A 72,089-nucleotide genomic window follows, 5' to 3' on the forward strand; every position below is an offset into this window, starting at 1 on the left:
AAGTGTCTAACAAGGGGCAGAGCTTCGTTTTTTTACGTTTAAGATGCTTAAGATCTATCAATTTGGATTTGGCGGAGGGGGGGGGGGGGGCGTGGGAGGGACACATGGTCCTCATAAACCATCTGGATCCGCCACTGGCTACTGTTTATATCACTTGTTAGTTGTAGCGTAAGTAGGTAGGGGTCATCCGAATTGTCCTCAAAAAGCTGATCGATTAGTGTTCGTTATCTCCTGGATAATCTGGGGAAGAAATTTTGACCAAACTCAAAAGCCACATGTTTATACAGTCCCAGGGTCTTTGTATTTTCATTATTTCATTTTTTTTTTAAAAGCCTTATTAGTTTTTAGTTTGATCGAATAGTTTGATGATTCCAACAAATAATGATCCACAAAACCTCTTGCAATGTAAATTCTATCCAAGCAATGTACGTGGATCGTCACGAGTAGATACATGGATGATGTAGTTATGTAGGGAATCAACCATTGACCTTCGCATAGAGTGTGTAAACCATCCGTCTACGACGCCAATTATCCTTTGGCAACATACTCATGCCGCAAATCTATCAGCAAAAAATATCATCATATCGGGATATTAAGGGACCTCGCTGCCTGAAACTTTCCCGTTTTTTAATATTGCGAGCGAACGAAGCGTGCGAGAAAAAAAAAAACTTGACTACATCTAAAATGTTGTTTCCTCATCAAAATACAAAAAAGTGATATATATTTTGGCATATAAGGATACACTAAGATATAATTATACAATTGGCTGTATGCCCATATCGGTATTTAGCTTTTTGCTTTTTATGGGGTATGTGCCTTTGTGGTATACAATTTGTACAAGAAAGACCTATCCCAAAATACATCCTAAATAATATAACATTGAATTATCAGAAAATAGTAAGGAGTCTACAGATAATGAATCAGCCAAAAACAATGCGTATAAATAATATGTTTTCAACGTTCTCTACTTTCGCTGTGATCCTTCCTCGGTATGACGTAATATTTAAAGATAAATTCTAATGGGGCAGACTAATGCCAGGACAAAAAAACGCAAGAAGAACACCGTTTATTTAAAGAAAGTATATGAAGATACAGTCAAACCTGTATTAGCGTCCGCCTCTCTATAAACACCACCTGTCTTTAGTGGCCATGCATTTTGTCCCCCTCGAGAGAAAAATATGTGTATTGTAGAACCTGTCTAGAAAGGCCACCTGTCTACAGTGGCCACTTTTTCTGTTTCCCATGTGTGGTCTTTATAGACAGGTTTGAATGTATTTCTTTTTACCCGATCTCATTGATGCGCGTGAGAAAGGGTGCCACTCCTTACACAGAAGAAAAAGGGACTTTCTAGTTTGTCACGAAAATCATATTCTTCTGATAAATCCTGTAAATAGACTATTAAAACATTAATTTACTATTCGATTAAATGAACTTAATGCCATCTTAGTTTATAAAATCAACATCATCGTCATCATAATTTATTAAAGTAAGCATTTTTCTCTCTTACGACGGGTAACTGACTTTAACGCCATGATGACACTCCCTCCCTCCACTTCTTCTTCTCTCGAGCATCACCCTCATTTAAATCAACCTTACTGCTTTCTATCTTTACCATATCTTTCCATGAATTCGTTGGACTTTCTTTCCCTATTATGCCATCCACTTTCAACCCCCTCTTTTCTCTCTCTCTCTCTCTTCTCTCTCTCTCTCTCTCTCTCTCTCTCTCTCTCTATCTCTCTTTACAGGTTCATCATCTTCCCTTCTCAACACATGACCCATCCATCTCAATCCACTTCTCTTTACCACTTCCTTCCACGGTTTCTTCCAGACCCAACCTTTCCCTGAGCTCACTTTTAAAAAAATGTGAAAGAGATGTCTAATAAACAAAAATTTGGACAGTTTTGTTCAACTGCTTATTATACTTCATTTATTGTGTCTTTTTTTTTTTCCATTTTTTTTTTTTTAAATATTTTTTTTCCATAAAAGAAAAATAATTGGGATTGTCAAGAATTTAAAGGCCCACTGCACTACTTGTAGCTACTTGCGCCCTCTATATAACAAACAATGCCTAATCGGTGACCATTGGTCCCCCATGATCCTCTTTTTCTTATGTAAACTGAGAGCTGAGTTGATGAGATAACCACCTGTCCAGTGACATTGCAGGGCAGTCTAATCCCTCCTGTAAACTATGGCAGATAAGCTTAAACAAACAAAGTCTATAAAATACTTTAATATGGTAAAAGACTAGTTTAATGTACAATGAATATCAAGACCAACACAGAAAGTATTTTGGGCTTTGAAATACAGCACCTTTTAAATCTACATTGTACTATTTATAGCTACTTGCGCCCTCTATGTAGCAAACAATGCCTAATCGGTCACCATTGGTCCCCCATGCAGATCCTCTTTATATTATATTAACTTAAGAGCTGATTTGATGAGATAACCACCTGTCCAGTGACCTTGTAGGGTGGTCTAATCCCTCCTGTAAACCAGTACAGATGGGCTTTAAAATGAGTTTAAGAATGCTCAGAACCTGATTTGAATGAACGGCATTTTGACATTTTTACCTAATTGCGTACTGAAAAGACAAAAATGGCAATGGGACGTATTTTGATACTTGCAAATGCATAAAATGGTATGTTTGGCATTTAAAATTGCTCCCCCCCCCCCCCCAACAAAAAAAAAATAATAAATAAAAAAAAATAAAAAATAAAAATAAAATAAAACAAATTAAAAAAATTGAATTAAAAAAAAAAATTGAATTAAAAAAAAAAAAATTGAATTAAAAAAAAAAAAAAATGCGAGCGGCCCGAAATGACGAGCGGGCGGTCGAGGACAACCAAATGATTTTTTTTGTTGGCCTTATTGCATCAGTAGCCTTCTCATGATCAGGTCGTGATTTAAGTGGAGAGGTCGAGAGGGAGGAGAAAGATGAGCAAACTCTGACTCTGTATTTCATTACGAGAATGCTATTATGTAGACCCTAGTTTGGGGTGTATGAGTATGGTAAGGGGAGAAGAGCAAGGGCGACTTTTCAAGGAACGTTTCTGGAGAGAGAAAAAATCCGTCGCCTGCAGCCTAACATTCCTCATGGATTGGTTGAAATCTTGTACAATATACAGTACATCTTCTTGCTATTCTCCCCTGTAAAACATTTACTAATTAAAAGTAACACTTCTTAGTAATGTTATCAGTGCCATGCCATTAGAATCATAATCAAGATGAAAATCATCTTTTTTAAATTGGATATTACATAATGGCTGATTGAAAAACAAGTATTTTTAAAATTGAAACTTACTCTTTACACACAGTCTGAAAGATGATTTTTATTGTTTGATTTAAAAGCCACCGTCGAAACAAGGTAAAGCAAAACAAAACAAAGCAATCGTAAGGAACAACCAAACATCTCATAAACAGATTAAAACAACGTTTGTTGTATTTCTTGGGCAATTATTGAACATAAAGAACCACTGAAAGAAAACACTCTTGAGAATAAATGAGTCTATGATTATTATTCGCCGCTTTTTATTTTTTACTTTATCCGTCACAACACAAAAGTAGGGGTGAACGAATTTAGTACCTATACAGGTACATACAGAAAAGAAGCAAACCGGCAAAGTAAACATTATCATATAGCCATAGTTTTGTAACAAGGCGCAGCGCTGGAGCCCCCCCCCCCCCCGCCCCCACTCTAAATCAAAATAGAAAATACTAAACATTTGGGTAATGGACAAAACAAAAAGAAAATTGGTAGGAAATAGAACATGGGAAGAAAATAAAACGATAAATTAATCTCTATCTCAGAAATTGATTCAGTAATTTTAATCCCTCTTGACAACAGACCGGCGCCTCCACCCCCCCCCCCTCTTTCTACGCCACTAGTCTTTTTAAATATCTTCAGCAAGACTCTTTTACAAAAAATATCATAAAATCTTAAAGCAACCCATATTTCAATACTCAATAAATTATTTTCAGATATTGTATTGACTATTGTCACCTTTGCAGTTTTCTCAATAAAATTTAACGCAAACGATAGTACTGGAAATACCGTGTATTGTCTTCAAACTTTACCAAAAAGTCTATGAAAACAAAATAGCATGGCCTGGTTAAAAATTACTGCTAGTGGTTCATAAAATATGTATCCACCTTCTTTCCAATTTCGTTAATTGTAATAAAACAATGAAGAAACTTGGACTTATTTTTTTAAAGTGATGTTGGATACATGTAGGTCCCAATACCTGTTTTAATACTGCATCTCTCTCTCCCGCGCGCTCCCTCTCTCTCTCTCTCTCTCTCTCTCTCTCTCTCTACATATCTCCCTCTCTCTGGGCGTTGAAATCAGAACATAAACAAACAAAGTAAACAAAAGAAAATAAATCGATATAACGAGGGCAATGACATTCTTGATAATATTGAATAGAATTTTACATTCTTACAAAAACCTCGAAAATACAAAAATATATATCTTTTAATTGGAAAAAATAGAATTTTTGTAATCTCCTAATCAAGTAAAGCATGTGACTACATTTTAAACCACTTTTTTGTTTTTCTCTGTTCAGAAAGTTTACACGATTCTATTTGTATTTATAATGGATTTGACCGCATGATATTCATAACGATACTGTAGACTATGGTGGATTGCACATGTTGAAAGATAATATAATTTGTAAGATAATTTATCGCTTAAAATGAAGCTGCAACTGGTCCATCAAATACGATGACGTAATAATACATTCACCAAATTAACCATGACTTACATGCAAAGGGTTTGTGTGAATGCTTGGTTTTGGATATTTCTCGGCTACACAATGTTTAGCACCGATGAACGAAACCGTATGAAACATCAAGTGTATCTATACAGTAATTAATTCCAGAACAGTAATAAATTCAAGAACAGTAATTAATTCAGGAATAATAATTACATGAAGGGTCAAGCTGTATTAGATTACTTGGAATATTACTTGGAGAAAAACCACAAAGATAAATGCTACACAGTTTCCCGAGTGAAACGATAATTCCAAATGGCCCCGTGTACACCAGGCCGTCTATGAAATGATAAGTCGCTTTTTGTTATCATAATTGGTATAAAATTGTACACCGGGGGGGGGGGGGGGATATAAGTTCCCGGGGGGGGGGGCGTACTAAGATTTGGTTTGGACGGGGGTGTGCCGCTCAAGCCTCAAAACCCCTGCCCATTTTTAAGAGTTATTTGGGGGGGATTTTTCTTGCAGTAAAGCCCATGGTGTACAGTGTATCTCTTTAAAGGGCCACTCTAACCAAAACGGGCTTTTAAAAAATGAAAAAAAGACATGTAGAACAATTTTTGACGAAGATTCCGAACTAGACAATGATTTTTCTTAGAAATCATCAATAATTGTAGAATCTAGCTTTAAAAATGACGACTCAGAACGCTCAGTATTGCGCAAGAGCATATGACGTCACTGCAGGATGATTTAAGCATTAAAATGTCTTTAAAAAGGCAAACAATGATGTTAATTGAAAAAAAAAACATTTATCCGAAAAATAATAGCAATTGATAATCCCAGTACGTTTCTGGCAATTTCGTCATTCCTAATGACTAATGTAAGACTCCTTAGTTGTAGGACAAATCGGACATGCCCGCAATGGCATCTAATGCGTCATCAAGGCCACGTGACCGTATTACCCTTTTTTCGAGGGGCGTAGCCCAGCAGGCGTAAAAACCGTGAAAATGGATATTTGTTATAATTTTTTTGTCAATTTAGAGATTTTCTGAAAAATCAGAGTCTGAAATATTAATAAGTAGAGGTGTATTCATGTTTTGAAAGGCTACGTTAGTTTGGTTAGAGTGGCCCTTTAACATGTTTAGTGAACTGATTATGAGATCGATAAGGGATCACAACGGTATTAAGGTTGGATATCTGAATATCAACAACCTTCGCTAAGCAGATGCGGTTTTAGCAGCAGAATCCTAAGATAATCTACAGTTAATCGTAAATTTGATATAAAAAAGAAGAAGTGTGTTATGATAATAAAAAAGACTCCCAAACCGTCCATGCAATCTCTTAAATAAAGGGTAACAATAAGCAAGTCCACACTTACAAATATCTTGGGTGCACTTTAAGATCAGATGGTAAACGTATTCATGAGATAAAGAAAAGAATTGCAATTGCAAAAGAAATATTTGATACGCTTAAATCCGCAATAAAAAAACAATGCAAAACCAATTGTCTTAAAGGCATATGTCTGGTAAGTTCTAGTCCACGGTGTGAGTGTCATGAACATACATCGTCAGTCGTGGCCCTCCATTTCTGTCCATTTATCAGCTATTCTTAAAAAGCTGGTAAAAGTGGTATTGCTGATTTCATTTTGGGTCGTCTAATTTTGTTCAGGCATTACAAATAATGTAATGCGTTGTGTTCTACGCCGGGCTCCTCTTTCTTGCAATCTTCCCTGTTGATATTGTTTTTCTCCTCTTTTCTCTATAATTATGTGACCAACAACTTGCACTTTGGCTCTTTTTTTGCTGTGTTGATATGAGTGACAATAAACAAATGGCTTTAAAGAGGATTAGAGGCTACAGAGACCTGGGTCTTGAGAAAGATTATGAATATATCATGGAAAGGAAGTTCACCTGGTCAGTTCTTTTCTGCTGGTGGGACTGTCGGACAATAAAGAATTGGCTTGAAAGTTCATTTGGGGCCACAGAGACCAGGTTCTCAGGAAAGATTATGAATATATCATGGACAGAAAAGATAACAAATGAGGAAGTGTTCAGAAAAGCAAGAGTAAAACCATCACTCATCAACAAAGTAAGAAAGAGGCAAATGCAATTTGTTGGTCATATAATAATTATAGAGAAAGGATAATCTAGCAAAAACAATATTAACAGGGAAGATTGCTGGAAAGAGGAGCCTTACATTTTTTTACATAGCCTGAACAGAATTGGACAATCCAAAATGAAATCAGCAATATAATACAAGCTTTTTTAAGAATAGCTGATAATATAATAGACAGAATGGAGGGCAATGACTGACAATGTCTGTATTAAACAGACTTGGCACGTGTTCATGACGATGAATTCATCAATTTGTATTCTAACTAATGAAATACAGCAAGTGATAACAGGCAATTGACAAAAGTCCACACTACTTAATTTTATGGCGGTAGCATATTTTTTTATGAGAACGATTAAGTGCATTTCTGTGTTGGTATGCAAATATACTGTATTCTGGTTATTGAAAAACAATAACATTTTAAGAGGTGAATGGTTCATATATTGCTCGTACGTAGGTCACCCCCCCCCCCCCCCCCCGTATCCCCCTCTCTCTCTCTCTCTCTCCGTTTTTTTTTCGCCATTTGATTGGGGGCACGCGCCCACTCTAGGTACGACATTTTCCTTGTTCTAGACACCGTGTCAGGCGTTGATGAATTTACTACTTGTTTAATTCCTAGTGATTGCCAAATTTGTGTGACTCTATGCGGGTAACGTGCGTGTAAAAGTGCCTTGCTACGTCATATGCGATGAACCCACTTTAATAGGTATGCCCTACTTTCAGTGGGTCAAAGACACAAGGCAATGTTTAAGTACCCGAGGGAAAACCCATCTTCGGAGATGTCACGCCCGCTAAACCTCCGAGTGTTTCAAGAGCGATGCATGGACTGGAATTCCATAGAGATTTTCAGCATCTCGCATTAATCTGAGCAAATCAAAATCTTGCCTGGCTGTCAGCTTCTCTCTGCTCAGAGCCAGAAGGGCATTAACTCTGTGTTAAATTGTATGAGTTACAGCCAATCTGGCTCAAATCAAAGGTAAAGACCAGTTCTGGTCATGCGATTGCATTGTGAAAGAAACGTTGTGGAATCGAACAGAAAAAGGTTGATCATCTAGCATCTAGCATCTGCAAGGTTCTGGAATCATCAAAATGATAAGAAATTTGGCCCATTTTTCGTAAAGTTACAAGCACTATACACAGAAAGATGTATATGGGACTACCCTATATCTCTCACAGACCATGAGAGAAACAAATTTACCAAATATATGAATTAGTAGGCGGTTTCCCGGCAAATTTTTTATCATCATGTATTAGTCAAAACATATTCTTTCACACGATTGGTAATGAGAGCTTCCATTTCATTTTTTGAAATTGGGGCGTTTCCAATACTGGTCTTTACTTTTAAACAGACGTGGTTTTATAACTTATATAAACGTGTACCCAACAGAAATGTTATCCCTTGTTGACCATAGTTACGTTAAGAAAGAAAGAAAATGCATCGTGGGATCGTTTAGGAACACAGGAACGGGGGGTTTTTTCTAGGGGAAGGGGTGTACCCATGGTTGATGACAACGCCACTGGTAACGTTCCACACTATCTGTACTATCTAGCCTTTTTATTTCAACATAAAAGTGTTTCGATGTTGTTTAATTGGGGAATCAAAGAAAAAATGATTAGGTGAAATAATCGTGATTTAATATAAAAATGGAGGATCGTGCTCACTAAATGAGAGAGCATGCATACAGGTCAAACGACCTTTGTGAGGAAAGATTAGTTGGATGAGAGCAATTCTCTTAATACCTAATTATTTATATATAATTAGTGAAGATGCCCCCAATTATTGATCACCTACATTTAGAAGCGTAATCCGGAAAACCCTTGTGGACAAAAATTTGCCTTCTTCCCTTCACTCATCGTCTGCTCGACAAAAGCCCGAGATGAAGCAAGATGAAAGTTAGAAGGATACGAATTAAGGCTAATACTCGTACATCTATATCTGGAATCATTCCCGACGCGAATAATCATCAATATCCCACACGTAACTATGGTAACAGATTTCCCTGAGGTAGTGGTGGCAGAAATTGACATCGATTGAGGTGAAAAAAGGATTTTCATTAAGTAACAGGATTTTCATTAAGTAGAAGGATACTTTGAATCTCAATTTCTTAATCTAAAGCTACAAACTCTTATGATAAAACATCAACAAAATTGTTGTATCATAGTCGGACTTGACTGGTGATTAAATAGCCCATAGCCAGCTGGGAGTGGGGGAGGGGGAGGGGCAAGATAGAATGCGCACAGGGATCTTTTCATGAAGCCAAAAAATTCCACAAATACAATTATTCGCAATCAATTGTTTTTACCCAAAGTGCCAAATAAAGAATTGGCTATTAAAACACTATGTTCATACATCATTACAGCAGATAATCGCTCTCTCGTGAGTAGATGTTAAAACAATAGTTTGTTTTTAAACTCTTATGGTTAAAAGAAATAAAAACATCATTCTTCGAGACGGAATGGAGATGGGGAATCATGAAGTTTTACATAATGACTAGAAAGTCTACAAATACAAATTATTCTCATTCAGTCGTTTTCACCCAAACTTTCAACTGTCACACAATCATCACGCATAAACATAACACTTTTGAACAGTGAGACAGAAACAAAACGCATAACATCAAACTTAATGATTTCTGTGGTTTATTCGGGTCACACACACGTATATTTTAAATATAACATCTTATATCTTTTCTAATTGCGACTTTCGCAAGAAACGGAAGAACTAGTGAGGATAAATACAATAAACATGAGACATCGGTTGTGATATTTTCTCTCGGAAGGGCACTATAATCTATTTTTAAACACGACGCACTGATGAATTACATGCATGAAAGTATTTGAAAATGTTATTCATATTATATAACAAGTTACTGCACCCATACCTGATGAAACTGGCAGTAACATTTTAGCTTCTTGTCTATTTGCTCTGAAAAGATGAAATCAGCGAGAACTTGCAAACAACGCTAATAATAGCTTGAATTCCATAAAACAGTGTTTTGTAATGAAGAAAGAAACTAAAGATGTAAAGGATTAAACAACTGCCAAACAAATCTTCAAGGAATAGTGAATCATCAGAAGTGAGAACTCAAGTCTCAGTTTAAAAAAAAATTAATACTGAACATGAGCACACTCCACAAAGCAAACTAAATGCAGTTCATTAAATTCATCAAAACAAAATATTTCTTTGGTGCATAAGAACAGATGTCAAGTTGTTAAACGAAAGGTCTTGCAGTGAAATCAATCAAAATCTAATGGAGTGTAAACATCCATTGATTGGCAGCAACTAGTAACGACAGACAAGACTGCAATAGCGACCAATAGCGAACAACAGTTTTGAAGTGACACTGAAAGAAAATAGATTAATTTTTGCAAAGACCTTTCTAGACCCCAGTCACCCCAATGGGACCGACACCAAACCAACATCAAGCTAAACAATATAAAGATACAGTCAAACCCGTCTACAGTGGCCATGCATTTTGTCCCTCGAGAGAGAGAAATGTATGCTGTAGAACCTGTCCAGAAAGGCCACAGTTTCTGTTTTCCCTACGCTGGCCTTAGTAGACAGGTTTGACTGTATAACTCAAGGGCCCCCTCTTATAATTGATCCAAATCAATCGCACGTTTGCAGTCCCCTATTTCTTATGTACATAGTTGCGATTGATAACAATCCCAAATAAGTTGCGATTGATATCAACTCTTTATAAGACTGGGCCAAGATGTCCAAGGATTGGTCGATTTGGATAGAGCCATATTTTTGGCTGTGTGTGACTGGGGTTTTATTGTTCAATCATGACCATAATGATGTAAATGCAACAATGCTTGGATAAAACTCAACCATTTCAACTAAATGAAAATTTAGCACATCATTTATCTCACTAGTATCGTCGCTGTTTTCACGAAGTTCGGTAGTGAAAAAAATTGCATTCACTTTGCGTGACGAATTTCCTTACTACCGTCACTTCGTGAAAACAGGGACGGTATTATCTCACTGTTAAGAAGTCGTCCAATATCACATATGAATACCCATAGTTGAGAGAAGGATAATCCAATCTCTATCCCCTAAAATCTTCATATCTTTTCATTTTGGCTTTCAGCAAGATGACTCCACTTCGAAGGAATGATCTGTACTAAACTCCAGGCGCGAAGAAGCCTCATAAAAAGAGGAATTTGTTGTGATTACAAATTTTCCCGACAAATTATATACCGAAGACATCAATGTTGGAGTGCAAAATTTGAAAATTGTCTTAAACAATTTTTCTTACTCTACAATATATTTTAAAGACTTATATCATAGCATGTCTTTGATGATTTAAATGAAAGCTTCAGGAGTTGAAAGCAATTTAACATTTAAAAAGAAAACTTTGACAAATAAGGGAATTTGGGGGTACACATAAATCTGTCTATTTAAAAACTAAAAGAATAATACATTACAGTTAGTTTTTAAAGAAGGAGCTGGGACTATCTCAGATACTTTTGACTCATGGATACATTTTCCTCTCTACTTTCATGAGGATATTTATAATTTGAATGAACATCAACAATGATACTTATTCCTTTATGTGTATGATGAATGCCTGTCACTAAAATGCAGAGAACAATTTATACATATATATATGAATCGACATCAAAAATAAAACTCTCTCATGAAACATAAAAACTGCAAAACAATCATACATGAATTTCCATAAAATCGTGGCCGTAACGTAATATTCATTTCTTTAATAAATACTAAAGCAGATTTTTGGTATTCTCTTTAACCATATTTAGCATCTCACATCACACAACCTCAAAAATATGTACTCTCTCAACATAATAACAAGAATGTTTTCACACAACACGGTGGCATATTAATGATGTCAATCATAATCAAAACACCATTTACTGAATAAATAAGGGAATAAAAGGGCACTTAAAACGGGGGGGGGGGGAGGGTCTGATGAGTACTTCTATGAAATGAATAGGTCATAATTGATAGTTGCAGCTGAGGAACTAAACAGATATTGCTGATAGACGATAGTAAAAAAAAAAGATGTTAGTAAATTTATCCCCCAAAATATCAAACTTGAATTAAATGTGGTCAATAAAATTTGCCTATTTTTTGTTATCTCATGTTCAACACTGGTCCAATCAACCACAAAGATAACTACCATCCATCGTAAGAGGGCAGTATAGCAATGACTAGCTCAACAATACATTGTGAAATTGGTCCCTCAGGTTGATTGCAATTACACATCATTCAGAATAAATTAAATCACAATTCACCATTATACACCAAGTTATTGTAAAAATGCGCTGTTTATGTCTGAACAAGAGATTTATTAGTGGTTTAATTAACGCTGATATTGATTTCCAGTTGATTATTTGAAATGACCTCCACATGTATAACACAATGACATGGAAAAATGTAGCCTGCTTTTAGGTGTGTACACATCAACTTCAAAACAATTGAAACAGCAACACTCGTGCTTTCATCTTTGGTTAGATTCCAGAAGACCCCACTTTTCAGACGACGCAATTCAATACTGACCATATATTAATATTATATTATTCTTAAATAATGACTTTATGTACAATGTTATGGAAATCATGATGTCGACCTATGCCTTAGCCAGCCAGAGATTATTTTCACTATGCACAACTTTTTGAATGAGATCCCAATTTAACTCAGGCTAAGTTCTTGACGAGGTTAATGTAAGGGGTGGATTTGTAGCCACAATGCAGTCATTTAATATCATTATAAAGAGTAAAACAGCGAGAAGAACCTCCCCGTGAGCACGCTCTTCATCAAAGAAAGCTTGCAACTTCCTCCATTCTTGAGATTGTGGATGGGTTTAATTTCAATAAGCCTGCAGAAGGTGCCTCCTCGTGAAGTGACCATTGACCTTGCTGCTACGACCTTGCTGCTAAGACCTTCCACACTCATCCATGTACTCTTCTTCTTCCCTTCTTCCCTTTGAGTACAGACCTCTTTACTCATGCAGCTTCAGAGGGGGAGCTTGTAGTTTGTATCAATTCGGCTTCTTTCGTTGTGCCCCCATCACCAGGCTTCTCGGTGATGAAATCCACAAGTGTGTTCACCCTGTTTTACGTTATATGAATTAATGCTTTTCTAGCTCTCAGTAGAAGGTAGCGATCCTTAAAGGTCATGACCCTGTGCTGAATAAAGGGCTAACCACAATCTGGCTTCAGCAGACGCTATAATACTCTCAAGTCCCTCTGCATTGTCTGCATGGCAAAAACCGAAGAGATATTGCCCCGTTTTATGACTTTCATATTTTGTTACTGGATAGTGTTAATGTGACCTTCCATCGATTTTGGAATTATTGCCTCTATGTTAAAATCAATGTCTTGGCAAGTCTCGGAAACCTTCAAATTGATCACATAGTTCTTCTTTCACATCTTGGCATTCAACGACGATTCACCGTCCCCATACTTCTCCATGAAGTTTGCATGAAATTTCTTAAATCTATCCATGACGTCGTGGATGAGCTCTACTGACGGGAGGATGGTCATCCTAAGGGGTCAAAGTGGAGGAAGAAGAAGAAGAGGGGAAATAGATAAATGACATAAATAACAGCCAAATAAAGAAATAAAATGAAACTGGATCTGGCAAACCTATTACCAGCAACTACAACCATATCACATTTTACTTCACATAGGTTTCTAAAACAAATACACAACCAAGTCGCACCACTGAGATCAACACCACATTAGCAACAGGCCCAAACAAACTTAAACAAAAATTTCATCATCATGAATGGTCAAAATTTTGCAATTTTCTGCCGGTTCGAGTAAGTTGAGTGGTACGACCTGAGTATGGGCTAGCTAAGCTTTATAGTAAAATGGAGGTGACACAGAAAGACAATGCTGGAATGCAAAATGTAATTTATAATGGTTGAAAATCATAATTTTGTCACATAGAGAACAATATCATTAGGGTATGGAACTGAGAAATAGGCCTACTGGGAAATACATGTATTACTTTGATTAGGCTAGATAATATTTTAATAATAGCAATATTAATAATAATAGTTGTATAGAGCGATTATCACAAATATGTCCTTATGCGCTAGGGAGAGGAGAAAAATAAAAGAATAGAGAAGAGTGAGATATGCTCATCATACTTTCTTACGTAACTGACACCACTAATTATCATGCTTTTCACGTTCAGGACGCAAATTTTGGCACCACTAGACAGATTGATCAAGGTACATCGGATGTGTTACCTGAAGTGATAGGTTCCATCTCTCTGGCCGAACCCACTGCCAGGGACGACACAAACACCGGCCTCTTCCAAGAAGTGTTCTGCGTAGAACAAATCTGGCTGCTTACCCATCTCCTACAACAAACAAATATGGAGAACAAAAATGTGAAGGGACTTCACTGTGAGACCGTCTGTGACATGAGTAAATATAGAAATATTACAATTGATGATTTTGGAATGTTCATAATTATATTTTAAAAGTTGTTTGATTGATCTGTTTCAGTACAAAGACATTCTATTATTCCTCTCCCTCTGTTTACAAGTTACTTAATTGTTGTCTAACTAAGTCCAAGATATTCACATTAGGTTTGTAATACTTTCAATGAAAAATAGCTACCACTATACAAAAGGTTCAAACTTACACACCAAAAATATTCAAAACTAAATAGCAAAATACACAAACTATTCAAGAAGCATTAAACTAAATTTATCATCTTCCATTACATGGGAATGATCTTATTACTGCAGATAACAGATTACAGAGAGAAAGCAAATATCTCTTGAAACTTTAGCAAATTAATTTTGCAGTCTCTACAGACAAAACAATAACAAAATACGACTGATGTTTTGACCTTAATGTGATAACAACTTCAAATAGCCTAGATTTTCATGATGTATTTTAACGGACATTCTTGAACAAAGAAAGGGTAATGTGTTTCTGTTTTAAGTTCAATTGGGTTCATTGAATTAAAGGTTAGATTATATCAAAGAATTTTAGATGCCTTCTCCTACAAAATAGCATAAGCGACAAATGTAAGGAAAAAAACATGTAAACTCGGTGGCAACGGAACACTTACCTTCGCCTTGTCTATTGCTTTCTGTGGCAATGTAATATTTGGAAACGAGTACATAGCCCCCATTACTGTGTTACACGTCACACCCTCCAAGGAGTTAAATCCATCTGCAACTACCTTGGCTTTCAATGCTAGGGTATCGAGGACGTTCTTCTTTTCCTGCAAGAAGGGCATAAGTGAGAATCCACAAAAATAGTTAATTAATTGTTAAACTGCAGGTATGTACACTGTATTTGCTGATCGTTTTTTTAAAGCTAATTAATTAGCAATGAATAATATATTGATGTAATATTCTTTGCATAGTAGTCAGGTTAGAATACTATCAATACCGAAGTGCATGGCATGGGTGAGGTTTAAAAAAACGTTTCACTGTTAATTTTTATGGTGGTATTACCCAACTACTATGAAAGCACACAACCAGGGGACTGACTGATAGTGAGTAATGCCTAATACCAAAGGGCCTAGTGCACTGACTTGATTTTCTCTGGGAGTGGTTGTCTGGGGGAAGTTGATTGTCGAAGGGGTAGCTGGTCTCAGGAGAATTTGAGTTGTCAAAGAGAAATTGTAGTTCAGGGGTGGGGGGGGGGGGGGGGTGGGGACCGAACAACTGTTGTTCTTGGGGGGGGGGGGGGGGGGGGTTGTGTAAGGTCGGAACTCCAGAGGGGATAAAAGACCTGGGGGTAGATGTCCCGGATCTTTCTTACCTTCTGAAATAGTTCATATGATTCCTCTCCTTCTTGTGGGGGATTCACTACAACATCCATTACAGCCTGTCAAGAACAAAGAAAAGAAAAAAAAAAAAATCAAAATCAAAATCAATATTCATGTTACATTCATATTTGTAGCACCTCGGAGGGGGTGACCCTCCCCATACCCCTCCTCCCCCCTCCCCCTCCTGCCACCCCACATTTAGGGATTACTGTGCAACACATGCTTCTTGTGACCTGTCAAATCACAACTGAGTCTTGCATACAAAATAACTGGAAACTGGATTTTCTTATTTATTCATTTATTTTTTCTTTCTTTCTTTTTTTGGCAAATCAATATCCAATTTCTAATTATTGCAACTTTGATCCAAATCAAATCTACAAAGTGTATAACTAATAAAACAGGATATCAACAAAAACATAAAAATAATAGAAAAATGACACATGATGACATATATCTTGTTTTTCTTTCCAAAAATGAGATATTACCTGTCCACTGACTGTTGGGCAAAGCTTGGCTGAGACAGCTTTAAAGAGTTGTGCCTGAGCATCAGGGTCAATGTCTACTAGCTCACAGTATCCACCTCTTAATCCACACCTACAAGTAACAAAGAATGAAAATGATTAAAACAAATTTAGAAAAAAGATTTACAAGTTCTTTTCATGTTATGACACTAACACTCTGTCAAATGTTATGGAAAGCAACATGTGTTTAATACCCAAATGGGAGAAGAACAAGAATATTTAACTACAATAAACAAAATACAAAAATACATTTTCTGAATGTTTGTTTGTTTTTCAATGATTTCACGATACAAACATATCAAATTTTCCATTCTGTATTAAAAATATCAATAGTATCTTTATCAAATATGGATGCACAAAGCTATAGACGAATAAGCAGGTCAGAAAACATTATCTATTATTACAACTACAGTGAATGTAGCATAAATATATCTTCTCTTCAATTCAAATGAACATTGCAATAGTTAGTATTGAAAAAAAATAAGATGATTCATAGTATGCACATTTGTGTCCTATTTTTTTGTTTTGTTAACATCTTATTCATTTTTTGTGCAAAGGGAATTTCACCAACAACAAAATCAAATGTTCAATATATCATATTGACAACATAAAAAATGTTTTACATCAACTTCCAATCCACTAATTGAACTTACTCTCCCATGTAGCCCTTTGACGTTGACATGAAAGACGCTAGTTCTTGTCCTGCGTAGTCAGGGCCGAGTTCATGAAGTACTTTCTTGAAGGAATAGAACTTGCTACCAGGAGCATAGACATTGTCTTGATATACCTGCCATACACACAAAAATAATTACAATTTGTATTAATGTTAAGTCATTGACTCCTGGAACCGAATGTCTCCTGTATTAAGCCTATGGGAATTATCTGATGCAGTAGTCAATGGGTCAAAGATAAACTCCAGTTCTGGTAAAAAAAAGAAAATTAATTCTCACAGAATCAGACGACACTTACACTGAATGTTCAAGATTACAAATAAATGATGTGCCAAACAATTTTGGAAGAAAATGTATACTGGCTGAGTAATGAGCATATAAAGACAAGGAAATCAAGGTAGTACTAGCCCCGACACCATGTGTGTTGTCCCATATATAGCTTTCTGTGTACAGTGCTTGTTACTTTACCAAGACTCGGTCAAATTTGAAATGATTTTGATGACTCCAGAACCATGCAGTGCACACCAATACTTACATGTACATGTTACATGATCAACTGTTTCTGATCCTTTCCACACCTTTTCTTTCACAATGCAATCGCATTATCAGTACTAAAGTTTATTTTTAACAGTTTCATGATAAAACATTGCTTTTCAACACAGAACTATAAAATATCAGTTATCACCAATCACACCAATGTTCTTTTTTTATCAATTTATTTCATTACTTTTACTTTGGATTTGGTCAACAATCCCCGCCCCGTAATTATATCAGTTTTTATGAAAGATGAATCAAAGTATTAGGTATACAATGACACTTGAAAGAATTTTTCTTGTGAATTATATAAAAGCATAGATCTTAAATCTTATTTTACATGTAAAGTCCAACATATTAAAGGACATCACAAGCAGTGCATACCTACAGAAGGTACACATATGCATGGAAAGTCATTGTTCTCTAAACTTAAATAAAAATGTGTTTACTCTCACCTCATCGGCTAGTATAAATAGATTCTCCTTGTATGCAAACTTGATGATGTCCTCTATGTTTTGCCTGCTGAGTACCTGACCTGAAACGCGAAGAGTACAAGAGACATGTATGAGCATTAGATGGAGGGTTGGGCTTCAATGTTTGTTTATTTAAGAGCACAAAAACAAACGGTAAATAATAGTGAAGATGGTGTGAAGTGAAACACATGTTAAACTAATAATGTACTCAACTTTTCAGATGGTGTAGGAAAAGAGAGAGGGAGAAAAAACATGGGAAGGGGAGAGAGAAAAGGAGGGAAAGTGAAAGCAAAGAAAAGAAAGAGGAGGAAAGAGAGAGAAAGGAATAAAGAGAGTGGAAACAGAGAGAGAGAGAGAGAGAGAGAGAGATATAGGGATAGAGAAAGAAAGAAACAAAAGAGAAACATATGACATAAAATCTGTTTATAAAAAATAGTGTTTGTTTGAGTGACCTTGGGAGAGACATACACGTATCAAGACAAACATAGGAAGGGCATACAAGATCACAACCCCATTTTATAAGTATTATTTACAGAAATAATGACTCAAATGACTGCTTTAACGACCCTGGTATCCTTACTTTTATCACCTTCGCACAAAGTCATGAACACATATCCCAGGGTGTCTTCACTTTTTTCAGGTAATACATTACATAAAACACATCACCAGCTGTGCCTATAGGTTCATCAAACTCAGATAACACATTGCCCAAGATTGTAGCAAGATCACGTGACAGCCTCATGACTTGAAACAAATCGCTTTTCTTTTCCCCTGGCATCAACTTGTTTTCAAGATTGCAGGCATGAGTTTTGTGTTTTGTTTTGTTTTTTAGCTTTTTTTTACCACTACAGAACATGCTGCTTGTTTAGAACTGCAATTCAATGCCCTTTCTTAAATACTGATTTTACAGGACACTTGACACCATTAAACTGCCAAACAGTATTAAGTACTGTACAAACAATTGCTTGAAGACAACAAATAAAACATCAAAAACAGAAAACATCCAGGGTGCAGGGGGTTTGCATTTGATCTAGGGGCAGTTGCCCTAAGTTATTCTACCTTGTGGGTAGCTACTTGACGGGGTTTATACAGGAGCAGTTGTCCAGGAGGTGATTTTCCTAAGGGGTCATTTTCCCCATAAGTTTTTTTTTCGTTTTTTTGTTTTTTGTTGTTGTTTTGTTTGTTGCCTTTTTTTTGGGGGGGGGGGGGCAATTGTCCTAGGGTAGTTTTCAAATAGCTACTTGTCTGGATACGCCCTTTTAAACCACCTACCTGTGGGGTTTCCTGGGTTGATGATTACAATAGCTCTAGGTGTACAATGCTTCCTTGCCTCGTTGATAGACCTCTGAAGCTCTGCCATGTCAAGACTCCAAGCATTGTCTTCGTCGAGGTAGTAATTGATCTGGAATCAAAACAATAGACAATGCATGAGATAAAACTCATAGAAACACATCTAGTCGTATTGTAAGCCAACCAAATACAATGGACCAAGGGGGTCATGCTGATTGTAAAGCACACATCCTCTATTTAACAATATTTTCTCCAGAGTCAATTTCTTATCGGGGTAATAATCGTGGAGCGCCAGGAGTGTGTCAAGTCTGACAGATATGAGCGCTGTACAAGAACCCACTATTATTATTATCAAAAACTTCTCTTATTAGTCCTTACTTCAACCATGGACCCAACCCAACTCCTAACCAAAGTAACCATAAACCCCCGCAAAACCAAACTCCTAACCAAGGTAACCATAAACCACTGCAAAGCCCAATAACAGTTAGCCCAAACAATCCACCTTGAACTAACTAAAAAGCCAAAGTGAATGCGCAAAAAGAAATCACCACCATATTACACTCATGCGTCACGAGAGAATTTTTTTATTAGAGCCCTTTTATGCAATACATGTATGTTGTACATGTATCCATACATCTGGAAATGAGTACTAGTAATTCTACATCAGATTTGAAAAAAATTAACATAGTCTGTCCCAAATCTGCACAAACATTTAATGACCTCCATGAACACAAATGTAAGATGATAATTTACAACACGACATGATATTCATAAACAAAATTACTTCCACTAACTGCAAATGTGATGGCTTGTTACCCAGTGAGAGATGAATGCAGTAACTTTTGTATTATGATTACCTGTATGTGCTCTGTCTGGGAATTTCATAGTATTTATATTGAAAGGAATCCCTTTACAGTAATTCTGTTTTTTGTTGTTGTCTGTTACCTGTTTTGGGATTGAGGTCAGTCCATTCTGTTTACAAACTTTGTCAAACATCCCTATCACTATTAATTATCAGGTAAACATCTTAATTAGGATGAAAGGTGATAATCATGTTCCTATCGGCAAAATGCATTTTGCCAAATCCAAATACGTAGCTGTCAAATTTTATGACAACCTCGTCAAATTTACTAAAAATATTTTTTGAATGCATACCGTGGTTGATTTCTAAACATAATTCTTACAAGACATCCACAATTAAGAAATATGAAGGTTGCCAGCTAAAGTTAAACAGATGATTATTTTCATGACAACCTCGTCAAATTTACTAAAATTCTTCTTTGAATGCATACCCTGGTTGATTTCTAAACATAATTCTTACAAGACATCCACAATTAAGAAATATGGAGGTTACCAGCGTAAGTTGAACAGATGATTATTTTCACATGAGAATGGTACCTGTGTTGCATCGATCTCTGCTAATGAAGCTGAATACAGGGGATACTGTGGAATGGGGATCATGACACCAGTCTTGCCTTTGCCTTCTCCTGACACCAACATCTTAAGTACAACCTAGGAGAAATAAAAAGTAGAGCAGACAAAAGATTAAAATTTAAATAAGATAAGATTTAAAGAGAAGGTTGAGTTCTGGGAAGAGGTGAAAAATAATTTGTGAGCATTACTCATTCTTATTATGCAAGTGTGGGAGAACATCAGTTAAAGATGAAGTTGAGTTCTGGTCATGCGATTGCATTGTGAAAGAAACGGTGTGGAATCGATCACAAAAGGTTGATCATCTAGCATATAAGAATTTGTGTGTATTGCAAGGTTCTGGAATCATCAAAATGATAAGAAATTTGGCCAAGTCTTGGTAAAGTTACAAACACTGTACACAGAAAGGTGTATATGGGACTACACGAACACGTGGCGTAAAAAGCCGGCCCCCGATTTTTACGATGTTACATGCATATTTAGAATATGAAGGCATTTGGAGAGCCATGCTTTTCAGGGAACATGTCTTATCTGATGTTCTTCCACACTTGCATAATAAGAATGAGTAACGCTCACAAATTATTTTCCACCTCTTCCCAGAACTCAACCTTCTCTTTAAGACATGTTTCCTGAAAAGCATGGCTCTTCAAATGCCTTTATATTCTAAATATTTCATGTAACACCGTAAAAATCGGGGGGGGGGGGGGGGGGGGGGCGGCTTTTTACGCCACCTGTTCGTGTAGTCCCATATACATCTTTCTGTGCAAGTGTTTGTAACTTTACCAAGACTTGGCCAAATTTCTTATCATTTTGATGATTCCAGAACCTTGCAATACACACAAATTCTTATATGCTAGATGATCAACCTTTTCTGGTCGGTTCCACACCGTTTCTTTCACAATGCAATCGCATGACCAGAACTCAACTTCATCTTTAAATAGCTTTAATTTTGAGGGAATAAAGAGCAATAAAGGAAATAACCATATTGCCATTTTTAAGAAGAAAAAGTTGGTCCAGTGTGTTTGTAAGTTCTTATAAAATATGTTCTTGATGGGCTACTTATAGAATAGCAACGCTTAAAATTCTTCCAATTCACAAAGACTATTCAGTTTTCTTTATCTGGCTTTGCTTGAGTGGTCCATGGGGAAAACCTTATACTATTACTGTTTTATAGTCAAACAAGACATGTATACATGTATGTGAAACAAATTAGCTTTTCTCATCTGTTTTATAATACGTGCTAATGCTAATGGCACCTTGTTCAGGCAATCAACTGTTTGTTGACTGTTTCAGATTCAGGCTTATATCATAAACTGTATTGGCTATTGAGAGCCATAAAGGCATTCACTCTTATATCAATTAAATGCATATTTACAAAGGAGTTAATGCCCCTATGACCCCCAGCCATCAGCTGACAATATTTAATATCACATCATTCCCTCCCCCACCACTTACTTAAACAATTACAATTCTAAAAGGTGCCTAATCAACCGTACACCACGTTTCTGAATTTAGCTCCATTATCAATTATCTGACCATTATGCCCAAGTAAACATCAGATCTTCTTCATTAATTATCAATTATTCCCATCAGTATACTCACTCGGATAGCCTCGCTGGCTCCGGCAGACAGCATGATGTTCTTTGGGTTGCTCTCCAGTCCCCCGTCTCTCCTCTTGATGTATTCCGCGACGTCATTCCTGATGATTTCCAGACCGATGCTCTCACTGTATGAACCTGATGGAGTGAAACAAGAATATAATGCTGGGTTTAGTTGGTGAGATAATTTGTCTATGAGATAGAGGTTGGTGAGATTTTCAAGCAATGTGAAACTTTGTTGGTGAAACGACAGACTCTTGAATCTTCCCCATTTCTTGTCATACCCTTTTTACACATACTGTACACCATACAAGTCAGATGCTCTCACTTTATAAACCTGATGGAGAGAAACAAGAATACGAAGTTGGCTTGGTGAGATATAAAATGAACTTATGAGATAGAGTTGGTGAAATTTCAAAGACGACAGACTCTTAAATCTTCCCCATATCTTGTCATACCCTTTTTGCACATACACTGTACAACTACAAGTGTACATCGTAGACACAAGCTACAATGAGTACAGTGTATCACTCCTGAAAAGAATGAAATGCTTTGGAATGGTTGGGATAAAAGTGGCGCCATGACTATTCTGTTTCATACTATACGCTGTAGTTGGGCTGTTGTTCAAGAAAAGATGGACTTAAACATATAATAAAGGCTGTAGAGTTGAACAAACTTTATCAACAACCTGTTACAAAGAAAGAACACCTGTCTATAGCAAGGTCATTTTTCATTTCCCTTGAAAATCATCTCTCATTGAAAACTGTACTAAAGACCACCTGCCTATAAAGATGGATTTTCTTGTCTTCCTTGACTTGAGTGGTCTTTACACACAGGTTTCACTGTATTCTCATGAATATTCTCGCCAGTATGGTTTTCAAATACATCAGCATACATGTACATGTAAATGTATTCACAATTTAGATTTTAACTGAACCTTTGCAAGAAAAAAAACCACAGCCCACCGTAAGGCACCATTGATAGAATGCAAGAATGGAAAATTCTCCCACAAAAATGATATCTGTCCACCACCTGTAAAACTCATCATCTTTATTGAAATTAAAAAGGGAAAAAAAAAACATGCATCCTTCAGGTTTAGCCCAAGGTCAATCTGTGCAATACTAATACTGGTGGGTGTTTATAACTTCAGTGAAAATGTGTTTGAGCAGTGGAGCACTCATCGTCATTTGTCACGTTTGTAATACAAATGTTGTTTTCAAATTACCTTTACATGCATTTGGTAGGCCTACACATACATGTACATGCAGTTTTTGCACACCTTAAAGTTGTACATTTCTAAATCAAGTCTTCATTCTAGTGTTATCTTCCCATCCACCCAACCCCACCCTCTCAAAAAACGTACATGTATATTACCAATAAACTACTACCAGTACAATGTACAGTTTACATGGATACACCCACAATAAGCAATTAATAAATTGCTTGCCTGTATTAAGGGCCCGCATTTTAAAAAGTACTTGCACTTGGTAAATTGTACTGTTAAGCAATGAAGTCCATTGCACCGCCCACATGTACAATGTACATGTACTTGCACAGGGATCAGCTTAGGCCATTTAACAAAATATACATGTTTAGCGTCCCCGCCCGCATCCTTTTTGGGGGCCGCCTCCTATTTTATTTTTAATTTTTTTTTGAAATTTTTAATTTTTTTTGTTGCTTTTTTTGAAATTTGTTTTGGATTTTTTTTTTTTAAAGAAAATAAACATGAAATACACTGCTAAAATGGATCTATTTCTGATTAAAAAAAAAAAAAAAAAAAAAGTTTCGGTGGCCATCTTGAAAAATAGCCCGACTGTCAGGAAAAATGTACCAAGCGGCCATTTTGAGCGGCCATTTTGAAAGAAAAAAAAAAAGGGCCTCCTCCTTCCTATTTTTCAAAAAAACAGGACGCTAAACATGTTTTTTTTATTTATTTGGCCTTAGCTTGATAATGCATTAAATTTGTTATGTACAGTACATGTACATACACAGTCAAACCTGCAATAGTGGCCACCTCTGTATAATGGCCAGCTATCTATAGAGGTCCTCTAGAAGGAAATGTGTAGCGAAGAACCTGTCTACAGAGGTCACTTGTCTACAGTGGCCACTTTTTGTGTTTCCTAGGGTGACTTTAATAGACAGGTTAAGCTGTATTATGCAATATGTATGTATGTACATGTACATTTACGTAAGACAACTGTCAACTGCACTGTAGGCTACTGTCAACTGTGTACAAATTCTGACAGGCCTACAGTGTATTTTCCTATTTAAACAGATGACTGGTACATGAACTTCAACAAAAATAGCAGTTCTTCATCAAACAAACAAAATATCAGAATTAAAAATTAACTATTGAAAGCTTTTCCTTTATAACTTTATCAACACTTTATCATATAATATCTCATTTTCTGATAATGATTTTTTTATTTTTTATTATTCTACACTTTGAACCTCTTCAAGATTAGGAGTGTGGAATAGATGCCACGGTGAACCTTTATCAAAAACATGTCTGCAGCTAAATTGATTTTACTTTTTAGATGATGGCCTCCAGTTTCAAACGGCAAAACCAAATAAATTGTCTGATATTCATGTTATACCGTTCTCAATGTACACATTTGAGTCATGTATCATATACCGTAGATGTTGGCTTACCATTTAAGACAAACATAAATCAATCAATCAAATGAATTCTATTAATATGTATTCTTAAATTGCTTTCATATTCCCAATCGAGTCCTGAATTGTTTTTATACGTGTTTGCCTACAGTTTCATTCAACAAATTGCTGAATCTTGTTTGATTCTCTTTAAAGTACACTGTTTTCATATTCACAGTTGAGTCCCTAACACCTGCAGCATGTACTACCAACTTGCTCTGTATCCAAAACCATGCTATCCATCCTAGTTATTTCAAGCTTTCTGAGCACACTTCATCTACTGTATGCCTTGTTTCCATGGCTCGCACACAACTTCATATTGTTCCTACAAACTGTATGTTTGCTTTTTGACTTAAAGTATATATCCACAATCTACATGTACATGAATCTCCCTATCGTTCTTCTTTCTATTCATCTATCATAAAAGAGTCTTGTGGATATTGTGGATAATCTTCTGCCATTCTCCATACTTAATCATCATTGAAAAGTGAATAGGAAAAAGGGTTGATGAGTCCTGACCTAGCACCAAGCAAGTGATACTGATATCCTTCACCCCTGTGTTTGGGCTTGGACCAAATCAGGGCTCTACCACTTTCTGCAGTGAATATGAAAGAGAGGGTGAATTAGTGCCTAGTTTAAGGACGCACAGTAGTGGGCTCTCGGTGGGAATTCGTCACCATTCGGGTGTTTACCCAATAACTGGGGTTGTCTATCACCAGGATTAGCCTCCAGTTTTCTGACAACAGGCCTTGTGTCATGCTCTGCATTTTCCACACATCCCCCATTAAAAAAATTACATTTCACTCACACAAAGACTTTCCAAAAGACTAGGGGTATTATTTTCTTGATGGGACTACAGGTTTGCTGTGTGCAAGACTTCTACACGTAACACCTCTTGATGGTATTTTCACCAAGTCTGGTGTCAACGAATTATGTCCTTCTGCACATGGATGGAAACTGACTACCTTCTCCCTTTAAATCACACACTTGTCCCAACATGTGGCAGTAAAAACACCTTACAAATGCCCCTGTGGAAGAATAAATTAGATACGCAGGACTCGTGCCACAGAAATGTTTTTTACCCGGTGACCCAGGTACTAGTATTGCCTCTAGCTCTACAGTGTACACAACACGAATCATGCGGTATGTAGATGCCGAAAGCTCTTGCAGTTCCTACAGTACGTTTTCACATGAGAGAATTTACTTGTGTACATGTACGTTATTGCTACTAGTACTGGCTACTGCCAAACGTAGCTTCATAATAAAAAATCTATATTATTCCTTCCTCTGTTTTTAAAGATGGGATTACATGTATGACTGATGTAAATCTTTCCAAGGGTGAGAACAGTTTTCATTGTTGATGTTGAAGCTTTAATACACCAAGCATACTTGGAATAGCCCTACCATGTACGTCATTTCAATCCACATGCACAGACAGTCAGACACACACCAGAACATGCGGAACTCAAACTTAATCTGTTTACTGAACACACATTGCTTTGCGAGTAAAAATTGCGACATGTGCTCCCATCACATAATGAAATATACTCCTTTGGATTGTTTTAATTCATTGATAGTTGGCACCGATCCAATACCAATGCACCATATTCGTACTGTATACACACACCCAGTATACAGTGTATGAACATAACCGATGTACAGTAAAAGATCACTCTTTGAAGGACAGTTATGAAAAAGGACATACTAAAGTTTTTTGTCTTGCACCCATTGGAGTAAATCGCAAGAATGAACAGAAAGATGAAAAGGTAAATTAGTATGTCTGTTTTCATTGCTATTCTTAAATTTAGTAGAACCATTCATGTCCATAGAATTTAGATCACTATTCTTTGAAAGCTTCAACTGAATACTAAGGTTGGCAAAGTATTTCATCTAAGCCGAAAACTTAGCAAAATATTATATTTCTGTAGTTCTTGACTTGAATACCGGCCTTGGAGCTCAATCACACCCTGTCATACATGTATGTTTACCATTTCATTGAGAACTAAATTCCATTGATGATGATTAATCTATACTCTATTGTTAGTTGATACAACGAAAAAGGAACATTTTATGTGGAATTGGGCCTACTGCCGCCTACTCTGTACATGTAATTTTAGCTCGGCTGAACATTTATAGAATGCATCTAGTGCACATTCCAGTTCATGTACATGTACATGGCTGCACATTAACTTGTCAACAGGGAGAAACAAGGTGAAAAGGGTGAGATCCCGAGTTCATCACCAGGGTCAAACCTTCTACAATGACTTCCAATTTCAAGGTTCAATGTAAACAGAAATTTTCCTTTTTCTTGCAAGCCTGGCTGCAGAGGTTTGTACCAGGTCCCACAAATTTCCACCACCAAAAAGTATGGGTTAATGGCATTGTTCCAGCCTTCCACATTTTTGTTTGAGTTTTCAGAGGAATAAACTTCAAACAAGTTTTGGGTCTTAGTTCGCGTTTGTATTTCAAACGCTTTTTACATCAAATTGTTAATCTGCATTAAGGTGAGGTTCACCTTACACGGGATGTTACATTCAAAACACTTGGTGAGGTACCAAACAGTCTACCAAGAATCAACGTAGATGTAGATTTGAAGATATTTTTCAAAAGCAGAAAATACACTTGGAATTTTTATGTAAGAAAATTGGGGAAAATGGGGGGAAATGGGGGAAAAATGGGGGAAAATAAAGAAATATAGAGAAATCAACATGAAAAATCGGGAAAATAGGGGATAACATCGGGAAGAAAAAAAAATTGGGTCAAAAAATATTTTAAAATCAAGAAGAAGAAAATAAAGAAAAAAAATCGAGAAAAAAAAAAAATCGGGAAACCGATTTAAATTGGGTAATTATCAGGCCTGTCCAATACATGTTCACAATATTTACCAAACTAAGAACCTGTAAGCACACCAATCTATATGCTTTTGTATGCATTGCAATTTGTAATTACACATTACACCTAAATGTACATATATGTCTGCATTAAATACAATTCGGGCAAATTGGGCAAGATCAATGACAAATTGAAAAAATTGCCTTCTTTGATTGTAGCTTGGGGTTTTAGATTCAAAGCTGCTACCTTAAAAAGGCCCCCGACCTTTTAGTACAGCCTGTAATGTCCCAATATTGAATCCCGTGAGATAATTGTGCCAAAATTGATTTTTTTGGCTAACTTTGTCAATTTGGGGGTGCTGAATCCAAAAAACTTTGGTACCATTTTTTTCGACCACGTCTTAGGCGGCCATTTTGAATTTCAAAATGGCCACCATAAAAAATGCATTTTTTACCATTATTTCATATTATAGACATTGGAGAAGGTGCAAATGTGGGATAAAATGTATGCTTATGATGTCTGATATATCAATACACATTTTTATAAAATTTTGCTTTATTTCGATTGGCCGCCATCTTGAAATTCAAAATGGCCGCCATTGCTAATCCTATTTTATCTCATGTCTCAAGTTATAAGCACCTGGAAAGGTTTGTACCGTAACAGTATCATAATACTGATGCTGTGTGTGTTTTCAAACAAAACACAAGCTCCCAGTAACTGACCATTCGAATTGGCCACCATTTTGAAATTCAAAATGGCCGCCATGGAATAACATTTGCTATATTAATTCATTTGAAAGTACCTTAGAATCATCCATTTTGAGAGTTCATCTGTATTTAAAGCTTGCAGGACCTGGTACTTAGAATACCGGCTGTCATCTTGATCATCGTATATATGCCTAAACGCATCACCCCCCCCCCCTTCTTCCACCCGGGGGGGGGGGGGGGGCTTAATTATAACATATAACAGTTACTGAATGTGGTGTTAAAGAAAAACTAGAAAAATAAATTCCTTGGACTGGACGTATTAAAACTTCAGTGTGCAAATACAGGCCTGTTATTCCAGAGATAAGACATGATGAGACACGCATCACATCAGAATGCAGTATCACGTGTCTATGCAGATTGCCAGCATACATCTTTGATATGACATGTGCTCCCCATGTGCTCTCACCCACGTGGATGTATGTGTATAGATACACTATGTAAGTCTGTGTCCCATACAGATTACACACAACTGACAGATTGTTTTACTGTCCCACTAAACCTATTTACTTGTGTAAAGACTCAAGACCTCTACAATGTTCTTCTATGCATTCTGATTTTGTCAGAGCAGCTGTCACGTACCATACCACATGATTTGAGAGGTAGGCCTTTTAAACTATTAAATTTGCCTACAATGTACATTTACCTTTGTTGATAAACAGATGTCAGTTGCTGTTGTTTTATAAGAATGTTTAAATAGACATTTGAATATGTGTAATGTGAAGTATTCTCTTTGCTCAAAGTCAATGATGTTACCATCTCGCACATACGTACTGTACAGTAGCTATTTGTATCTGTGTTATTTCCTATGAGTGCTGGGTGTTGAACAGTTTATCAAAGTTATTATAATTAACCCAAAATGATCGGAATAGGCTCCAAGGGAAGCAAATTTATCAATGATGTATTTGTGATCCCTACAATAACAGTGTTTATCAATATGGAATCTAGGGGGAAATTTTTATGCCAACATGGACATCTTAATTCACTACAAACTAGTAACAGATTAGTGAATCTGTAACCAATTGATGCATAATCTTTGCTGTTTTTCCCCTTCACTCCCTTCAGGGTCTGATTCAGATCTTAAATGATGAAAGAGTGGATATGAGGAAACAAAACTGTCTCATGTGTGTCAATTTCCAGGTTAGCCAAGAGAGAACATAAATGATTTATTATTTTTTTATCTTTTCAATACAAAAGTGAGTGATGCATTAATGAATGAATCAAAAATATATTGAAATCTTACTGAAATTAGATTTTGTGAATAAACGTCAACAATACATTACAAACGATTTACATTCCACCTTTATGCTGTCATTGTTATGACTTCATTAATTTGCTCGAAATGAAAGAAAATCTAAAGCTCATTCAGTCATCCGGTCTCTTTCCAGGACTGAACGAACAGACAAGATGGAGACCTCCGGCCGAAGTTCAAATAAGTGTATCGTATGTTTGCAAGCTGATGAATCAACCCAAATGAACTTGACACCATCCAAATCATCCCTAGAAAAACTCAAAGACTTTGCAAAAAAACGCTCTTCTTTGGGGGAAACTACGATTTCTCCTGTTTGGGAAAGGATAGTAAGTCTTACAGATGAACAATATTTTCAGTCTGTTTTTCATTGGGCATGCTACAAACAGATTGTAAATAATGCGAAGTTGAAAAGGGCAGAGAAAAGGGTTCTTGATGCATCATCATCATCATCAAAGACAGCAGTCCAACCAAAGAAAGGACGGCCTTCAAGATCGGTTTCACCGTCATGCAGCAAAGGAGATGTACCAGGGCGACTAAGAAGATCAAGCTCTGCACCGAATGCCAAAAATTGTGTGTTTCAATGCAAAAATGCACATAGTGGTGAACTACATAGAGTAGAAACAGAGTCTATGGGGAGAAGATTAATGTTCATCAAATCAAACACAAAAGATGAAAAATTACGTGTGGCGTTAGCTCATGTTAATGAGCCTACAGATTGTTCTGCATTTGACTTGATGTATCACAGAAATTGTCTAAGGGATCATGAGCGAAAGGTACAGGGCTACTCCAACTCAGAGATGAGGTCCAAATTAAACATTGGCAAACATATTGCTGATATTGACATATTGAATGCTGTGAAATGTTCTTTGAATGAAGGGTTTACTGTGACGATGAATGAAGTTAATGAGTTGTACGTTTCATTCCTTGCTGACAATGACATCGACCCCGGACCTTATCACCACAAAAAACACCTGAAAGCAATAATATCAGAAAACATTGAAGGAGTAAATTTCATAAAATCACATCGTGCCAATGAAAGTGAACTTCTCGTAGGTGAAAAGCTGCTTGGAAAAACTGTTTCTGAACTTCATGAGCAACAAACAGAAGAAGCTGATGTTGAATGTCTTCAGGAAGCAGCTACGATACTAAGAAAGGCACTTGCATCTTCATCTGCTAAATGGAAATTTACAGGTATCCAGTCGATGTCAGAATTTCAGCATCCTCCTCTACTGACCAGTTTCCTTCGTTGGGTTCTCTTTGGCACAAAATGCGTAGGCATTAAGGGAAGACGTAGCCAATCATCAAGAAAAGCAGTCAATCTTATGGCGCAGCAAATGTTGCTTAACTTCAAGACTGACCGTCAAGCAGCATATTCACCAGAATCAGATGCCGAATTCAGAAGGAGGCATGAAACGCCGTTATCAGTAGGATTGGCACTCACAATACACAAGAAGACAAGAAGTAAAGATCTAGTTGATCTTCTATCCCATTTGAACATTGGATGCTCGTATGATAAGGTGCTGCAAATTGAAAAGCGGATTGCCAGTGGAGTTGCAGAAAGGATGGAGACATCTGGTGGGTTTTGTTTGCCACCTTTCATTGAGAAAGGAAAGTCTCTATTTTTCGCAGCGGACAATATTGACTTCCTTGAAAACACTGCCGACGGTCAGAACACTCTCCATGGTACCATTCTGGTAATCAATTAGAACCAGGGTGGGGATAGTGACTCAACCACAGGTCTCCCGGTCAGTGAACCACTCCGGATTCCAGACGATGTCAAACCCATTGATGTAGACATCAAACTACAGCATCCACCATCTCTTGAAGTCAAAACAATCACTGCCAGTTCATTTGAGTTTGGCTCCTTTCAGCATGCCATCAGCGAAAATGAGATGTATGACAAGGCGTGGTTCATGGCATCCTTTTCTACAAGGTCAAATACAACTTCAAGTGCAACACACCCTGTAGCTGCAAATGAATCTCTACACATTGATATTTCTCAACTGACTGAGCCTCTTGATAGTCAATCACCGCTTACAGAACAATCAAGTGATGATGAGACTAGCCTCCACGTCCATTCTGATCAGGACAGTGATATACAACCTGAGGACGAGCAATCTTTGGAGTCGGTTACTTCAGGTGCAACTTTTGAACATTACCTTGTTTCGGATATTGAACAGCCTATGGCAATGACAACTCCTAGTCTAGACAATTCAGGTGGGAATTCCAGAGTCCATGGAATTGAACAAAGTGAAGGAAGCACTAAAACTTCTGAAGGACCTGGTGTACACTCATCAGCCAAAGCACTGAAGAAGACAGTAGTGCCAACCTGGGCAGCCACCAATTCCTTACTCGTTCAGGCACAGCAGAAAGGAAATCAATCCTTGACAAAGAGTGCGATTGTTGCTCCTCTGTTACGCCGACCTCCCACTGACTATTCATCTCTCTTTACAATCTTAAGTCTTGCTCAAGGGATATCAGCTGCTGTGGTTGGTCCTCATAAGAAAACAGTCATCACCCTTGATCTTGATTTGTATGAGAGAGCAACCAAACTTCAATCTTCCACAGGGAACAAGAACTGGATTCTTCGAATTGGTGAACTCCATGCCTGCTTCGCATCACTGCATGCAATTGCAAAATATCTCGAGGACAGTGGCTTGGAATCTATTAGCATTGAAGCAGGCCTCTTTTCCCCTTCAACGATCCGCCAAATATTCACTGGAAAGTGGTTCAAACGTGGTATTGAATTCCACATGACCAACATCATGGCGTGCTATGATCTCCTGTTTGAAGCATCAGTACATCATGAGCACTTGGACAGCATGATTAAGAAATGCGAAGAGCTTCGTAAGAAGTTACACGAGAGAGATAGTGACATTAAACAGGTTTTTGAGGAGGTAACTTCGATGATTAAAGAGCATTATCAAACCACAATCATCCAAGAGAATGACGAGATGGCAACATTCTTACTCAACTACATGAAGCAAGTTGAGAGTTTACTGCATGTGATTCGAGCTAGCAGACAGGGGAACTGGGAGCTGCATCTCGCTTCCATGGAAGAGCAGGTCAAGTACTACTTTGCACATGACTTATACAAGTATGCTAGGCTCGTGCCAATCTACCTTCTTCAAATGCATTCGCTGAAGACATCTGATCCTACTACTTGGGATGCACTAAAGGCAGGGGACTTCATGGTCACTAAATCTGGCATCCCATTCACGAACCTATTTGTTGACCAAACATTGGAACAGCTGATCAGGGAAGTGAAAGTAGCTGGCGGCATCACTGGAATAACACAAAATGAAGAAGCACTGGGTAGGTTTTTCCTGATTGCCCCTGAATTGGTCATCCTCATTCAAGACTTCCAAGATGCTTACTGTTGTACCACCAATGACTCTCAAACTACGAAGGAGCACTATCAGCTCAGTGGTTCTGTGGCTCTTCGCATGCACAGAAATTCCTCAACAATCAAGAAAGCAATCATACGACACTGCGAGGGCAATCCATTTGAAATCAGGTCAATGAAGCTGATGAATATGGTATCTAACATGCAAGTTCCTGAAGCTTTCAAGGAGGACATTCTTGAAAGAGATGTAAAGGGAAAGATCATGTTCCAAGAATTTGTATCTGACAGAATAGTTGAGTCATCGGCCAAGAAATCTATCTGGGACCCAATGAGGAAGGCCAAACTGAAGACATCCAGCTCTTGCAGAAAGAAGACACAGTGTAAGATTGGAGCCAAGCTCGTCAAGCTAAGAGAGGATCGCCAACTTCTTGCAAGATTTCTCGTTGTTCAGCAGTCCAGACCTGGAATGATACATTCACTGGGTGACACAATTGGAAAATATGAATTTTCTGTCATTCCTAGGTCGCTATTTACCTCAGATGGCCTTCTCCTTATCCCATCAGACAAAAGCTCTTTCATCCATGCCATAGAAACCTATGGAACTGAACCGAATAGTCAGTCTGAAGACCAGATCAATGAGCAGCAAGATTCACCCAACATAGAGACATCAGGAGAAGACAAGAAAACAGACAAACTGTGCATCATCGATGCCATGGCAGTTGTCCAGGCCATAAAGAAGTCCCCATCAATGGTTGACTGCTCCGACTTTGCTGCTGCTTTTGTTAGGAGCATAAGGAAAATTGCATCCCAGTACGATGAAGCACGTGTTATCTTTGATAGATACATTGATGATTCCCTCAAGGCACAGACTAGAGGGAAAAGGACTGCAGGTATTGAACCAGTGAAGTTTGATATCAAGGACAATACCAACATCAAGCTCGTTTCACTGAAGACTCTTCTGTCTCACAACTACACCAAGTCGCAACTGACAGAATATCTTGGAAAGGCTGTTCTGCATGAGTATACAAATAGTAGCAAGAACGTTGTTGTCGTCTACGGAAATGCTACATATTCCAACAAGCCAGATATGTTTGATCCAGAACTCACCCATCACACACATGAGGAAGCGGATACACTCATCCCATTGCATGTACTGGATGCTACCTCAAAAGCAGCAGAGAACATCATAGATATTGATGTTTATTCTCCAGACACTGACGTCTTTGTATATCTGATGGATCTTTGTTCTACACACAATGTCTTAGGTCGCCTTTGCTTCATCACTGGAAAGGGAAATGCGAAACGTACAATTGACATTGCTGAGAGATGTTCTGCAGTTGGTAGCGAAAAAAGCAAAGGTTTGCTTGGTCTACATGCATTCAGTGGTGCCGATTGGGGTGGTAAATTTGCAGGCATCTCAAAGAGCAGATGGATCAAGCAGTATTTGGGCCTTGACCCAGAATGTGACATAGTCCATGCATTCCAAACATTAGGTGAAGAAGACTTCAACCAGGAAAGTGTGTTATCAGTCTTGGAAGACTTTGTCTGCAAGGTGTATGCTAGAAACAGCAAAGCCACAAAAGTGAGTGACCTTAGATGGGAGTTATTCAGGGCAAAAAATCTTGAGGCAGAAAAGCTCCCACCAACCCTTGGATCCTTGACACCACACATCCAGAGGGCAAACTTCGTAGCCAGAGTCAACAAGGGATACAAAGTTCCAAAACCAAAGCTGCCCCCTCTAGATGGAAATGGATGGGAGCTTTCCCCAGAAGGAACATTCAGTGCAACCAAGTGTTTAGAGCTTCCTGCGCCGAAGGCAGTCATGGAATTGGTCAAATGCTCATGTCGGAAGGAATGCAAAAGCCATTGCTCTTGCAAGAAGAACCATCTGCCTTGCACAGCCCTATGCAAGTGTTGTGACTGTGAAAATACACAGGACTATGATGTGAATGTGAATAGCCCCGATGTTGACTAGGTGAATATAAAATTGTAGATTATAAGAAATTGTTGTTTCAATGTCGCAACTAAACTCACATCCATAAGATTAGTTGTCATTTTAGACACAGTTGTAAGGAGGTACATTTGGTAGACATTTGGTCTTTGAAATCACAATCGCATGATTTATCAGTCTCAGGTTATGCCATGCATTATATGTCATTATTCAATTCAACATATCGCAATATAAAGCAGGAGTTGACTGCCGTGATTGATTCTAGAATCACATGCCTTCCAAAATGATTGATTTTGCATTTTAAGCGCTCCAATACCCAATATGTGTTACAAATCTGAAATACCATATTATGGCGGCCATTTTGAATTTCAAGATGGCGGCTAATTAGAATGGTCATCATTAAACAAAGCATGTATTTCCTTTTAAAGCATGTATATCATCATAATGATGATCCTATAACAAGTTTTAACCTTTCCATGCACTTCTAACTTGATATTCAAGTTGAAATAGGCTTAACAATGGCGGCCATTTTGAAATTCAAAATGGCGGCTTATCCGGAACAAAGCACAATTTCATGGAAATTTGTATTACTATATCAGACATCAATGCCATGCTTTTTACCCGAAATTTGAACCTTCTATGATGTCTATAATATGAAATAATGCTCAAAATGCAACTATTTATGGCGGCCATTTTGAAATTCAAAATGGCTGCCCAAGACGTGGTCGAAAAAAATGGTACCAAATTTTTTTAGATTCAGCACCCCGAAATTAACAAAGTTAGCCAAAAAAATCAATTTTGGCACGATTATCTCACGGGATTTCATAGTAGCCTCTACTATTTGGTCTACATTACTGTAACGGCTCCAGTAACACCCCTGGATGTGGGCCAAACCAAAGATGCTGATGCTCACTGTAAGCTTTCCACCTACTGAATGCAAGAACTTAATACCACGATTTTCTGCATGTACATCATACATGTATCTCTGCGTCATCCCTGCAATGTTTTTCACATGGTCCTGTTCAGCTTTGCAAAGTGTATTACTGGATTCAGGAGAGGAGAAGGCGGGACCTTGAATCATAATGATTGTGATTCAAATTGATGCGAATATTTGTTTGAATAAACAAAAAAGAAAACAAGGTTATTTAATAAAAGAATCATGCGACAAATAATCATTGTGATTCAAATTGATGCAAGGATTTTTTTTTAATAAGCAATGCTTTTCACCCGAATCTTCTTTGTAAAAACAACTTTTACAAATCTCAGCCATGCTTACTGAGTTGAGACGTTCCATTCAATGTAAAATACTCATTAAAGAATACACTTCTCCTAATCTGAAAGTGATCTTACAACACAGTGGCAGATTTGCAGAGGAGGGGGTTAAACCCCCTGCCCCCCCTGTAGATCTGCCCATGTTACCATATCCTTTCACGACATCTTGTTCTCTTCATCTTCCTCTTCTTCTCAATAGGGACTTTTAGATTTGCGTGGACGTGTTACTTGCTTTTAAGGCACTGGCAGTCACATGTGACGTCCTTTTAAGCACTGGCAGTGCCTTAAAAGGAGGTCACACGTTGCAGTCCACGTTCTCAACGTGCAAATCTAAAAGTCCCTAATATTGATTTACTGGTCGAGGTTCATTATTTGCTGACAACGAAAAACTGACCATGTTTCTGCCCTTGCGCGATCGCCTCCAGCTCCAGCAGACATGGCGCGGCAGCGTGCACACGTACCGCTTCTAAAGGCGCAGTAGGCCTATAACCACTGCTGACGGCGGCACTGCACTGCGAGCTGAATCAGTAATAATAGGCCTATAAAACGAGAAATCTTGCACGCTAATCTTAGTTCCATTTCATTGGTTTAAGGTTTGAAAATTGAAACTCAATATTGTGTTAAAGTTATAACAGAAAAGATAATCTTTATTTTATAATTCCACCGGGGCGATTTTTAATTGTGCAATCGCCCCCGTGAGCAACCTGACGGGGGCGATTATGTAGCTCACGGGGGTGAATCGCCCATCGCCCCCGTGTATTTTGAGCGCTGTTCAGAGCTTTATAAGTATTAATGTATTATAGATCTGTAAACAAGATCTGTAAACAAGGCCTTCAAACCTTTTTCTTCTTTTTTTCTTTTTCTTTTTTTTTTTGGGGGGGGGGGGTTCTCGGGGAGAATGGATCCTTGAATGCAAATGCATGCAGAGCAGCGGCAAGACACACGTCACATGTGCACTACTCACCAAAAAATAAGAATGAGCACTACCCTGGTTTTTTTAATTGTTATCAGTGTTTCCAGCAGTGTAAATATCAGTCCCCCAAAAATATTGATGATTTTTCAAAAATGGGCTGTGTAAATGGTCTAATGAATTCAAAAGGGCATGTTATCTGTAAGTGGATTAGTTTTAAGGCCTTTTACAACCAATTACCTTATCTATTGTTTACTGCAGTTCAAATATTTTTTTCATAAGGGTCATATTTTTCTACATATGATTAAGAGTTTGCAAACGTGGGCGTTTTCTCGAACTTCAAGACTGCTGGCACTGAATAAACAGTCTCCAGATTACATTGTGAACTGATAATGCTCATTATCTATAATTCTAGATCTTCCTGATAACCTGTTCCAGCCTAATGAGGTATTTATCGTAATATCGTATCATAAAAATAGTTCATATTTACATATACCGGTACTTCAAAATACAAGTATAGTTGTGACAACTGACAAGACATGCAGATAAATACATCTACAGTTTGTCCATATTGTGTGTCAACATGTACACATCTAGACTACAGGCCTTCATCATGATTGTGTTTTATTATACTTTGTTTTTTTAACGAGGTTTGTGGTTACACCACACATTCTTTTGACAGGTTTACAGGTGCAGTTGGCCCTGAAATGGGCCCATTCCTGCTCTTTCTCTATTATATCGTGTGTCATATATGTACATGTACATGTAGACTACAGGCTTAAATCATACTGTATTATGTGTCAATGTACATGTACGTGAAGCCAAGAGTCAATTCCTCATTACAAATCTGGTTATTTCCCTTTGGCTTTCCATACATCCCTGACATCCTGTATTTCGAACCACATGGCAATACACCACTTACAAGACTTACGTACACTGTACTGTACATGTGCATATAATTTGGCCTACAAAACACTGGAAGTAATTGATTACAATATTTCCTTTGTGTGATGTACAGTACATGTAGGTTACAACCAGCCTTCATTGAAAGGAAAGGTATGTGGGTAGTGTTGGGCAGTGACCCGGACAGTGTGAAGGTCGGGTGAAGGTCTTTCCCAGAAATGGATATTTGCACAATTGCGTCATACATATAGTAATAATAATATATGAGATTTGTATGGCACCACATTCACTCGAAATCAAATGCTTAAGTCACATGGTACAGTTCTTAATCAAATCTTTAGATGCATGTGTAAGCTTACGTAGATTTTATAGTACAGTACACAGTTACATTGTACACTCTCATCATATTTGTTGGTTACAAATATAATGTACATGTACAGTGTAGGCTTGATTAAATAAATTACACTATCATATCACTTGCTAAGCTTGTACATATGTATAACAGTAATTATGTCATTGGTTAGACTTTCTTTTTTAACAAAGATTGTATGCTTGATTGAACACATTGCGTGTAACTCTTTCATTAGTAGTGGTGGTAGTTATTTTACCTGACTGCTAAGAAAGCATAAATGTATATCACTTGAGGAACATTAGTGCTATATGGCAGGATTTGAACCCTGTACCTTTGAGTCCCAGTCTGGAGACTTATCCACTAGACCACACCATCTCTATCGTCTCTTCATATATTTTTTCACTTAAAGGCCATCTGTACTAGTTCAGCCAGGAGAGATTAGACCACCCAGCAAGGTCACTGACAGGTGGCTATCTCATCAACTCAGCTCTCAATTAACGTAAGAAAAATAGGATCATGGGGGACCAACAGGCACTGATTGGGGAGGTTTTCTATATAGAGGGAGCAAGTAGATACAACTTGTACAGTGGGGCTTAAGATTTCTTACCGAGACTGCCTCCCTTGCATCCATTGAGTATCCTCTGTGCCCTTTGCTTTGCGTCCGATGGGAAGTTTGAATCATCCAGGAGTGCTGGATATGTACAGAGAGCTATCACCTGTGGATTGAAGAATACCACAGGAAAGAAAATGTGAAGAATAAAACACCAGAAACTCTGAGAAAATATGGAAATATTTTAATTAAAAATAAGTTATTACTGGAATTGCGACATCAAATAAATAAAATCTTAATCAGTTACATGGTGTAGTCTTAAAGCCTGGTTGCTTTGTCAATTCACAGTGCTGTTCCAGTCTCCAATGAAACCATGTACAGTACATTTGTACAACAAATAAGTTGAAATGTCAATGCACAACACAGACAGGGGTTCTAAATATTCTACCCAAATCCCATTGCATGCACATGTTGTACATGTAAACCCCTGAAATTTCAATTGGACCCTTTGAGAAGAAAAACTGACCCCTGTAAAGGTGATCCTGTATTACCGGTAAGCCCATGGGAAAGAGAGAATTCACTTGTCAACAGGTTTAATGTAGAGCTTTGAAATTCATTACCATTGCAAACATACAACAGATTAGACTGTCTAGACAGACAGCATTCATAATCATTAATTCTGACCCAACCATTATGGTGAACAATCAACAAAGAAGTGTTAGACAAATACATGTTACAAGCCTACTAATTGGTCTACATGTCAATCTTTTACAGGCATACAAATTTGTATTATTATCTCTGTCAAATTGGAGAATTTGCAATACCGGTAACTCTTTTCAACAAATTCACAATTTATTCCCTACAAAAGGTCTACACTCTTATGGGATACTGAATTTGACCAAAATAAACATCTGATGAGTTTGACCAAATGTTTGTAACCGATTACCACCTGGCACCTGTACGACAGTGCAAACAATCCGGTAATCCAGTATGTATACACTCTTCAGTTTTAATTTTTAAGAAATCAAATATATATGCAGCTGATTGCCCTCAGAAAGAAAGATTGACCTTTCTTCAGCTTCCAATTGACTTGCAGATTGGTTAGTTTTTTTCAGCTCATAATGAGGCAACTATTTCATTACCGGTATTCATTATTTGCAAAATTCCTTCATGATAACCTTTTTACGAACACTTAATTCACTTTTGTTGGTTAAACTTGCGTATTTCTAGTTTGTCAACTTAATGCATGTACACTTTGGTCATAAAGGTGGAATAATTTTTTTACCCCAGTTTATGGAATGATTTTGACAATGATTTATTCCTAATAGGTCTTAATAATAGTTTAAATTCTCAGATTTTATTGAATAATACTTTGCATACATGTATGTTTGTTTTACATGACTACTAAAGCATGTAAAGCATACTATGCTTATCAACTAGGGGACCTATGGCAAAAGGGCACTAATATGGTACATCAACACGGTTTTGATCCTGGGGCCTCACAGTTACAAGGCCATTGCTTTGCCACTGAATCATGACTGTACGCAGCGGGGACTAGCGTAGGGGGCAGCCCCCACAAATTAAAAACCAAAAATGCAATAAATTATCAATAATTTATTGCATTTTCCCCGTCCCCAATAGGAACTAGATGGAATTCGACTGCGCGCAGTCAAAAATGATGCCTCCGTCATAGAGCAATTTTACAAACTGAAACAAAAGAAATTTTTCAAATTCAAGTTCAATTGTAATCCATTAACAGGTTCTCAGAATATCATGATTACAAGCAATTTCTCATATACATATATGACCCTTTGATCTTTGACCTCATGACCCTAAAATCTACTCAGTTCATTGGTTCTGCAAGATGTCCTGAGTTAAATAGTAATCCATCTGTCAGTTCTAATGAGAATGCGTTCACAAGCCATTTTTGCATAAATAATGAGCCCATGACCTTTGATCTTATGAACCAAGAATCTACTCAGTTCATTGGCTCTGCAAGATACATAAATGATCTAAGTTTGGCAGGAAGCCATCAATCTGTTCTAATGATAATACGATCACAAGCTATTTTTGCATACATAATGTGCGCTGTGACCTTTGACCTCGTGACCCCAAAATCTTATCAGCTCATCGGCTCTGCAAGTAACATACATGACCTAAGTTTGGCAGGAATCCATCAATCGGTTCTTGAGATAACGCGATCACGAGCTGTTTTTGCATACATTATGAGCCCTGTGACCTGTGACCTTTGACCTCGTAACCCCAAAATCTAATCAGTTCATTGGCTCTGCAAGATACATACATGACCAAAGTTTGGCAGGAATCCATCAATCGGTTCTTCAGATAACGCGATCCAAGCTGTTTTTGCATACATAATGAGCCCTGTGACCTTTGACCTTTGACCTCGTGACCCCAAAATCTAATCAGTTCATTGGCTCTGCAAGATACATACATGACCAAAGTTTGGCAGGAATCCATCAATCGGTTCTTCAGATAACGCGATCACGAGAACGGGACATACGTACGTACGGACGGACAACCCGAAAACATACATGTAATGCAGAGATGCCAACTTTTGGAAATCAGAAATAGGGAGGATTTGTAATCGACACCAATTAATGTGCGCGTAGCGCACATCTCGAGCGCGTAGCGCCCGACACATGCGGCCGGGGTCCAGGGCCCGCCTTAGGGCCCTGGAAGCTCTGGGGTTCTAGATGCTCTCTGGTGCAATCTGAGCCTTATTTTGGAGCATTTTACATGTGTATTTAGTTAAATAATTCCCCCTTTTTTTTTTAAATAACATAAAAATTGTACAAAATGCATGATGAATTACTTTCAGACTTCCGATTACACAGGTACTTGATACTGTATTCGGTCTTATACTTCCGAGACCATTTCCTGGTCTTATTTTGCTGATTTTCCGCCATTTGGATTCTGTGGCAATATCCACGCATTGGTTACGGCGATCCATATGCTGAAACAATCTTTCGCTACTCTTAATTTGTCTTTTAACATAGTGGAATTATTACATGCTTAAGTTAGCAGATGATATTTCTCTTTCAATTCACAGATATATATACTGATAAGCGCCCTCCAAAAAAAATCATAATAAAAAAAAAAAAAAAAAAAAAAAAAAAAAAAAAAAAAAAAAAAAAATCATTTTTTTTTTTTTTTTTTTTTAAATAAATCGGGAGGATAAGGATGGTGATCGTAAGGTCGGGAGTTGGGGTGAATTATCGGGAGCCTCCCGATAAAATCGGGAGGGTTGGCATCTCTGGTAATGCCTCCGGCTACTTCGTAACAGAGGCATAAAAATCCCTCTGTACGGCCATGCATTACGGTTCAAGGCATGGCCACACAGAGGATTTACTCAGCACAGGTAGAAGTAAATAAATAGAAGTTTATCAAATCAAACTTTTAGAAAAAATTATAAAAAGTAGAGAGCTGCTTAATTCATGTGTACTCAATGATTTACAAATTTGTGCTTTTCATTCTCATTCTTTCATCCTTTCAGATTTTCTGCAAACTTTCATGAATCTGTTAGTTTCCCTAGACAATGATTCCTTATAGTTATACCCCGATAACCGATTCTTTAATATGCAAATTTTTATATAACATTCCTTCAGTCTAAATTGGCTATCAGCTACAAAGGCAGGAATCCAGCAGATCTTGTCTCAATAGAGCCAGAAGGGCATTAATTAACGCTACACAAAGTGAGCAGTGGCCTGTATCAACGCCCTTCAACGCCCTTCAACGCCCTTCAACGCCCTTCTAGCTAGAAAAGTTTATCTTGAACCACTGTACATATCAGTAACATATTATGGCTTACACTATGCCTGATACCAGATCAGCGCAAATTACGTGTTGGACTACATGTTTGTGTACCAATGAACAGAGAGAAGGTTATATATGACCGGGTGCGAAGCGCAGACAGATCCCTCGGGTATTTGCCCCTATCACTTACCTGTCGTAGAAAGGTCATTGGTTTCTGGCCCATGGCGTGAGCATCTCCAATATTGCACTTGATAACGGACGGGAACGGCTTGGAGACTCCCTGTCATGACGGAAAAGAAAAATGACATTGTCAAGTTGGTATCGACTTTCCAAAAGGTTGTAAGCAATGAAGACCGAGACCTACTGTACATACATACAGGGTGCATGTACATTGTTTGTAAGGTACAGTAGTTCCAATGTTATCCACTGCATACAATATACATGTAGTCATGTACATTGATCAGAGGGAATATTATTGGAGCCATTTCAAAACTAAGATGTCCAAAGGATAAACAAAAAACTTGAAAAAAGTTGATTTAAAAAATAACCTTCACAACATAATTATTTTCCAAGAAAAAATATATATAAACAGAGCTGTAAAGCCTATACAAATACAGTACTATTAACAGGAATTGGAGCCTTTAAATTGATTTTGAAATTGAAACCCACATGATGTATGATTGTGGAAGAGAATGCACACCTGCTATCAATTCAATACCCACAGAAGAGTGGCAAAATTTGCATCAATTTTTTTTCTTCATAAACTTTGTAGTCATTTGGGTAAAGATGAAACTAATAATATCAATTTTCTGAATCTCATGCCAGAGCAGTTGCATCTTTTCTTTTTTTTTTCATTAATTTTGTTTGTTTTTTCTTCAGATTGCTAGTAATATTCAGTCCACTGGTTGCTTGTAAAGCTCCAGACAAAAATATCAAGATGGTTTCAGATTTTTTTAAAGACAGAAAATATATCAAGATATTGCTCAAAGTCAAATGAATAAATGAAGATGTATTTGTTGTACATGTCCACGTGTCCTGGACTCTGGATTGTCACTTGTACAATTTTTAAAAAATGGTAATAGTACAATTTTGTTGATCAAAACCAAAAAAAATTCATCTGCTTGGAGATTTTTTTCACTTATTTTGTCTTTTGACACTCTCCTCCAGCGGAACATGCATATCCCCAACAAATAAAGACAGATTTTTAGGTTTATCATTGATCTAACATTATATCACAAATGTTATCTATAATATATCTTCCCATACGATAAACACATTATGAATTGGATAAATGCACTAACACAGGTTACACATCAGCAAATGTCAACCATATTATACAAATATAATAATTCATTAGACCTACATGTATGTAAATTCAGCAACATTATTTCTATGAAAATTAAAAAAAAACCTAGAAAATGTTGTTAATGACACCAACATAGTCTAGATCAATATCATTGACTATGGCTTAATAAAAGTGAACATATTGCTAAAGATCACCTTGACTGGCTCGAGTTTCTGACCATAGTCACTGTTACTATGTGCAATGATGCATTGTTGTAATTAAATTCTTAATGCACAAAACAGTTTTACAAATTTAAATTCCTTTATTTATCTTAATTTTTTACCAGATGTAACAGGAAATACTGACTCAATGTACAGTTGTCAAGGAAACATTTTCAGACAATTTATAACACAGTCAGTCAGACTGAATATATTACATCAACCACTATCTTGATCTTGCAACGCAACGGTGTTTAATACAATTTTACCGCGCCTGCCTGTGGGAAAAAATGCCGGGCCAAATTGTTCCCGCGCCCGATGTGCCGGGAGATGGAGAGGCCATCGCACCATACCTTTTCCAACTCCTTCTGAATCTGCGTGGCCCGTTGGACGATCGGGCCTCTGACAGCATACTCCATCACACGTATATGAGGATTCATCGTCTCTAAAGACAAAACTTTCCCCCTCTTCGAAACTCCATTGCCTTGGCAACTCATGGTGCCGTTCGTGATGAGGAGAGATCTTTCCCCGTTCAGAGCCATTCTCAAAATGCTTGGTTGTCGCGTGTAGCTTATGAAATTGCTCGCGACACCTCGGGCTCTACCAAAGGTTGACATAATGAAAGGTATATATCGCTATACACGTAAACTGCACTGCACTAGCACTACGGCCGGTCAATGTACACAGATAGCGTACAGCACACTTTGCCTGCGTGATCGTACGTTAGCTCCACTCTCTCGATTTCGATTCGTGGCAGAGACCACTGCTTATTATAATATTATTATGCAACCTTGTGGTGGTCCAGTGATCAGAATCGAAGAATTGATGAATTGATGTAAACTATATGCAGACGCAGTATGGCCAAAATCAATTTAGCGAAAGCAAAGCGGTCGAACGACTTTACGTAAAGTTACGAGGTCATCAAATGTGTTATCGTAGGCTAAGTGTGTACAGCGGTTCGTGTATTTTTGTAGGAAATATATTAGAAGCGAAGCGAGGATGATAAATTATGCATGAGCGGATATTGTAATTTAAACATAATTAGATAGTAAAGCCTGCCATTTAGTAAACCTCATGTCTAAAAGTCACCTTTTTGACACCTGCATTCATCATTAATTTGATTCTTCTATCAGTGGATATTCGTCTTGTGTCTGTTTAATCGAAATAAAGTTTTGTATCGAAATTTTGAGAAACATAAATTGTGCACAATCCATGTACATTAATTCAAACCGCGGTATGATTGGTAGCACTGGCGTACCTGAGGAGGGGGGGGGGGGCAAGGGGGGCAGAGTGCCCCCCCCCCCCCTGACGGGCTGCAGGGAAAAAAGAAAAAGGGGGAAGGGGGAAGGAAAAAAAGGGGGAAAGAGAAAAAAAGGGGGGAAGAAAAGAAAGGAAAGGAAAAAGGAAAAGGGGAAAGAAAAAAAAAGGAAAAAAAAGGAAAGAAAGAGAAAAAAGGAAAAAACGGAAAAGGAAAGAAAAAGGGAAAAAGAAGAGAAAAGGAAGAAAAAGGGAAAAGAAAGGAGAGAAAAAAATGGGGAAATTAAAAAAAAAAGACCATGACCGTGCGGGGGGGGGGCGTTGACCCCATTTTGAAAACGTACAGTTTTTTCCTGAAAATGTTTAACAAAGCTCACAAATGGTGAAGGCCTGTACCAAATCCTACTATGTTTGAAAATGCAAAAGTACCCGCATGACCAGTTCGGTCGCTCGAACTCCCTTCACTCCTTTCGCTTTTGAGTTTCTTCGAAAACTTTTTACGCATCTTTCCCCCTCCCCCACCAGGAAAATATTCCACATACGGCCCTGAAAAAGACAAATGAAAATAGGAAAATATAAGTGATATAACAAATTCGACACTCTTCGCTGGCGCGAGCTGCTTGCTAGCCTATTTTGTATTAATTGTTTTCACTTGCTCGTCCCCCTAAAAAAAAAAAGATTAGCATTGCCTAGAATACAATCGTGCCTGCCCCGACTGGCCCCGACCTGCAACCATGGCAACAATAACACCCAATTTATGTACCAAATGTTACTAAAAGAGACTAATTCCTTTTTTTTTCTCTCGCTACGCTCGCTCGCGAATAAATGGAATAGACATTACCTTGAAAATAATTGTGCCCACCTTTGACCTGCAACAATATCATTAAAAATGGAAGTTTTTTTTCGCCCTCTCGCCAAAAAGGAATTGATATCGCGTTAAACGCGATTCCGCCCATCCCGACCTGCACCGATAAAAACAAGTTTATGTATTAATTTCTATTAAAAGAGAATTGAATTTTTTTTTGCTTGCTCGCTATGCTCACTCGCCAAAATGGAATTGACATTTCTAATAAAGTATGTGCGCCCCCTTGCCTGCAACAATAATCTCAGTAAATAAGTACCGAACGTTATTTTAAGAGATATTGTTTCCTTGCTCGCCAGAATTGATGAATTGATTGATTTTAGTGATTGATATATTATTTGATTTTTTTTAACCCTCTCTTGCTACGATGTCTTTACAATTAACATCGCTAACAAACATGCTCGCCCCAACCTACAACAAATTACTAGTTAATAATTATGTACCAAACGTTATTCAAAGAAAATTTGGTTTGCTCTCTAGCTACGCTCCCTCGCCAAAATGGAATTAACATCACTTCAAACATGATTGTGTAAGCCCCGACCTGCAACAAAAACCTGAAAATTATGTACCAATCATCATTAAATTTGTTTTAGAAGTAACATCGCTTTTACTATAAATCACGCTTGTGCAACAACCGACCTGCAACAATGAAACAAAGTTTATGTACCAATTCATTGAGGACAATTGAACCAAGTTTAATTGGAAATTATTAAAAAAAGAAGCGATTTTTTTTTCTTGCCCGCTACGCTCGCTCCCCAAAATGAAATTAACACCGCCCCAACCTGCAACAACCAGTTAATAATTACGTACCAAACGTTATTCAAAGAAGTTTTGGTGTGCTCGCTCGCCAAAACGGAATTAACATCACCTTAGACATGATTGTGTAAGCCCTGACCTGCAACAAAACAACAAAAAAAGAAATGAACCAATTATCATTTAACAAATTTTGCTCGCTCGCTACGCTCGCTCGCCAAAATAGAAATAACATCGCTTTTAATAATCACGTCCCTGACATGGAACAATGAAACCAAGTTCATGTACCATTTTCGCTCGCTCACTACGCTCGCTAGCTCGTGGAATTATGTGCCCACCACTGACCTGCTACAATATCATTAAAAAGAGAAATGTAGGGGTGTTGCCTGCCCGCCAAAATGAGATTGATATTGCCTTAAACACAATTAGCTAAAATGGGTATAAAATCAAGTTTAAGTGGCAATTATTAAAAAAGAAGGGATTTTTTTTTCTTGCTCGCTACGCTCGCTTGCAGAAATGAAATTAACGTCGCTAACAAATAAATGTGCCCACCCCCGACTTGCAACAATACCGGTTTATATACCAAACGTTACTTAAAGATATTTTGTTGCCCGCTCGCTCACCAGAAGTGAAAATTATCATCGCCTTTTTTATTTTGTTTCGATCGCTTACCCCTCCTGACGGAGTACCCCAGGTACGCCACTGATTGGTAGCCAATGGTAGGCCATTATTGATTACCCTTGATTATTGTTTTAATCATCAAAAACTCATTCGTAACGATTGATTACGAGAGTAGGCCTAATAATTATGAGGTGGTTAAATGAAACGGATCCTCAATTAATCGAACCAGTCGGTGCAATGAAGTTGTATGTATCATAGCTTAATTGCTACAAGTTCTATGTTATTTTGTTTTGTGTTTTTCTCTTTTATTTCTTGTTTATATATTTTATTTTCTCAGTGGATTTTAATTCCCTTCAGTTTCTTAAGGATGACCCCCCCCCCCAGTCCATCGTACAGGCTGACCATGACCACCAATATTTGGCTCGCATAATTTCAAATTTGGGCCCCCTCCCCCCCCCCCCCCCCCTAAGAAATCCTGGATCCGCGCCTGGCCGAGAGGCCCATGATTTAGTCATATGAGAGAGAGAGAGAGAGAGAGAGAGAGAGAGAGAGAGAGCTAGGAGAAGAAAAAAAACGGTGGGTGAGAAGGGTAGCAAGCAAGCGCGTAGCCAGGGGGGCGGTGGGGCGGTCGCCCTCCCCACAAACGCCACCCCCCAAAAAAAAAAATAAGAGAGAGAAAGAAGAAAGGAAGAGGACGTAGAAAGAAATAGGAAAACGAAACGTTTTTTTTCTCTAATAATTTAATGAAACGTCAAAAGAAACTGAATTTCGACAAGGATTAAGAGTCGAGAACGGTACAACGAATCGTCTTCTTTCTCTAATAATAATATTTAATGAAACGTCAAAGCTTCCGCGTTTCGCGAGGGAGGGGGGAAACTGAATTAAGACAAGGATTTAGAGTCGAGAACGGTACAACGAATCGTCTTCTTTCTCTAATAATTTAATGAAACCTCAGAGCTTCCGCGGTACGCCCGGAGAAAGGGGAACTTGATTCAAACAAGGATTAAGAGTCGAGAACGGTCCAACGAATCGTCTTCTTTCTCTAATAATTTAAGGAAACGTCAAAGCTCCCGCGCTTCGCAAGGGAGGGGAAAACTACCCCTCCGTCCCTTCGCGTGCTCACTTTACCGCCCCCCTAAAATAAAATCCTGGCTACGCGCTTGGTAGCAAGAGAGAATGACAGAGAGGGAGAGAGAGAGGGAAAGATGGGGGTAGCAAAAGAGAAAGATAGAGCTAGAGAGAGAGGGGGATAACAAAAGAGAAAGATGGAGAGGGGAATGCATGAGAGAATATCAAAATAGAAATCATTCAAAAATAGCCCACTGCTGATTTTAATTGGTCCTGAAAAGCGCTATATAAGAACTAGCTTTTATTATTATTATTATTATTATTATATTACAAAAGTACTATAATAATAGGGTAATTTTGAGAAGGGGTTTTGTCGGCGAGGCTCTCTCTGCATTTTTCTTGCCCTCTCTTTCACTTACCCTCCGTAACCTAGCTACCCCCCCCCTCTCTCTCTCTCTCTCTCTCTCTCTCTCTCTTTCTCTCTCTCGCCATGAACCCTCTCCCTTCCCCGGCCTTCTATCTTTCTCTCCTTCCCGCCTTCGTGTTTTAGATTTTCTTCATCATCTTTTCTAATTTGTTGACCAATTCTTTTCTTTTTTCCTTTCTTTTCTTCAAATTTTGGTTTGTTTTGGGTTTTTCTCGATAGGCCGATTGCGACTGCAATATTGTAATGTTTTAAGCATGAGCAAGAGATGGCGCCAGACACATTCAGAATATTTTTAGTTTGTCATCCTGAAATTCCATAATATCAAAGTACTAAAGAAAGAACGTGTAATTTTCGCAATGTACAAATTGACTTCCTTATTTTCCTGTACTTAATGGATGACAATAATTGGGAAAAGACATACCTGTAGCACTGCAATTTTTCTAGCGAAATCTAACAGGTTTACCTCTTCGTAACATTAGTGATGTCTGTAAAATAAATTTCCTGTTTGATTTAAACAAACTAAAACAAATTTTTTAAAAATTTAAAGAAGTAATCTTCATGCCACATTTTTACATTGTAGACCAATTTTATTGACAGGGGGCAACGAAATAATCAAAATGTCTAATATCAGAAGATTATATCACCCCGTACAAACTAGGGGTTCGCTCAAGAGGGGGGGGGGGGGGTAATTTGTTTTAAACGGTGCTCCATATACCCCCCCCCCCTCCCCGTTTAGCAAAACAAAAATAGTGCTCACTTAGATATTGCTCAAACTATCACTTCTTGGTTTCTCTAAAGTGTCAAATCCATTTTAACTACTTTTTTTGGCAATGAATTACAAACTGAAACAACTTCATTTTCTGTATTAAAGTGTTATAGAACAATGAATTAGAAAAATAATTAATCAAGAATTTATTAAAATTATTACCTGCATCTCATTGTTTGAGGCACTGAATCTAAGATATCTGAGCAACAGTTAATGAAATATGAATTAAATCTATGAGCCTCTTTTACATCATCAGTCATTTTACCTTCATGAATAAAATACTCAGGCAGTTTATGTTAAGATTTACCAAAGAGATACTACAAAGTTGTAGTATCTCTTTGGATTTACATAGGAATGAGTTTATAATAAACTAAGTACCTTCCATATCCTTCCATATACTTTGCTTCACAGAAATAAGACCTTTTTGCATGACGCAGTAAATTGTTTACTTTATTCCTATATTGTATATATCGCAATTCATTAGAAGTGGTTGTGTCATATAAAACTTGTATACTCTATTTTTTTCCTAATGTGACGCATTGGTGTGGCAGAAATCTAAGGCATACGAATTTTACTCTGTACTATTTTATTTTTAAACGATGGTATATTTTTATCACATAAACATATTAATTTATTCAACATATGCAACATTACGAGAAGTTCGCTAAAATGTAATATATAAATCACATTTTAATGACTGCAGACTATTTTCAGTTAATTTACAAATATGAGATCTATCTGAGGTGTTGGACTTTATACATATATCAAATAAAATTTCAATTTTAGAAAGCAGAAATATTGGTAAATGATCAGTAATGTCATTGAAAAGCTGCCACAATTAAAATCACAATTAAAATCAATTTCATACGTGTATACACAAAAACAAGAACAAAGACAGCACAATTACAAATATACATCCATGATTATATGGCATACATTATTGTTAAATGTATATTCCATTAAAAGTGAGGTAAAACAGGTGTAAAAGTATTTTTTATTTAAAAAAAACACACACTTAATTACAAGTTTAACCGGATGAGTTTAATTTTCAGAGATATCCGTTCCTGGAGTCTATTCAGGTGTTTATTTCTGATTTTTCAGTGCTTTGATTACATCAATATTTCTTTCATGACTGTAACAATTTCGTTTGACGGCAGTTAACAATAACAGTCTGTTATCTGCATAAGCTACTTCTAGTGTGTATTGGAGATGATTTTTTTTTTTTAATTGCTGATTGTGTTTCAACGTCTTTCATGTGATTCTTCTACTGTACAGGGGAGGCTTTCTAGGTCTTGAGTTTGTAGATCATCATCTTCAGTAGTTACTTCAGCTGTATAAGAAAGACTTTCTAGGTCTTGAGTTGGTAGATCGTCATCTTCAGCAGTTACCTCCGATGTATAGGGGAGACTTCGTAGGTCTTGAGTTTGTAGATCGTCATCTTGAGCAGTTACTTCCACTGTATAGGGAAGACTTCCTAGGTCTTGAGTTAGTAGATCGTCATCTTTAGCAGTTACTTGGACTGAACAGGGAAGACTTCGTAGGTCTTGAGTTAGTAGATCTTCATCTTCAGCAGTTACTTCACCTGTATAGGGAAGACTTCCTAAGTCTTGAGTTAGTAGATCGTCATCTTCAGCAGTTACTTGGACTGTACAGGGAAGACTTCGTAGGTCTTGAGTTTGTAGATCGTCATCTTCGGCAGTTCCTTCCACTGTATAGGGAAGACTTCCTAAGTCTTGAGTTTGTAGATCGTCATCTTCGGCAGTTCCTTCCACTGTACAGGGAAGACTTCCTAAGTCTTGAGTTTGTAGATCGTCATCTTCAGCAGTTCCTTCCACTGTATAGGGAAGACTTCCTAAGTCTTGAGTTTGTAGATCGTCATCTTCGGCAGTTCCTTCAACTGTATAGGGAAGACTTCCTAAGTCTTGAGTTAGTAGATCGTCATCTTCAGCAGTTACTTGGACTGTACAGGGAAGACTTGGTAGGTCTTGAGTTAGTAGATCGTCATCTTCAGCAGTTACTTGGACTGTACAGGGAAGACTTCGTACGGCTTGAGTTAGTAGATCGTCATCTTCAGGAATTTTTTCAGCTGTATTTTGGAAACTTTCTAGGTCTGCTCTTGGTCCATCGCTAGTTTCATTGGATACGTTAGAACAATTTTGGAGATTGTCTGGTTCCAAAATCGATCTTTCATCATCTTCGGTATGTTCAACCGATACTTCTTCTGTATATGGGAGATTTTCGCAAACTTGATTTTCTTGTTCGCCATTTTCAGTGGAAACGCCTAACGTATATTGAAGGATTTCTTCAGTTTGGATTCCAGCATTACCATGATGATCATTATCAAATATGCCGTTTGTTGGTACTGCAATTGGAGCCATGTTATTCCACTTTTTATTTTATTTTACAGAGTTCAGGAAACAGTTTTTCTCTCTTCTGAGTCAAATTTGCAGAAATGTATCCACTTCTTTACGTCATTAAAGGTGTAGCAATTCTACGTAAAAAAGTGAGATGAGAATGACAAAAGTTGTTGCATTCAACAACCTTTAAATGGTTTAAGAAGCTTATTAGGGGCTTTATGCTATTGCAAGGACAAAATTCAAGTAAACATTAATCATTATTAAGATAGGTACAAGATATGCATTATGTAATTTCTTTAGAATGATTCATAAATAACAAACTTTAGTAATTTGGAATTCTCTGAAATATTTATATTTATATGAATTTGAAAAAATAAGAAATAAATTTTTAAAAAATGTTGACAATAATAAACAATAATGTAAATACATTTTTTTATTCTCTGTGCATCTATATTTTTGTTATTAAAGTGTTTGTCATTATGATGTATATAATTCATGAAATCTATCCAAAGTAGTGATATATATCAATGATATTCAATTATAAAAAAAAAACAATACATGATACATGCTATGCAAATTGTATGTACATTAATTTATCCTATCCTAATGAGCTACTTTTTTTTCTTCTAAATGGAAGACTAGTGGAAGACTAAATGGAAGACTTGTGGACTAGTGGATAAGTCACCCGACTGCAGATCACAAGGTACGGGGTTCAAGTCCCGCCGCAGCACTAATGTCCTTTGGCAAGACATTGATCTACATTTGCCACTCTCCACCCAGGTGTAAATGGGTACCTGATATGCTTGAGCGCTAGTTACTTTGGCAGCTCGGCTACGACCAGGGTAATATGTGTAAAGCGCCATGAGCGTCAGAACCTGACGGATACCGGCGCTATATAAATAACCATATTATAAATGACATGACACTTCCGAAAGACTCTTCTTAAATATGAGTTGTGATTGCTATTGAATGTTAAATATAATTCAATTTTGGGTATAATGTGTAAGTAAAGCAAAAAAAGGCATGCTATATTCATGCTTTTAGATAATATACAAATATACACTGTCTTGAGAGGTTCTTTTTAAAACTATGGGCAAGAGCAGAGGCAGCGAAGCCGGAGGAGGGGGCCATAGTGCCACCCTTTTTCAAGGACCCCTAAATTGCCCCTTTTTAGTTTTCATTGGTCAATAAAGTAACTATAGTAAAAGAGAAAGACTAATAGGCAAGAAAGTTTTAAAATCCCCACCGTTATTCTTTTCTGACAGAGTTCTTGGCAATGGCCTTGCTCAAATGCTAATGTAAATGTATAATCATTTTCGATGGTCACACGGCAAGATAACTTTGATAAGTTTTGATTGATTAAACGTCCAGAAATTTGGGAAAGGATTAGGCCTACTTTATTGATTGATTGATTGATTGATTTATTTATTTATTTTTTGTGGTATATAAAACATTGTACATGGCAGCCTTTCGGCTGAATTGAGTGCAATTTACATAAGTATTAACACAAGGATACTGCACAAAATACTAGTATTACAAAGTAATTAAAATTAGTACATTCATAACAAACAATTATAGGTACACCTTAGATCAAAGAATATTGATGGTGGGGTAACAGAAGTGGGTAATGGATGTGGAAAAATAAGTGTTTTATGATATGACTTAAGCAAATTCATAGGAAGAATTTATTTTTACAAGACTTAAAACAAAAAGAAACCGCAGAAAAGTACGAGTTGGAACTTTCATTGGTAAATCTAAGGGAGAGGGGGGGGGGGGGGGGGGGGGGGCACGTGCCTAATTCAAATGGTTGTGAAGAAAGATTAAGTAAAGAAAAAAAGGAGAAGAAGAAAGGGATATAAACAAATACAACTAGGCCCCCCCCCCCCAAAAAAAAAAAAAAAAAAAAAAACCTTCCCCATAATCCGCTACCTTTTTATTTTACAGATCATCCCAAGATCGGCGCCCCCATCATGCATGTGCCCCCTCAATAGCGGGGCCCACGCTACGCCGCTGGGAAGAGAGATAGAGAGAGAGAGGGGGAGAGAGAGAGAGAGAGAGAGAGAGAGGTAAATATTACCATAATTTTTTTCGGATAGGATTTTCTGACTGAGGGAAATAATATGGCGAAGATGCCCCGCTCTATTATTGGCAATCAGTTGATAAACGATTGATTCTAGTATGTACTACATGAACTTTCTTGATCACGTGAAGCCTCTTTGTTATTGCGGTACTCACGTCATGTTGTATTTCTTTCATTTATATTTATTTGTTTGTGTTTTGTGGAGGCATTCTGGTAAACTGCGTATTAAAGGAAATGGATATAGATCAAATAACCGAAAGCGATTAATCAAGTACATCTTCTTTCCTTCCTTCTTCCTTACTTGACTTATTGTGATACGTTACGAGTAAAATCACAATATCAATCGGAAATAACTGGCTACATTATTTAATTACCGTTATCGGTAATGTTTATATGAAGCCCACTTTTTTTTCCTTTTGGCATGTTGAAAAATATCTCGATACCCTCATCCTCCCCATTATTATTCTGCAAAGTCATAATGAAAACTTAAAGCTTTAGGTACATCTCTCACCTGCATGTCCCCGTGCAGGAGACATGCCTATGATTTATTCTATTTCAGCGATTAAAAAGTTAACCTTTTTTCGGTGTATTGGAAATAACATACCGACATATTATATACCTGTGAAGAAAAAAGTGTATTCAATACTTAGGATTTGACGAAGCTATATTCAACAACGAGCATTTAATACGACATAATATACATAATCTAGTTCATCATGATTATTGAATGCAAGAAAGGTAGAGTTATGCATTTCACTATAGGGACTACCACGAGTACAGCTGACATTATCATCCAAATATAATTTTAGAGCATAACTGCTGCCCTTTATTGTATTTTTAGATAGATTACCTATTTTATTTTATTCATTTAGTTAACTGGCATAATAATAATACCCCCGTCATTCCCTTTCTTCCACTACGCCTACATTCGTCACTGATTGTACTTATTAGGGGCTAGTTACCCTCCTCTCAATTAACATGAACTCATCCTTTTCTGCAAATGTTATAATGTGGTTATAATACTTGCAGATATAGTGCGATGCATACATGGAATTATATGTTGCATGCTTTGTGGTGAATAACTCCGGTGGAATTGACTACACTCTAGCGGAAACTGTCACAGTATGTTGAAGGCCGTGTTACAGAATATTGATGAGAAAATAATTTTTGCAATAAATAATGACAATATAATTTTTAGACGATGCCATCATCACACATTCTAGGAATATCACCACGTGAAATCGACATTGGGAAGACTTAGTGTTCTTCGACACAAAAAATCGAGCGTGACTACCAAAGTCTCGGCAGACCATCAAAACTGTCGGCAGTATACCGAAATTCTCGTCAGCATACCACCACAGCAGTCGGTTGCCAAAGGAAGCGAGATGCATCATGCACAAGTCTCTTGCACGAAAATCAACTTTCAAGCTTCTATCCACTGCGAGTGATTGAATGAGAGAGGTACGCCAGCAAAGATTGGACTTTTTAAAAAAGTGACAATGTAATTTTGTAATAACAAATGACTTATGGAGGTATATGTACACTATTGGTCCTAAAGGTGGAATACTTATTTACCCAAATTTATGAATGATTTTGACCATGATTCATTCCTAATAGATCTAAATAATAGTACGTTGCATTCTCAGATTGTTTTGAATAATGAGTGTTTGTTTTGAGTGATTTTTAAGGCTGTAGGTCCCATAGTTGATAACCAAAGTAGCATACACATGCTTTAGCAGTCACGCAAAACAAATACTCGCAAATTATTATTCAATACAATATTAGAATGTATACTAAAATTTAGATCTATTAGGAAAAAATTATGGTCAAAATCATTCCATAAATTGGGGTAAAAAAAAATATTTACCTTTATGACCAACATGGTATAAAGAAAAAACGCAAACCACATCTGCCAGCATGTGAGGAAATGGTTGCCCGGATGAGATGTAGATTGCCCGAATATCGGTAAATATTTACTTCGAGGGGCTGCAGCCCCCGGCCCCACTTCCACCTTGTACGTCTATTGTAAAGATGAATGCGATGAACACGATACATTTCTGTATTGAAATATACCACTCATATTAATCTATTACAAAACCATGCTTAAAGTAAACAAATAATTTATTCATATCCCCATCATTCCATTTCTCACACTGCGCCTACATACGTCACTGATTATACTTTTTAGGGGCTAGTTTTCCTCCTCTCATCAATCAACATGAACTCATCAGTTTCTACAAATTAAAACATGCTATGTTTATATGCAGGGCTTGCAATTGTAAATTTGTAAAAGGTAAAGTTACAACATGGAGAACTAAATTATTGAAAAACAGGAATATATAGAATTTCCACATTTTCATTACCAATATTACAAAAAATCATGCTATATCCAGCAGGTATTAATAAATAAACAGAAACAGCGACATATTCAAATGATTTTAGTTTTTATTTCTCATGCAAAACATAATACAATGCATAAGTATATTACAAAAAATATACAATGAAACGACAAATATAATATTAATAGCACGTATGTTATAATGGGGTTACACTTATGTCTTACATAAATCTATGGTGGCCCTGAAGGGACATCGCGAATAGACTAAATCGTGAAAAATATGCGATAAAATTCACGATATCGTCAATTTTATCGCATATTTTTCACGAAGAAATTCACGAAATTGACGATATCGTGAACTTTATCGTGAACTTTTCACGATGAAATTGACGATATCGTGAACTTTATCGTGAACTTTTCACGATGAAATTGACGATATCGTGAATTTTATCGTGAAAAGTTCACGATATAAAGTTCACGATATCGTCAATTTTATCGTGTACTCTATCGTGTACTCTATCGTGTACTCTCCTGACGGGCGCTTCATAAACAAAACCAGCCCTAGCTGGGGGAGACAGAGAGAAGGAAAAAAGGGAAAGGGAAAGAGAAGATAAAAGGAAAGAAAGAATAATAACAAGAAAAGAGGGAAACGGGGGGGGGGCGAAGGGCTCTTGCCTCCTCCTCACTCCCCCCCCCCCCCCCCCTCCCCGCCAAAAAAATAAATCAGAGAGAGAGAGAGAAGGGAAAGGGAAAGGGAAAGAGAAGATAAAAGGAAAGAAAGAAGAGGAAGAAGAAGAAAAGAGGAAAACGGGGGAAGGGCGAAGGACTCTTGCCCCCCCCTCCCCCCCCCCCCCCGCCAAAAAATAAATCAGAGAGAGGGAGAAGGGAAAGGGAAAGGGAAAGAGAAGATAAAAGGAAAGAAAGAAGAGGAAGAAGAAGAAAAGAGGGAAACGGGGGCAAAGGGCTTTTGCCTCGTCCCCCCGCCCCCCGCCAAAAAATAAATAAGAGAGAGAGAGAGAGAAGGAAAGGGAAAGAGAAGAAAGAAAGAGAAAAACGAAAAAGAGGGAGAATAGGAAAGAAAGGAAAAGAAAGAAAAGAAAGGAGGCAAGAACCCTTCGCCCCTGTTTCCCTCTTTTCTTATTCTTTTTCCTCTTCTTTCTTTCCTTTTATATTTTCTTTCCCTCTCCCTTCTCTTTCCCTTTATGGCGGGAGGGGGGAGGGGGAGGTAAGAGCCTTTCGCCCTTCCCCCGTTTCCCTCTTTCCGTCTTCTTCTTCTTTCTTTCCTTTTATATTTTCTTTCCCTTTCCCTTTCCCTTCTCTCTATCTCTCTCTCTCTCTCCTATTTATTTGTTGGCGCGGGAAGGGGGGGGGGGGAGGAGGCAAGAGCCCCTCTTTTCTTCTTATTCTTCTTCCTTTCCTTTTTTATTCTCTTTCCCTTTCCCTTCTCTCTCTCTCTCTCTCTTATTTATTTTTTGGGCGGGGGGATGCAAGAGCCCTTCGCCCCCGTTTCCCTCTTTTCTTCTTCTTCTTCCTCTTCTTTCTTTCCTTTTATCTTCTCTTTCCCTTTCCCTTTCCCTTCTCTCTCTATCTCTGATTTATTTTTTGGCGGGGGGGGGGGGAGGGGGGGCAAGAGTCCTTCGCCCTTCCCCCGTTTTCCTCTTTTCTTCTTCTTCCTCTTCTTTCTTTCCTTTTATCTTCTCTTTCCCTTTCCCTTTCCCTTCTCTCTCTCTCTCTGATTTATTTTTTTGGCGGGGAGGGGGGGGGGGGAGTGAGGAGGAGGCAAGAGCCCTTCGCCCCCCCCCCCCCCGTTTCCCTCTTTTCTTGTTATTATTCTTTCTTTCCTTTTATCTTCTCTTTCCCTTTCCCTTTTTTCCTTCTCTCTGTCTCCCCCAGCTAGGGCTGGTTTTGTTTATGAAGCGCCCGTCAGGAGAGTACACGATAGAGTACACGATAAAATTGACGATATCGTGAACTTTATATCGTGAACTTTTCACGATAAAATTCACGATATCGTCAATTTCATCGTGAAAAGTTCACGATAAAGTTCACGATATCGTCAATTTCGTGAATTTCTTCGTGAAAAATATGCGATAAAATTGACGATATCGTGAATTTTATCGCATATTTTTCACGATTTAGTCTATTCGCGATGTCCCTTCAGGGCCACCATATAAATCCCACCTGTAGATTTATCAACGGATGATGATACACAATAATGTTCATTTATGAAGTTTAATGAATGAACAACTAGAGCGATGCATACGTGAAATAGTATGAGGCATGCCTTGTGGTGAATAATACCGGTGGAATTGACACTGGTGGGAACTACTCACCGCAGTTGATTGAAGGCTGTATTGACGAAGATTGATGAGAAAATAACTTTCGCGTTAATGAAACAATGTCTTCATCACACATTCAGACATGTCACACATGAAACCAACCTCGAGAAGACTTAGGGTTTCTTCGACACCAAAAGTCGAGCGTGACTTCTAAATTCTCGACAGAACATCAAAATTGTCGGCAGTATAATTATATACCTAAAATTCTTGTTCAAATGAGGAGGAGGAGGAGGAGGAGGAGGTGTGCCTTACAAGTGAACACTCTTCTGTGCTGTAAGCGCTTAATAAGTTAGAGAGTTCGGTGGAAAGGGTTTTATAAGCACCGTTATTATTATTATACCCCCGCAGCAGTCGGTTGTCAATGGAAACGTGATGCATTCAACCCCAATAGTGATAGGCTAAATGGTCATTGCCATATTATAGATCATTTCCTCTGAAATACATGAGCATGTACAGTTTTATTCCCACACACCACAAAAGGGTAATATTTTTGTGATCAATGACATCAAATACGAATATTTTAAACTTTCTATAAAATGTATACGACTAATGAATATGATGAGCCAGTGGCGGATCCAGGGGGGGGGGGGGGCCCGGGGGGCCCGGCCCCCCCCCCCCCCCTTGAGAAAAAAATCATGTAAAATCACGTGATTTTTACCTTTTTTGGGGGTTGGGCCCCCCCCCCCCCCCTGGCGCTCAAGGGGGGGGGGGTGCAAATTGAAAAAATTTTGAGGATCAAAAAAAAAAAAAAATGACTACACATGTAGCTCCTAGTAAGGCCTTAGAACCTATCATTCCCGAAGCCGTGCACCTTGTGGTGAAAACAAATGTTGGTTGTTCACATATTTACCAGTCTTTGCTAAAGAACAAAGTAAAAGAATGTAAAGCCCTTACAAAGTGGAAAAGTTTTTTAGATTTTCAAGATGTACTTTGGGGTTCGTACTGTCAAATTCCATTTCAGTCAACAATAGATATCAACATGAGGTGGTTTCAAATCAAGATTTTAAATAGAATATTATATATGAAGGACAGTTTGTTAAGATTTGGTGTAGTGGCTGACAAGAAGTGTATTTTTTGTAGTGACAATGATGAAACTATCATACATGTTTTTTGCTTTTGTAACTATTCTAATGAAGTATGGTCGAAGTTAGAGTTCTGGATATTTCGTAATACGGGGGAAAGGATCAAACTTACAAATCAAAATAAATTGTTTGGATTTTGCGGTAGCAATAATAATGCACTCAACTGTGTTCTGATGGTTGTAAGACAAGAAATATTTTCAGCTAAATTACGAAATCAACTACCATCATTTGATATAATTTTATCAGCTGTAAAACGTTATTATGAAATGGAAAAATATATATACCAAACAAATCTCAGAGAGAATAAATTGAAAAAGAAATGGTTTTACTTTAGAAAATGTTTTGAGAGTGTTGGAAATGTGCTAACATAATCATGATCATGTATTTTATATTTGGTATTTTTTTTAAAATTACAATGTATATATTTAAAGTACTAATTTTGTCATACATGTTTGTTTTTATCTGTCACAAAAGTTTTCGGCCATGACGATTATTATCTGTGTCAAGCCATTATGTATGGAAATTATTTCTTTAATTATTTGTATATGATATATGGATATACTGTATATGATATATGGATATACTGTATATGATGGAATTTGTTTTGAAAATAAAGAACCCTGTGGAAGGGGAAAAAATTAAAAAAATACGCAATTTTTTCATCAAAATTCAACAATGTTACAAAGTCACTTTAATAAGAACTTTGAAAATCTAAATCTTTTATATGAAGATACATCAAAAACAAAAACTGACATCATTATCAGCCTTATCAGAAGTGTGGATTCATGGAGTGTTTCAGTCAAAGATATTTTGGGTTTGAATGCTTATGCCCTAAAACAGGTGCATAAGCACCGAAAGTGGGATGGCAGGGGGGGGGGGGGCAAAACGCATTTTTGTCCCCCAAAACGCCCCCCCCCCCTCCAAAAAAAAGCAGTAAAGGAGTAAAGATGGTTTGTACTTTTATCCCAAAAGAAAATAACAATAATAACAACCTGAATTAAATCACAAATAAAATTCCATTCAAAGAAAAGGAAAGTTAACAGCAATTAAATTTCCTAAACATTGCGCATGCCACCTACATAAAATTGAGAATTATATAATAGCGATACGCGCATATCGTGGACATATTGTGAGAGGATGGGAAAGCGTGTCTGTTTTTTGTTATAGGGGTGAGAAGACATGAGCCCCTGAACACTGGCGTACTGATGGGGGTGGGGGGGTATTTTTAATCGATACAAATGATTTACAATGTTGCTGAAATGACATGATTTTCCGGTATTTTTTCTCAATTTTTGGTAAAACATACCTTTTTATGCGTTTGGAAAATTAGAAATTCCCCCAATTTACTGTCGGGCAAAAAATATGCTTATTTAGAAGCCTTTATGTCAAGGTCTGCCAAACGGCTTGGCTCGGGGGCTCGAGCCCCTCACTTTTTGAAAAAGTATGTTACAGAGAACAGAAAGAAAGAGAGAGAGAAGAAATAAGTAACCTGCCATTGTCACAAATGAGGTATCAAAATATGCTCATCTGACCGTAATTAAATGCCTAAAACCCCAGAGCTACCGAGGGCTCTGCCCCCTGGACCCTACCAAGGGCCGTAAAGAGGGCCCCTGGATGCTCATCTAACCGTAATTAAATACCTAAAACCCCCGAGCTTCCGGGGGCTCTGCCCCTGGACCCTACCAAGAGCCCTAAGGCGGCCCTTGGATACCCATCTGACCGTAGTTAAATATTAAAACCTCTGAGCTTCTGGGGGCTCTGTCCACTGGACCACATCAATGGCCTTAAAGAGGGCCCCTGGATGCTCATCTAACCGTAATTAAATACCTAAAAACCCTGAGCTTCCGAGGGCTCTGCTGCCTGGACTCTCCGCCAATTAGTGACCTGCCAGTGTCACAAATAAGGTATCTAAATATGCTTATCTGACCGTAATTTAATGCCTAAAAACCCTGAGCTTCCGGGGGCTCAGCCCCTTGACCCCCTGCCGAGGCTCAGGCCCTGGACCTCACGCCAATTTACGCTCTACCTGATCGTTAATCCGCGGGGCCTGCGTGTAACGTGTAAGAGTGGTGGTGATGCAGATTTTCTTCTGCCCCCCTTCCTTCCAAACGTTTTTGCTCATTACGTCACTGCCCCTGGAAGGTGAGCCCCCTGGAATGTTTGCCCCCCCCCCCCATATCCCAAACTGCTTCCGGCTCGCCTAAACAGGTGGCACATGGGGTGGATGAGTTGTTACATTCACTCTTCATTAAAGTATGTTATGTTTAACATGAAGCCACTCACACAGAAAGTCTCTGGTTAGAATTTGACCTGAATGGTAGAAAAATTACTTAGTTATTATTAATCGTAAGCCCAATACTGATACTGATCAATTTTAAAACTCCTTGTTACGAACAGACCCCAAACCTCTTTTTCAAAGTATAGAAATATTAAATGTTTTAAAACTTCATGCACTTCTTGTATCAACATTCATGTATGATTTGGTTAAAGGTGTATTACCGCACTCTTTAGTCGATTATTGTAATATGATACAGCACAGCCTGCAATGCAAGGAGAAACGAAAGTGGCTTATCATCTATAAACCAAAATGTAAGCAACGCAAGGACAACTTTGTTTTTCGGTTGTATATAGGAACAAAGCTGTGAGTGGGCGATTTTCCAGATTATTAATGTATCCCAAAGGGAGCCCCCTGTCTACAACCGAGAGACAGGACGGTGTTCAAAGAATTGAAATTTGGCTCGACTAGCATTTGTGTTAGCTTCTAGTTCCCATTAACAAATTAACCTAAATATGTATACGTGTATAACTTTTACTTCCTGGACCGATCTAGGTTAGATTGGTCTAACGGCGAATAAGAACAGGCAACCGTGCCAAGAGCGATCTTCTGTACCGATCCAGAAGATCACTTAACAAATTCACCTAAATATTAGTAATACACATATTTACGTGTATAACTTTTACTTCCTAGACCGCTCCAGACCGATCTAGGGTGCAGTGTGAACCCAAACCGTGCCAGAAACTGATCTTCAACCGGAAGTCAGTGTGTTTTGAAGGGAAAGTAATGACAGAGAATAAAGACTACAGTAAAAGAATACTAACAGAGAATAATAATACGAATGGTTATAGAAGGAAGTAAAAAAAAAAAAAAGGATATCATAAGGTAAGGTTATGGAAGGAAGTAAAAAAGGAAAACATAATAAAAGATAATAGAAGGAAGAAACAAAGGATAACATTAGAAAAGGTTATGGAAGGAAGTAAAAAAAGAATAAAACAATGAAAGGTTATATAGAACGAAGTTAAAAAGGACAACATAAAAAAGAAAGATTACGCCTATAGAAGGAAGAAACAAAGTAACATGAACCGTTCCTGTTGCTATGCGTATCAGGACAATTACCCCCTGGGCAATCACCCCCCGGAAAATTACCCCCCGGAAAACTACCCCCGTAGGACGATTACCCCCCGGTAAATTACCCCCCGGAGAATTACCCCCCGAGGACAATTACCCCCCAAGGACAATTACCCCCGGAAAATTACCCCCCGGAGAATTACCCCCCCCCCCCCGAGGACAACTACCCCCCGGGGACAATTACCCCCCGAGGACAACTACCCCCCGAGGACAACTACCCCCCGGGGACAATTACCCCCCGAGGACAACTACCCCCCGAGGACAACTACCCCCCGAGGACAACTACCCCCGAGGACAATTACCCCCCGAGGACAACTACCCCCGAGGACAATTACCCCCATGGACACTACTGGGCCTGGTGGCTCAGAGGTTAGAGCGCCCGTCTCATGTACGGAAGGTCGTGGGTTCGAACCCCGGCCGAGTCATACCAAAGACTTATAACAATGGGACCTTTTGCCTTCTAGCTAGGCGCTCAGCATATTAGATTGGAGAAGGGTAGTAATAATTATGTTATGTTATGCAGGGCCCGCTGGAAGAGCAGTTTCATAACTGAAGTGGCTACCCTGGGTAAATAAAACGTTATTATAATTATTATTATTGTTATTACCCTCGAGGATAACAACCCCCGAGGACAAGTATAATATGTTTTCGTGTACGTTAAATTGCCTTCAAGTTATATGTACAGTGCCCTGTCAAAAGAAAATAAATATCCGCTCTCTGGTAATTCATCTCATTTGATTTTGTTACTCTAGCGCAGCGTTTTTCAACCGGGGTGCCGCAAGAGAATGATTTGTAAAACGTTGATTTTGTAAAAAAAATCAAATACCAGAAACGGTTAAAATATGTAATTACAAGAGAAAATAAAATTTGGAAGATACTAAAGTGTCTTCCTTCCTCGCTTGCTGACAATTTGTTGACAGCAAGGCAAATAAGGGCAACTAGAGGCCCGAATATCCTCATATTAGTGTATCAAGGTCATGACCGAATATATCACTTTTTGTATGTACATTCGGCGGCAGTGGCGTAATGAGCAAAAACGTTTGGGGGGGGGGGGCTGACCAAAAAAAAAATCCGCAGCACCCCACTCTAACATGCAGGCCCCGCTGAACGTTTCGCAAAGTGGGGTCTAGGGGCAAAGCCCCGGCGGGGGTCAAGGGGCGGAGCCCCCGAAGCTCAAGGGGTATGGGCATCAGTGGCGGATCCAGGAATTTCTTACCGGGGGGGGGGACCAAATGGCATGGGGTTAAATATATGTAAAACGATGAAGCGACAGAACGAGGCTTTAGCGGCGAGGGAGCGGAGCGACCAAGCGGGGGTTGGTTTGGGAGTGGGTTCTGGCCCCCTCCCAGAGTAAGAAGCATTTGAAATTTTAGAACCAAATTAGATGCATTTTTAGGCACTTCCTGGAGTAATATGACGTAAAATTGCTTTCTCCTACCCCTTCCAAGAGTAGGGATCTTTAGCAATTTGAGAACCACATTTGGCGCATTAATGTCCACCGGCACTTCCTGGAAAAAACGAGGCCTTCTTATTGGTTAGAAGTTAGAGAAAAGTGATCTGTCACGTCTTGAGACGTTGTATATGCTTTGATGCCGCACAATGCACAAAGACGGTGCTCCGGTACTTCATCAGTAGTACTTGCAAAAAAATTCTCGAGTGTATAAAGTTACTGTGTCGTTATCAGGGGCGTCGCTAGATCTTTGTCAGTGGGGGAGTGGGGAGGGTGTAGAGGCCACCGATTACAGACAAAAGGAGCAACCAATTACCGACAAATATATTGATGCCAATGTCCAAATGTCTACAAATTTAACCCTCTAAACCTGGGGCCAGGAACTAAGTTATTTTTCAGTCTCCCCCCTCCCGCGCGAAGCGCGGAAACTTTGACACTTCATTCAATTATTAGAGAAAGAAGACGATCCATTGTACCGTTCTCGACTCTTATTTCTTGTTTGGATCCAGTCCCCCCCCCCCTCCCGCGCGAAGCAGTTTTGACGTTTCAATAAATTATTACTCTTAATCCTTGTCTGAATTCATTCTCCCCCATCCCGCGCGAGACGCGGAAGCTTTCACGTTTCATTAAATTATTAGAGAAAGAAGACGATTCATTGTACCAGTTCCGACTCTTAATCCTTGTCTGAATTCATTTTCGCCCATCTCGCGTGAAGCGCGGAAACTCTGACGTTTCATTAAATTATTACTCTTAATCCTTGTCGGAATTCATTTTCGCCCATCCCGCGCGAAGCGCGGAAGCTTTCACGTTTCATTAAATTATTAGAGAAAGAAGACGATTCGTTGTATCGTATTCTTGTCTGAATTCAGTTCCCCCCCCTCCCGCGCGAAGCACGGAAGCTTTGACACTTCATTAACTTATTAGAGAAAGAAGACGATTCATTGTACCGGTTCCGACTCTTAATCCTTGTCTCAATTCATTTTCGCCCATCTCGCGCAAAGCGCGGGAGCTTTGACACTTCATTAAACTATTAAAGAAGGAAAACGATTCGTTGTACCTTTTACTACTCTTAATCTTGTCTGAATTCAATTTTCCCACTGGGCCCCCTTAACTGTACATATGTGCAGTGTTACATGATGTAAGTATGGAACGCCCGGCAGTGCTTGTCACAGTTGCTTCTGGAAAGGATTTTTTTACTAGTGTTACTGTTAGTGGCCACGGCCCCTTAGTGACTATAAAAAAACACATATGCTCTTCCTGGCCATTTGGGAATGTGTCAGTTTGCAACAGAAATGGAGAAACGCACATTTTGTTGAAAATCATGTGATATCACGAACATTTATACATCACTTGTATATGGAATTGAAAATAAGTCATGGTTCTATTTTATTTGGAGGGGGGAGGGGGCTGGCGCCCCCAAGCCCCCCCCCCCCCACCAGTACGCCAGTGCGGCAAGGTGCCCGCATGCAGTACTTTAAATAGTTTCTAGTGTGTGGATTACAAACTATTTTTTTACCAGTTTTATTCCTAAATGTGCCCATACGTGTGTGCATAGTACTTGACGAGAGCCAGAGTCATGCAAAATTAATAGTCTGTAAAGACTTTGGGATTTGGGAGAAACTTTTCATTTCTTAAGAGGGTACCGTGACTAACAAAAAGCTAAAATAACGCTGCTCCAGAGAAATGTAATTCTATGCATTTAGAAAAGTGCTGGACAATTACCTAAAACTTACATCCTTCGTGGAAATTAGCAACCGCGCTGGCGTTGCATAAATTATAATAAAAGGGAAATGTGTAGTAATGAGAAAGACAACGTGCTAGAGTATTTGAATGTGTCAGATCGTCTTTTGCTATTGAATCCTGATTGTCCACGGGAGTAGTTGTCATCGGGGGGTAATTGTCCTCGGGGGGTAATTATCATCGGGGGGTAGTTAACCTCGGGGGGTAATTGTCCACGGGGGTAATTGTCCTAGGGGGTAATTGTCCTCGGGTGGTAGTTGTCCTCGGGGGGTAATTGTCCTCGGGGGGTAATTTTCCGGGGGGTAATTGTCCTTGGGGGGTAGTTGTCCTCGGGGGGTGATTCTCCGGGGGGTAATATTCCAGGGGGTAATTGTCCTTTGGGGGTAGTTTTCCGGGGGGTAATTTTCCGGGGGGTGATTGCCCAGGGGGTAGTTGTCCTAGAACCGTTGCTATGGAATAACGTGTCTCATCAGGATAAAAAATACGTTGAGTGTGATCATAACTGTACCTCTGGAGCGGTCCAGTGGATCGGTCCAGCAAAGTGAGTGATAATGATGTCATACTCTCTCTCTCTCTCTCTCTCTCTCTCTCTCTCTCTCTTTATATATATATATATATATATATATATATATATATATGGTTCTCGGACAATTAACCCCTGGGCAATCACCCCCGGAAAATCACCCCCAGAAAACTACCCCCCGAGGACAACCCCCCCCCCAGCGACAACTACCCCCCTTCTCTCTCTCTCTCTCTCTCTACCCCCCCCCCCCCCCCCTCTCTCTCTCTCTCTCTCTCTCTCTCTCTCTCTCTCTCTCTCTCTCTCTCTCTCTCTCTCTCATTCCCTGCTCTCCACCCCCTTTCCTATCTCGATTATGTTTTATGATAAAGAAGTCTGTTGTACAGTTAATTTTCCCTCAATTCATCAGCAACAGTAAGGCTGTACGGCGCCATCCTTTGTCTATGGCTCGCTATTTCTTGCAATTATTCTGACACGATATCCAGGCGTAGAGGGGGGTATGAGAAAAAGACAGACACAAAACATACACAGGATGAGGATAGAGAGAGAGAGAGAGAGAGAGAGAGAGAGAGAGAGAGAGAGAGAGAGAGAGCCGTGAAATCAGTTAGCTTTGCTCGTCATGATCTTCGTACAATGTTATATAATGTCATTTTGCATGGATGAAATAATATTCAAAAAAATTATTTCCATTTTCGGCTTTCGATAATTTTATAGTTTTCGATTCTTTTACCAACTTTCAATCCGTTCGATCAGGAATTTCACCCATGGTTTATCGTGCAGTGCCAAAAAATAACCGCGCTGTACGTTGCCAAAGCATAATTTTTTTTCTTCATATGAATCGTTACCAATGCAAACTGTTCAATTTGTGATTGATTAAATGATTAATTAAGCTATCATTCGGCTTAATGCAAGACCCGGGTATGAAATTATAAAGACTCCATTTAATTGCTACTTTTGAAATCATCGGGTAAAGCCAGCACCCCATAATCAACCTCCCATAACCTTTTTATTGTAAAAAGAAATGGGCGCCATCGTGATACTCATTGGATACTTGAAAATGTATTTGTTTATTTTTATTTTCATTTAGTCATTTTCTTATTCATTAATTTTTTTATTTTTTTCTTTACTCTTTGCAGATATTTCTGCATTTATTGAAAAATCAAATACAAAATATTGAAATAACAATAGTAACATAATATAATTGCTTTACATAAAATGTGCAACTGAAATACATAGGCCTGTATGTTATATAATTGAAAACTTGAAAGTATGGAGGTAAATCAAAGAATCAAGATAAATGCAAAATTAACTATTTCCGTTCTTGATTAGCTCCATGACAACTCTTTAACATAGGTATAGATTAATCTTGATCTGGAAAAAGTTTTATAAATTTGAAGCCTTTGGTGAATCTGTCCCATGACAAATAAAATATGACACAGGGGAATTTTGTGTGTGGCATAAAACTATCGACTATAACAATCGACAGTAAAACAACAATGAACTTGACAAGAATTTAGAACGATCACGCTGTATGATTCCCCTTTCCACACGATTCTTTGTTTACAGAAGCAAATTTAACAAAATAGAAACAAAATACTAACAATCATAACCATGGTAACAATTGAATAATAAATAAATAATAATCTCGTACATTCGCAAACATAAATTGTCAGTATGGCGGAGACTGCACTGATATACCGGAATATAAAAGCGGAAATACACTCCTATTAAACAAAAATCAACATCCTCAATAAATTTCCTTTCCTTAAAAAAAGGAAAATAAGTAACAAAACATAATCTACTTAATTATCCCTCGATCTCTCTGACGCTTTCTCTCTTTCACTCTCTATATTTCACACTCTCTCGCTTTCTCTCTCTCTCTCTCTCTCTCTATCTCTCTCTCTCTCTCTCTCTCTCTCTTTCACTCTCTATCTATCTGGGCTCAAAAACCCGAGTGTCATGAAAAAAACTGAAAGTAGAGAAATTCAAAAAATAAAACGTATAACAAAACAACATATAACACATTTTGTTGTTTTATGAATATCAATCGCAAATAATTGTGCTCCTCTTCAAATTTGCGTACTCTCTGTATTCTCCATCGATAATTATGTTCTATCCAAATGTAAACGTTTATTTTGTGTATTTTTAGATTTGACCAATCATGATCTATTGTATCATTAACTTAAAAATCAATCCTATATTCAGAAATTGATAAACAAATGGCGGGTTACTTGACGGAGCGGGGCGACGAGGGGGGCAAATGTATCTTTTCAGTGTCGGGCTGCGCCTTTCATCCACAATGATCTAACCACTCCCCTAAAACAAAAAGAACAGCGAGGCGGGGAGGGGGGGGGGGGGTGATAATGACTGCTACACCCTATGGAGTTAACGTCTGCAATATTTCTCTATTCAACATGTTGATTTATTCCTTTTTTCTCGACTCAATATTATATGGTCGCAATAATTAGTGACAGACAATGAGATAATAGTGTACTAATTAATAGTTTATTAAGAAATTATCAAACAATAGCCTATGGCGGTAACAGTTGCAACCGTTTTCTTCCAATGAATCCTAATTGAATTTCCGGGAAAATTTCGACTAGCATTGAAAAGAGAACCTTGTGAAAACGCGTCAGCTATAATAACTGACACCGGTTCCCCTTGCTACATACATTGAAGTGGGGCCCTACTTTAAAGGTATTATATATATGTAAAGTAACTTTGCCTCTGATTCTAAATAAAATCCTGGATTTAGCTCATGCTGCTATCATAATTATAAACCTTTAGGTCAGAAATGTATCTTATGACTTTTACAAGCCAATCGCATGTTTGATTATCAAGATATTTATGATTGGAATTCGAAATATCAGAAACTGTTTTCCTAACAGTTTTGAACAGCTTTTATAACAGTAAAGTCTATTAAATATGAGTATCAGTATGGTAAAATTGGTCACTCAAAGATTTTTTTTTGAAGCACTTCATGAGCATTTTGAAATGCAATTTTGTTTAGGCTTCAATATAAGCACTTCATGAGCATTTTGAAATGCAATTTGGGGGGGGGGCTACAATATTACACCATTATCTCAGACTCATGGCCGTGCATCTCAGGTTTGTGAAACTGGAAACATTGTTAAACAATGCCTTTAACAGAGTACTGAAAAGTGTTTGAATGTAGTACAGAGGGTGCGTTTCTATAACTTTTTTTTTTCTTTCAATAATTTTCTTCTACTTCAATGTCTACGGGTATCATTCCTTTTTAATACCATTCACGCTGAGAAGAGACTATTCGCGCAAATGAAAAAGGAAGCTCAAGTTATTTGAATAGACTAAGCTTATAACACGTCGATATTATTAAAAAAGAGATTGAATTTGGAATCGAATGATATTGTTGCCTTTTCCTGTTTGTATATAGTGTATCCAGAAAGATGAATAATACATTATACAGGTTTTCACACATATTACAATAGTACGCTCTTTATTTAAATGTATTTATACAAGTCATATTAAATATTTTAAAAACGGGGTTATCATTATATAAGTTAAATGACAAAAAAATGAAAAATGTATCTTGCAATTTGGGGCTGATCTCGAACAAGCAACATTTTAAGTTATATACGCATACAATGCAATCTAAAAAATGGATAGAATTTAACCGAAATTGGGTAAATCGGGCAGGTGCATGTTAGTTAGGTTAAATATTATCAAACCGGTGTCAATTCTACTCGTTTGGGAGTACAATAAATAATGTGTATGATTCAATGCGGCAAATAAACACGTTCCTTTCTTACCTCACTTTGGGTTAAATTTATTCAAAATATACATTATGTATGAAATATATAAAATATATCTAATCTAACGAAGTCACACTAAGTGCACATGAAACGATCGTACACAGAATGAAACAATGAACGTGAAATAAAGCACGTGGAATGTTTCTATTTTAGTAGACTAATTAGCCTATCCAATTACCGACAACATATCCACAGGAAAGGGCTCTAATTAACCACCATTTTAACCGAATTGTGACGTCAGTCGCGGGGCTTATGAAGAGCTGAAAAGAAGCATTTGGTGTACATGAAAAGCAGTCGGCAGAGAAAGCAATGTGGAAATAATAGATTTAAAATTTTACCCCAAACCGAAAGTTCATCCAATAGACTATTCCCTATATTTTGATATCATTTAATGGAATAATAATTATTTCTAATCTACTAGTACATTTCAATAGACTGATATTATAGTTCTTCAATCATTGATTTAAGACAACTAAGAATAAAAAGGTAACTTCATAGGGGATATAAACTTTATTTAAATTCATCTATAGGCCTTATGACTTCTAAATCATGTATAGTCAAACAATAGATAATTGCATTCACAAAAGGACGTTAAAATTTAAAGAGTGCGAAAACTAGAATTTGAACTCGGATATTAGTGTATCCAAAGCCCAATACTCAGTCGACATATCCACTATACATTATGATGATAATAATGATTTTCAACTAATTTCTTCGTTTATTTCCTTTTTAATTAAAGATAATGATTTGAATCAAATTGAGCTGAAACGGAAATACCTCTGGGAAAGTTTTGAAAATGGGCACCAATGCCAAATATATACATCAACGGGAATTCTGCGGTTCAATTTATCATCTTTCATTGTTTTTATGTATATAACAGATGCCGGCCTCCAGGGAATTACTACAGAGTTAATACTTCCTTCTAGATTTTGCGGTACATTACAAATCATACCAACAAAATAGAGGTGGTAAACATTTGTGAGCATTTTGGAGCAAATTTTGTGTCTAAGTTTCAGTAATTTGAAAAAAAGTCCCATGGGAAATATCTAAAAATTGTATTACA

General features: G+C 37.8%; 1 protein-coding gene across 1 annotated transcript; it reads right to left on the bottom strand.

Annotated features, from left to right (window-relative positions):
• Positions 1-9,441: 9,441 nt before the first annotated feature.
• On the bottom strand, positions 9,442-45,102 carry LOC580780 (alanine aminotransferase 1). Its single transcript, XM_030975838.1, has 13 exons — positions 44,523-45,102; positions 42,857-42,946; positions 38,950-39,058; positions 22,110-22,243; positions 20,475-20,588; positions 19,059-19,188; positions 17,769-17,848; positions 16,762-16,895; positions 16,073-16,181; positions 15,581-15,646; positions 14,880-15,035; positions 14,045-14,157; positions 9,442-13,332 (listed from the first exon to the last, which is right to left on the bottom strand). The coding sequence occupies exons 1-13, from the start codon at positions 44,784-44,786 to the stop codon at positions 13,212-13,214; spliced, it is 1,620 nt and encodes a 539-aa protein (XP_030831698.1). The 5' UTR covers positions 44,787-45,102; the 3' UTR covers positions 9,442-13,211.
• Positions 45,103-72,089: the final 26,987 nt, after the last annotated feature.

This window comes from Strongylocentrotus purpuratus, unplaced genomic scaffold (assembly GCF_000002235.5).
Source record: "Strongylocentrotus purpuratus isolate Spur 01 unplaced genomic scaffold, Spur_5.0 spur5_scaffold_8, whole genome shotgun sequence".
In the NCBI taxonomy this organism is placed as follows: domain Eukaryota; kingdom Metazoa; phylum Echinodermata; class Echinoidea; order Camarodonta; family Strongylocentrotidae; genus Strongylocentrotus; species Strongylocentrotus purpuratus.

Excerpts from the sequence above, each read along its gene's own strand:
- LOC580780 (XM_030975838.1), bottom strand. The coding sequence starts at position 44,786 with ATGTCAACCTTTGGTAGAGCCCGAGGTGTCGCGAGCAATTTCATAAGC. Across the intron at positions 20,589-22,109 it reads GAGCCAGCGAGGCTATCCGA|GTTGTACTTAAGATGTTGGT; the intron begins GTGAGTATACTG and ends TATTTCTCCTAG. Across the intron at positions 15,647-16,072 it reads GCCCAACAGTCAGTGGACAG|GCTGTAATGGATGTTGTAGT; the intron begins GTAATATCTCAT and ends TGTTCTTGACAG.